This window comes from Monodon monoceros, unplaced genomic scaffold (genome assembly GCF_005190385.1).
Source record: "Monodon monoceros isolate NGI ecotype Baffin Bay Population unplaced genomic scaffold, NGI_Narwhal_1 Super_Scaffold_12, whole genome shotgun sequence".
In the NCBI taxonomy this organism is placed as follows: domain Eukaryota; kingdom Metazoa; phylum Chordata; class Mammalia; order Artiodactyla; family Monodontidae; genus Monodon; species Monodon monoceros.
The window spans coordinates 100,724,877-100,796,965 of NW_021703768.1; the positions used below are offsets into that span (position 1 = coordinate 100,724,877).

The window sequence follows — 72,089 nt, forward strand, 5'->3', positions numbered from 1 at the left end:
GTTACTAATAATAGCTCAAGTACTAAAGATTGTAAATGACATGCTGAAAAAAATGACAGGTTTGCCAATAATAATTTCTCTTTACCACTTATTCAAGTAAGAGAAAGGTGTAACGTTTGTTTTTTTAAACCCCATAGCTTTTTTAAAAAAAAAAACATTTTATTGTGGTATAATTGACATACAAAAAGCTGTAAATAATTAATATTTTCAACTTGATGACTTTGGAGATAAGCATACACCGTGAAACCATCACCACAATCTGTGCCATTAGCATATCCATCACCTCCAAAAGTTTCTTCCTGCCCCCTCTATCATTATTTGTGTGATGATAAAAACACTTAAATGCTTTTAAGATTTGTCCTCTCAGCAAATTTTTAAGTATACAGTAAAGTATGGTTAACTATGAGAACTATGCTGTACAGTAAATCCACAACACTTACTTATTTTGTATAACTAAAACTTTGTGCCTTTTGACTAATACTTTCCCATTTTCCCCTCCCTCGGGCCTCTGACAACCACCATTCTATTCTTTGCTTCTATGAGTTTGACAGCTTTTGGTTCCTGATATAAGTGGTATCATGTAGTATTTGTCTGTTTGTGTCTGGCTTATTTCACTTAACATAATGTCCTTCAGGTTCATTCATGTTACAAATGGCAGAATTTCCTTCTTTTTAAAAGTTGAATAACAATCTATTGTTTGTGTATAACACATTTTCTTTATCCAGTCATCCACAGATGAACATTTAGATTGCTTCCATGTCTTGGATACTGTGAATAATGCTGCAGTGGGCTCAGTTACCAGGTGATCTTACCATTCTATATTCCCACAAATGATGCTTGAGAGTTCCAGTTGTTCCACATCCTCACTAGCACTTGTTATGATCACTTTTTAACTATTCCATTAGGTGTGTAATTGTATCATATTGTGGTTTTAACTTGCTTTTCCCTGATGATGTTGAACATACTTTCATGTGCTTATTTGCTATCTTTGCTATCTACATACCTTTTTTTTTTTAATATACCATTTTAAACAATTTATTTATTTATTTATATTTGGCTGCATTGGGTCTTCATTGCTGCATGCAGGCTATCTCTAGTTGCGGTGAGCAGGGGCTACTCTTTGTTGTGGTATGTGGGCTTCTCATTGCAGTGGCTCCTCTTGTTGTGGAGCACAGGCTCTAGGCGTGTGGGCTTCAGTAGCTGTGGCATGCAGGCTCCGTAGTTGTGGCTCACAGGCTCTAGAGTGCAGGCTCAGTAGTTGTGGTGCACAGACTTAGTTGCTCCGCGGTACGTGGGATCTTCCTGGACCAGAGCTTGAACCCTTGTCCCCTGCGTTGGCAGGCAGATTCTTAACCATTGCACCACCAGGGAAGTCCCACATATCTTTTTAAGTGTATTTTCTGTCTGGATCTTTTGGCCACTTATTTTATTGGGTTCTTTTTATCCTTATTGAGTTTGGAGAGTTCTTTACATATTCTAGATAAAAGTCCTTTATAAAATATGTTAGTTGCAAAATTTTCTTCTACATGTAGAGCTTATCTTTTTACTATCTTAACAGTGCATTTTGAAGAGAAGTTTTAATGTTGATTCAGTCCAGTTTATCAGTGCATTTTTATATGGATTCTGCATTTGTTCTGATATCCAAGAAATCTTTGCCTAACCCTAGGTCACAACGTCTTTGTCCTATCTTTTATTCTATAAGTTTTACAGTTTTGTGCTTTACATTTAGGTGTATAATACATTTTAAGTTTTTTTTTTTGTATTTGGTGTGAGATGTGGATCCAAGTTAATTTTTTATATGAGTATCCAATTGTTTCAGCACAAATTTTGAAAAGGCTACCTTTCCTCCACTGAATTATCTTTACAACTTTGTTGAAAATCAGTTGTCCATATATGCATGGGTCTATTCCTCAATTCTATTCTGAATGCTAAACATCCATGAGTTTAGTTGTAATCTAGAAATGTATGATTATAATTTTTGAAAGTGCAAAATGATAGAAATGTCAGTCACCAGGCATGTTAGATAAGGAGAATATTACTTTTGAGGTAATTTCCTTTTTTCAAAGAACATGGGTGTTATAGACTGAATTGTGTCTCCATATATTGAAACTCTAATCCCCAATATAATGATGTTTGGAGATAAAGTCTTTAGGGAGTCAATTAAGGTGAAACAAGGTCATAAGGGTGAAGCCCTAATACAATAGGATTGGCATCCTTATAAGAAGAGGGAAAGACATCAGAGAAGGCTCTTCCAGCTATGCACATTGGAAAGGCCATGTGAGGACACAGCAAGAAGGCTGTTTCTGCAAGCCAGGAAGAGAACTCTCAGGAGAAACACCATGATAGCACCTTGATCTTGGACTTCTGGCCTCCAGAACTGTATGAAAATAAATTTCTGTTGTTTGAGTCACCCATTCTGTGGTACTTTGTTGTAGCCTGAGTAGACAAGTACAGTGGGATTTGAGAAAGTCTTAAGAAGTTTGAATTTGGAAAACTTGAATCCCTATTGTATATGCTTGCGAATCCTTACTTCCACTAAATGTAACACTGCAATAAAGAGGAAAAAGATCTTGTACCAGTTGCTTTTAATGATAGTAGTTTTGTTGTTTCATATCTCTGACAGCATTTAAATGATCCAGGACCAGCCCTTCAGGAATAAAAGGGGCAGGTGCTGCTTTCTAGAGAAACTTGTAGCCTGATGAACACAAATGCATTATTATTCCTAGAGGACATGTGTATAGCTTAATGAAAGCAGATTAGTTAGTAGAATCACTTCTGTAAAGAATCAAAATGATTTTTGAGGTTGTAACATCAAAAGACAGAGATGGATTGATATTTAAGTGATATATCAGGTACAATGAAAAACTACAAGTCACTTTAAAAATGAATATCTAAAGTTGCTGAGAGCTTATCATGTAAAAGAGTAGACAGTACATAAGAAATTTCAAATTAAAGTAGAATATTGTAAATAATGTAAGAATGAACTGCTGATGAGAAAAATTAACTTCTGTTGGGGGCTATGAAGACCATTGTTAAAAAAGGATGTATAGAATGTGAACCTGTCTTGAAAAGTAGCACTTGAGAAAGCCGATCTGGCAGAGGGAGCATCATAAGCAAAGGAGAGAGCTTCCGCTAAGAAAAGGTAGAAAACAAACGCTGAGCCTGAAGAGACTGTGCTGGCTAGAGAAATGAGATGTTGGAGAACAAGAGGAGTGGTCAAGAGAAAACATTACAGAGACTTTAAGAGTTATAGACAAGCTTCATATTAATACATTTTTGAAGCATTATGGAATCATACTAACACCTTTCTCCTAAATTAGAAGACACATTTTCCATAAAGCTCTACATTTATCTTTAAAACAACCTTTCCTGAGTATTTATGTATGAAGTGCCTACTAGCCACCTGGGGTGAAAAACCCCTGCACTCCAGGAGATCAGTTTTAATGAGGAGAAGTAGCTGAATAAGGAGACAATTAAAATTCAGCGTATGATTTATGAATGCAAAAACTACCTTTATGCAACGCTAGTGAAACAGGAAGTCACGCATTAATCCAATTCTGCCCAAATCACACACTGAAGAATACCAATCCAAACACAAGACTGAGTTATTGTAAATTGAGTACAGAATCAGGAGTCAAGAGCATTGGCCTTGCACAGGACTGTCTTCCTGGACAGAAGCTCAGAAGTGGGCCTGGCTTAAATTTACTTTCCACACAGTCTTGAAATACTTAATAAGTTTATCTGTGAATTTGAGTTTTGTAAGTGAAATCCAGTGGGACAATGAAACATATGTCAACGGCTTAGTCTCAGGTCAAGTGTGGTCTTACCTGCTACATACTTCCATTTGGGTTCTCTGGCTTCCTACTTCCCTGTCTCTGCCCAGCAACTACTGCCATCTTGGTCCAGTACAGGCACTCCTCCCTGAGTCCTCAAGCATGGGTCCCAGGCACCTGTGAAGATGTGCACTAGCCCCATGGCATCCCTGTGCTTGAGGGAGCATCACACTAAATACCAAATAGAAAGCACATGACAGGTCAAAAGACACCACGGAAGAAAAGAAGAAACTTTTTCCTACTTTTTGAATGGGGGGGGGTCCTGCATTTTCATTTTGCACTGGGCCCCTTAGATTATGTAACCAGCCCTGGAATCCTGTAGCAGCGGTCGGCTCCAGCTGGGCAACTCTTGACAAGACACTTGGCCCCTCGAAAGTTAGTTTCCAAACCTGTAAAATAAGAATAATATTTCCTATCTCATTGGATTTGACTATTTTGGAGATAATTCACGCAAAGTGTTTGTCCCAGCACTTGACCCATTTTAAAGCTCTATACTACCAGGTGTTAACTATTAATATGTTATTTAACTCCGACTCAGTCCCTCATGTGTCCTCTACACGCAGCCTAATACTTCAAAACAGCCAATCTCACAGGCAGCATGAAATGTGCATCCTGGTTCTGTTTTATAAGCTCATTAGACCTTCTTACAGTGTGCAGAAAAATATGTCCATGCTTGAGCTATAAAGTGAGGCTGGTAAAAAAGCTGAATCTAACAGATGTGTTTGTTAGAAGCGCAAAAATCTTCACAAACGCTAGATAAAAATTCGGAGCAAAATTGGTCGCTCAAGTGATCATTTCATAAAGGCTTTCACTCCCATTGAGACACGAAAAACAAGGTCCTTACACAGCTGGACCCACTCTGCGAACGAATATAAGAAAATTAGCAACTTGAAAAACTTCTAAACAAGGCAACGGCTTCTGGAGCGCCCTCTTTGCCACCGGCCCCTACCTAGTTTCCATAGGAACGCGCAAATCAGACGGGGTGCACTCCACGCAGGAAGTTGTTATTCGTCACTTCCGTCCTTCACCTCAGAGTCAGTATACCTTTTACTCGCACTTCGGCTGAAGCAGTCGGCGGATGAATTTTGGGCCAACGAGGCCGCCGTTGGAGGGGCGTGGCAACGCACCCGCGTTCCGGCTAATGCAGTTCACGTGCGGGCAGCCGGGCAACTTATTAGAGCTACCATGGACCAGCCGGGGACTTTGAACCTCAATAACGAGGTGAGCACCGAGGTCTAGAAACCTGTGGGACTGATCTTTAGGGTCCTCAGGACAGCTTTGCTGCGTCATTTTGAGGGGCTTGGGCGAGGCGGGAGTCAGGCGAGTTTTCTGGAGCTCAGAGACTGACAACCGTAACTCCCCACCCCCACCCTCCTACCCCCTGGTTTCTAGGTGAAGTGTCTCTGGCCCTCAGTCCTCGTGAGTTTTTATTTGTGGTACTTTGGGAAGAATATTTAATCTCTTTATTCAGTGTCTGTCTGTAAAACGAAGCTCATGATAGTACCTTCCCCAACAAGGCTGGAGTGAGAAATTAACTGGAGTATGTAGTGTTTGCACAGTGCCTGACAGTAAACTCTCAGTATATATTTCCTGCCTTTTGTTGACTGCAGAAAATGAAGGAGAGATTGAGAGCTGTAGCTTTTCCTAAGAAATTGTTCATCTTGAATGAGACCGTATCATTTATAAGGATGTACGCTCGCTCAGTACCTCATTTCTTCTTTCCGCTACTGTCCTATTTCTGTGCTTCCATTTACAGCAGAACTTTAATACTTGCTGTCCACAAGTTTTCATCTCTCCTTTTCTCTTAAATCCAGTCTCATCAGACGTTTGCCCTCATCACCTCCACCATTACATGTCACCAGGTTACCATTTCTGTCATTTTCCCCTTTCTAGTTTCTGCTTCTATTCAAGGAAGTCATAGTCATCAAAGACTTAAAGTAAGCTGGAAAAGCAGGAATCAAATGAGGACCTCACAACTACAGCAAAGGAAATTATTCGCCGTTTTTGTTCAGTGGATATATGAGTCTGCTGTGAGCAAGCCACTGTTCATATTACACAGTTCTGTAAGCAACCTGTTCTGAGGTAGGAAAGGTTAAGCACCATTCATCAATGATACAGGACAATGCTCACAGAAAAAAGTTACGTAGTGCAGAAAAGTTTCCAAAGAGGGCAAGATGAAATGAGTGATAACTTGTTCTTGGTCTTTAAGGGTCCTACACAGGATTGCATTCAGGAATTCAATGATGGAGAAAGAAGGTGTTCTAACCAGAGGAACCAGTATAAGCGAGGAAAGAATGGGAGTGGGAATCTCCTTGGATTGTATAGTAGTAGATAACTCTCTACTGATGAGAACTTGTGGGATAAAGTAGGAAATAAAGCTGAAATGTATTATTGCCTTACTACCAGGTTAGTAAGTCTGGGTTTTGCTTGACAGTGGAGAACAGGGTATACCGAAGAGGAGAACTCTTGAAGGTGTTTATATTGATAAACATATGTTAAGTTTGTGCTAGTTACAGAAAGCATTTGGTGGTCTATTTTTCCGTTAGATTCCCTAGGAGGTATAAAAGATCTTAATCAGAGTGATGTCCTTGGAAATTCACTGGAAATACTAGTGAACTTCCTGTTCAATTTCAAAATTACTGTGAAAGGAGTGGGGACAGTCATTTACCCCACTCTTCACTTAAGGCTCTTTCTTTTTCCACTTAGTTTCCAGGCCTCTTCAAAACAGTTAAAATTTGGCCTTTAGGAAGTCTTCACTAATTCACCGCAGTCTGGGCTAGGTGTCTATTCTTTATGCAACCAGGATGCTTTCTACTCTGAAAACACTTGTTTACCTGTTTCTCTCTTTTGGTGTATATGTCTGTCACCTGCAACATATGTGGTCTGTAACTGTTTGCTGGATGATTGAATGAACTTATCCAATTAGGAAGTTTGTACATCCCACACTGAAGTAAACCTTACATGTTCTAATATGAAGGTAGGAAAAAAAAGGATAGAAGAAAGTGGAGATGGTGGAAGAAAAGTGTTATAATTTAAAATTAACGGGAGAAACACTACTAAGGGAAAAACAGTTGTTTACATAAAAATTGAAAAACAAAGGGGGAAAAATGGGACAACCAATTAGAAAAAAATACAGCAAATATGACAGAGAAATGGCTAATGTATTACTATAAAATAGCTCATGGAACTTAAGAAAAGTCATCTCATAGAAAATTGGTAAAAAAATGAATTAAAACTTCTTCATGGAAGAAATATATATGAAAAAGAGTTTAAATTCACTGTTATCTTTCTATCTTCCCATTACTTTTCCATCATCACCCCTATCTTAGTCCAAGTTATATCTCCCAGCAGAACTACTATCCTAGCCTCCCAGCTACTTTGACTTGTTTTCTCATCTCATCTCTCTAGTATAGCTGGAGTGCTCTCTTCAAAACAAATCTAATCATGTGTTTCCTTGCTTAGAACTGATTTGGTGGCTTCCTGTTGCTTTTGGTCAAGACAAATCTACACAAAGCCAGTCTCCACTGTTATACCACTACCCTCACCGCCCTCAGGCTGTGTACTTCAGCCACACTGGCTTTCCTCCACTATCTAGCATAGCCTTCTCCAGATCTTTTGCACTTGCTGTTCCTTTTACCCACAGCTCCTTTTCCTCACAGTACATTTTATACTTCTACTTAGTCACTTTCTCAGGGAAATGCTTCTTGACTTTCATTTACTCCTTTTGTAAGCTTTTGTAGCACTATTTACTTCTTTTTAGCATGTGTAAGAATTGCTTAATGTGTGGGCCATGTGAATGTGAGAGAGATTTCTTATGCCCTCAACCTGACTAAATTTTCACTCACCATCATATCCTCAGTGCCTGTCTGTTAAATGAGTAACTTGAGGCATCATTTTTATGATCCTTAATGACTTAAATTAGGTCTCCTTAACTGAGATTCAGGAATGAATTTCAGGGATCGTATAACTGCCTGAAATTATGTGTAATTTGTTGTATTTAGCCTGTCTCTGGGGGAGGGCGAAATATTTCATAGGTTTTATCACATTTGCAAAAATTTGTAAATCTCTGGTATTATCTTTGGAATATTGGTACTCATATCTGTGATTAATTTGATTGGAATCCTTTTTCCATAATTTTTAATTATAGTCTTTTCTTTTAAAAAGTTATGTGGCCAGCTAATTTACAGTATCTTTAATTTCCCAAAATGTCTTTTGTGAAGATAAAATCCAGCTTGCAGACACAACTATTATATTATGCTAACTTTCAATGTCTTCAGCTCTAATTCTGTTTTTTTAAATAATTTTCCAGGGCTAAAGGCTGACATTTATAACACATTTCCTGGCTCTAGTTTCTTAAAATACATGTATTCTTCTGAAATAATGTAAAATTCTACCTTTACTTTTTTTAAAAATAAAGTATTACTTTTTACTTTATCTTATGATTATTTATTGCATATTTTATCTTCACAAGCACTCATGTGGACTTTGAAGAGAGAATATTTAATTGATTTATTATAGCAGCTTCCCTAATGTTTAACATAGTACCTTGTGTATAATAAGTACCATATACTTGCTGGGCAGGTAAAAGTATGGCTAACTCAACTTGAATCACCTAATGTTAAGATGAGGGGGAGAAATCTGCTAAATGAAGACTTTTTTCTCCCTTTCCATTAGAACCAGAGAAGGGAAGCACAATTGAAAACAACAGTAAGCATTTAATGAGTAAAGAATTTGGAAAACTAGAGCTGGGTTTCCTTCAGTCATTTGTTTCTTTAGGCAGCAGTGATATATAAAATCAGAATTAGGAGGTGAAACATTCTAATCTGGTACTCTAATTCCACAGTAGGGCCAAAGGCTTCTGTATGAAACTGACATTATTTTATTCTTGATAGCAAATTATTAAGAAGCTCATTAGAAAATGGCTTTCCATGTCCTGCAAGAAAGTAAAGGTAGAAACTAAAATGCCAGAGAACAAAATGATTTGCCTTTACTTATTTGTAAAAGATAAGAATGTCAATAATTGTATTTGTACGTGCTTCTGAAGTTGCAAATCTCCAGTTTCATAATTAAATATGTGATACTTTTTAATAATTCTTTACTGAAGTAGTAAACTAGGGTCCATCCTTCAGAAGAGAACCATTTTCTGTTTGGTTGTTAAACAATTCTGGGAAGTTTTGCTAGGTGGCAGCATATGCTCAAGTTGTAGATAATCACCAAGCACTCTAGAATTTTAAAATTGTTGCTCATCAGAAATAAAAAGTATAATTCAGTAGTAAATTATCATCCAAATGGCCAAATTAGAAGTCCTCTGTATAAACCTGTAATTAATATTGTTAACTATGAAATAGTTCAAACATATGGAAAATGATATAACAAATGTCCTTATAATGTTTTCTGTATTTAGCAAGTGTCAATATTTTGCCATATTGTAATGCTTAATTCCACCCAGCTTCTTTTCCACCTTAGAAGTATTACTCATTCAGTGTGTTTTCTCATATGTATTTTTTATAATTTTCATATTCATACCCAGTGTATAGTACTGTGTTGTATATTTTTACACTTTGCATGTGTGGTATCATACTGGATAAATGCAGTATCATATGTATAATTCAAAAAGTTATTTTTTTCACCAAACAGTGTTTTCAGTGTTTATCCATAATACATGCAGATTTTCTGCATTGATTTAAAATGGTACATTGCTTATGCTTTATTTATATGCAATATTTTATCTCTTATGCAACATTTTGTAAAAATGCTGCATTGAATAGCCTTGTGCATAGCCTTTTGCTATAGCTGGAGGTATGTCTTCTGGACAGATTTCTAGAAGTAGAATTTTTGTTAGGTGTTGCCAGAGTTTCCTCCAGAAGGAGTATACCAATTTGCATTCCTACCAGCAATGTATGAGAGTGCCTATTTCCTCACAGTCTCACAAACAGAATGTGTTGTCAAATTTTTTTGTATTTGCCAGTCTGACAGGTGGGTAATGAATAAGCAGAAGTTTTAATATATTCTAAGAAACAGAGATACACTCAGATTTTTCTTAGCACTGCAGACTTCTCTAGAGCAACTAGCTCTCAGAATAATTGTTTTCTAATAACCGTGGGTTTTTGTTATAAGTTAACTCATATGTGTAGCGAAGTTAGTACATTACCAAAAGAGGTTGGCTAATTGACTGGCTAGCAGATAGCCAACTACGACTCATTTCAAGGTAACATTTACGTTTACTTTTGTCTGTGAACCAAAGTTTGCTCTCAGCTTTGTAGATCAGAAACTTGCTATTGTTGTCACCCCAAAAGTATTCTCAAAAAAGTATTCTCTCAAAAGCAAATTCATATCAACCATAAACTTTTAAGAGACCATATACATAACAAAACTAGTTTATTGAGAAATATATTTAATGTGGATACTAATGCTCACACTGTAAGACACATTCTTTTCCTGTCTACTGATCCACATGAACTACTTGAAATACAGAGCCGCAAAAAGGGTTTCAGGTGCATGATTCAGTGTTGGGCTGTGATACATCTGTCCCCATAATTGAGTTATTCCAGTAGAAATTGGAGTTCCCAGGTCTTTGAGCTGGGGAACCTTTCTTTGGAATCTTCTTGATTCAGACAATGCCAGCTTTTGCTCTTTGTGGTTCCCTTTCCTGTGTTTTAAGTTGACTCTTGCCCATATGTTCACATGTTCTTTTTCCAGTCAGGTATATTAGCTTTTTATTTATTTATGATTGTATTTTTGTACTGTCTACCTAAGAGTTGATCCAGGTTACATTACTGTGTTCAGATTTCACCAGGTTAACTGAGGGCATCTCTATGCCTAGGTTTTAGGCGACACCTCATTTTCAGTGCATGTATTTTGTGTGGGTGTGGATGTGTGTGTCTTACCTCTTTTTCTTGTCCTCTTATAGATTATTAAATGGATTATTTTGCAGCTTGGAAGCACTCAGCTTGGGCTTATCAGTCTTGGTAATGATGACCTACAGAGTTTTGTCTTTCAATTTTTGACTTCAAACTCTTCCCTTCCACTTCTTTTTCATTTTGTCTCTTCTCTTTCAGCACATTTCATTATTCTGCCTGTTTTGTCCTTGCTTACTTTATTTCTCTTTCCTTCTTTTCCTCCTGAACAATATTATACTCTTTTCACATTTCTAACAAAGACAGTTCTATTTGCTTTTGGTTGAAGAATTCACCAAAGCATGTTGCCCTTAAGCAGTACATTGGCCTTCTGACAATACTGAGTGTTTTAGGCCTGTTTGTTGACATCTGGGTTATCTGTCAACCAGCTTCATAATTCCTGGGTAACAAATGAATTGGCAACCTTTTAAATCCTAACTAAAAGGCTACTGGTAGCTGTTTGTCAGTTTTACAAAAATAAATTTAAATGCTTGGAGAAAGCTAGGTGTTTGGGGCAGGCAGTGTGAGGAAAATAAAAGTAATAGTTTCATTTTTACATGAAGTGAATATACTTATTTTTTTAGTATATTAAACTTAACAAATACTGGAAAAGTTAATAAGCTAGAAAAGCATTTTTTGGCATTGGCGTGAAACTAAATACATGAAGCATTCCCTTTGCTTTTCAGAATTCCCTTATGCAGTAATGACAAACATAGTACTTCTTAAATTGGAATTTTAAAATTGGAGTCTAGCTTTCCCAAGATTGAAATGTGACTGAGGACCAGTTCTGCCCACTGCAATTTATTAATCAAGTTTGGTTAAGAGCAGTTAGCAAATAGTATATAATCATGTCATGCGCCTACAGGTTACAGCAGTTAGAAATATTTGTTACTACATTTTAATGCATAATTTATTACTTGCTATTTATTTTATGAATGACTTAACTTTCAAAAAATGTATCATAACCCCCTATTATGCTGCTTATGAAATGTAGCAATTCATTTTTCCACTTAAACCTTGTCTAAATGGCTTTTGTTTATGCAAGTATGATTTTTTTTCTAAGTAGATCTAACTTTGAAACAAATTTCAAAGAGGTTAACATATCTAGTGGAAATCTGATTACTCTACATTCTGTTATTATATTACTCTTTTGAAACAGTGAATGAACAAGTGAGTATTGCTCCCTTTCTGGTCATTTGCTTAACAAATATTTATTGAACACACTTATTGTATGCCATCTACTATGCTGGGTGTTAAGATGCAGTGTTGAATAAAACCAGATATTTGACCTTCGTGGAGTTTATAACCTAGTGGGAGAAAGACACATTAAGCATAATCAGATTAAAAGTAAAATATTAAACTTAAAATAAGTGTCATGATAATTCTAGAAGCACTTTTTGACCCCTGAGGGAGGCCAGGAGACACTTTATTGAGAAATGACAGTTGGGCCAAAATCAGAAAGATAAGATGTTAAGCTAACATGGAGAGAAAGCAGTCCTATCAGAGAAAACAGCAGGTGTAAAGATTTGGTGGTAGTTATAAGCATGGTGAGGATGGAGTAAAAGATGGCCCATGTGGCCATTATAAGAGCATTTGGATCTAAGTGTTAAAAAATGTATTCTGATTGAGTTGTGGGTACCTGATTGGAGAAGGGCACGAATGGATATTGAGAAAACAGTTGCCAGTAACTCAGCCAAGAGAGCCAAGAAGTCAAGATAGAAGGAAAATGGTACAATTTGAGAGGTAATTAGGAAATAAAATTATCAGGACTTGATAATAGATTCATTGTGAGGGATTTAGAAAAGAAAGCTACCTATAATGAGCCTAGGTTTATAACTGAAAGGATTGTTCTATTCCCTTAAATATGAAACACCAAAAAAGGGATCCAGTTGGGAGTGAAGAACATGGGTTCAGGTGTGAGTTGGAGGTGATTTTTTAAGCATACTTGAAATGTCACGTAGGCAGTTACACATTTAGGTCTGGAGCTAAAGTGGAGATCTCATGTGAAGGTAGGAATTTTCAAGTCATCTTTGTTTAGGTGGCAAATTAAAACTGTATACACACATAAGATCACTTAGGGCTAAAAAGTATATCTTGAAAAGAAGAGCTGGCCTAATCAGTTCAAGACTGATTAGAGGTGGATGTGCCTTCACAGAAGACCAAAGTGAAGTAGCTAGAGAGAAAGCAGGAAAACCAGGATAGTATTCTGTTACGGAAACCAAAAGGAGAGTATTTCAAGAAGGAGAAAGTGTTCAACAGTATCAAGTGCTGCTGAGACTTCAAGCAAAATGAAGTCTGAAAAATCCTTGTTGGATTCAGGGACTTGTAGACATCATTGGTGACTTCTAGAAATCATTTTGACAGCTTTTAGTAGACTGATGGGAATTTTTATGTGGCATGCAGATAAGGAGATGGTGAGTTTGAACATCTCTAAAAGCTTGACTCTGGGGCAGTTGAGAGAGGGTGCTCCTAGTGAACTTTGTACTGAGATGTTTTGTTTGTCTTTTCTTTAATGAAAATGACCCAAACATGATTAAAGATTAGTGGAAAACATCCATTTAAGAGATTGACAATGCTAGAGTAAATGGATAGTTTGTAGTAAGGGTTATAGGAAGGCAGAAGAGGATGGGATCCAAAATACAGTTAAAAGATTAGCCTCAGAAAAGTTCAGGGATATTTCTTATATTGTAACTTTATTAATAGAGGAGGATGGGTGATGCAAGTAAATTTACATTCATGGTAGTAGAAAGACGATGTTTCCCATCTGATGTTTATTTTCTCCATGAAATTGAAAAAGAGAGAAGAGAAAGGTTAGATGTTTTAGGAAAGCAGACACAGATTTAAAATAGTCATTATAAAGTGAATTGACCAAAATATATATGTATAATAGGATTGCTAGGAAGTGTAAGGACCCATTTGAGGTTAGTTATGATGAATATCTAGTAGATAGAATGCCTCAGATATTTCCTGGCTCTTGGGGTACTGTGATAAAAGAACTCAGAATGTTGTTTTTATCCAGGGTTCACTAGAGGGATTGCTAACCAGAGGGATGAGTTTAAGGTATTGGCAAGTGTTGATTATGTACTTAAACTGGATAAGAGAAGGAAAATTAAAAAGAAAAGGACTAATCATTTGAGAGAATGTATAGGGGTCAGTGAACTAGTGGTTCCAGTAAACTCGAAGACCATTATGGTGGGTGGGGTTGAACAAGCAAGCTGAAAGAAGTTGTGATCTCAGTGCAGAGTATTTGAATTGAGGGTTTTAGAAATGGAATAGTTATGAGCAATGACTAGAACTATGTGTGACCTTGGAAGTGGGTGGCTATGATAGAATAGATTAGGTCATTAGAAAGGAGGAAGTCAAGAAGTGAGGATATAATATTGGGGTGGGTTATTCAAGTAGACACCTGCATCACCCAGAATAATGGCAAAACTTAGGGTGGAGAGAAATTGTAAGTTGGTTGCCAATATTGTCAATGATAAGGGGGTGAAAGATATTAATGAAGGGTAAGAGGTAACAGCTAAATACAAGAGCCTTGTAAAAACAGAATGATGTTGATACTGTTATTTTGGCAAGAAGAATTTGAGGATTATGTGTGCTAAGCACTCTTGCCAGGCACAGAAAACATGTAAATATTGCAAGGCCCCTACCCTTCAGGAGATTTTAGACAGTAGAAAAAGACAGCCTCATGAGCAGTTAGTGACAGTACAGTGGTAGGTGCTACCTACAGGTATAGTGGGAACTCCAAGGATGGAATGGTTATCTAACTGAAGAAGTCATTGAAGGTTTCACCGGAGCAATTATCTCTGAACTGAATTTCATGTAGTTCCTGAAGTGGAGGAGGGGTGAAGGATATTACAGGAGGAATTATAAGATGTATGCCTCGTAACAATGATAGATAAAAGATAAACTCAATAGCATCCCATTGCACTAAGTACTATTATAACATGGGGTTCTTTATCATTGGAATATTTCTATCTCTTGGCCAATAATTCTGTTTTTTTGTTCTTAGACCTCAGCATTGTTCTGTAATGGGGCGATTTAAATGTGTGTGTGTGTGTGCACCTGCGTGTGTGCCCTTGTGTTTTTTGAGTTATGCTTGAAATAATTTGTTACTGAATATAAATAAAAGGGGTGTGCTAAAAACAAGTAAAATAAAGTCACTTTCATGCATTTGCTTCTGTTAATACAAATGCCCATTCAGTAAATTAAATTCCTACAATTATGGGTGAAGCTTTGTTTTAAACCACAAGGATTCAAAGATAAATGTGGTGGTCTCTGATGTCAGGGAGCTCACAATTTATTATGTTCCAAGCCCAGCAAGATATAAGTGTAATTTAAAATACTAGCCACTGGGAATGCTGTGATTTTTTTTTTTTTTAATAAGTTGTTTCTCCTAAATCCTCAGACGCATATTTAGAATGTTGATTTCTTATTCCTTCACTGTTTATGGAAGAAGTTTGATTTCATCAAACTATGAATATAGTTAAATAAAGCTTTGATTAAAGTGGTAGACTTATTCTATAATATTAATACTCAAAATAAGGTATGTTTCTTCTTGAATTAAGAATCTCTCTAATTTTGGCTTTATTCCTTGAAGGTTGTGAAGATGAGAAAAGAAGTGAAGAGAATCCGAGTTTTGGTTATCCGAAAACTTGTCAGGAGTGTTGGCAGACTGAAGTCAAAAAAGTTAGTCATTTAAAGTCATGGTCCTATGACTAATAAAATGTCAAAAGTTGTCTTTATTCAGTATTTACAAAATTTGAGGGTGGGACCTAGAGGAGTAATTAAATGTCTTACTCATACAGCACTTTGTTTTATATGTAGATAGGATCTGAGTGAGAGAAAATGTGCTCTGTCAGCATGTCCTTACATAGTTTGGACCATATTCAATTAAAATATATGATAAATTCTGTTTTCTCAAAAGTCTTCTTGTGGCTTTTTCAAAGTGAAAATCCTTCGGGGTTATTCATGTATTTTATGTTATTAGTGGTTATTTTTTTAAGATGTTGATATAGTTTAACAAATCAAGTGATACCTTTAATCAGTTATAAAGATTTCATATCACCTTATTCCTTGAATTGGTAATTAATTTGAAATCTTTAGGGCCTTTTGGAAGTGTTTATCAAAACATTGTGTTCCATTTAATTTTTTTGAAAAAATAATGTTTTGTATTTTTGGTATCACTAGTATTAGAGAAAAAGTATGTTATTTATAGTTCTTATGCTTTAAGCATGAGTACTTACAAAGTCTTCAAATGTGTTTTGTTTCTGATTAATTTCTTGTTTTTTTCTTTTGTAAATGTTTCATAAGATAGCCCTTCTCTCTGATATAATCGTGTATTTAACATCTTTATGTATTTATTTAATTCCAGAGAACAGTTGTCATTTAATAAAATTATATCCAACCTTGTAGCTTATGAAACTTAACTGTAGCTTATAAAACTTACATGAAATACAATGTGCTATTAATCAATTGATTAGAAAGTATTATTTGGCTTTCCCATTAAGGAATTAGAAGGCAAACTGTCTATCAGTGGTAATAGTCATTAATATAATACCTGGACAGTGCTTATTTTTGCCAAAAGCTTGGGTTTGTTGATGGAATTGGGGAGAGGGCAGTGCAGGTTAACAGAATGTTTGTTACTTAGAGAGTTATTAAGCTCTTCTAAAAGAAATGGAGAGACTTTTCATTATGATACTAGTCTAAAATAAATGGTTTTTCTGGCCACATATTATAATGTGTCTTTTGCAGGGGTACCAAAGATGCACTGTTGAAAAACCAAAGACGAGCACAACGATTGCTTGAAGAAATTCATGCCATGAAGGTAAGAAATTGTGTGGATGTGTATATATGTGTGTTTCCATGTCTCCTGTCAGCCTGCATTCTGTGTGTGTTTGGTGTTACTTATTTGAATATAATCGTGAGTTGACCAAGACTTATTTGTGTGGGTCTGTTTGGTGAAGAATGTAGCACGTTTAGAAAATTGTAATATGTTTGTTTGCATTATTCTATGTTTTTTACTGAAGTTCTTAAAGTACTAGACTAATTTGAGTCAAAACTATGCCAAACTAAACTCATCTATGTTTAATAATGCTTCATACCTAAGATTTTTATTTTTACTGTAACTTTAGGCATGAAGTCTAAGTTAAGATCAAGTCTAAGTTAAGTTCATGCTGTTTGGTAACGTGGATGGTGATATTGGTGGCTGACATCATGCTTTGCCTATTGCCAACTCAATAAATTTTTGTGTGGTGGTGTCAGCACTTTATTCAGCTCTGTAGTAACTTGAAATAAAATTAGTATTGGACCAAAATGATCCGTATTTTTGTTTTATTTCAGCCAAACTCTTCACTAGCATAATTTTTAGGTCTTCTCTCTGTTCTTACTTTGTGGAAACTTTCATTTACCAAATGACATACTATTAAATGTCTGGGAGACTGTTTTATTGCAGTGCTGAAAAACAACATTTGGTACCAGCAATTACCTTAATTGCAGGTTCATTTTGCATGTATGTTTGACTATTACATTTTGGTAGAACTTCTAAGTTTTGAGATAGATAAAAGAGCAAGTGAAATCTCTAACAATATTTTAATTGAGTTAGATTATCAAAGCTTCTCACAATTTTTTCCTTTTGAAGGATGATAAAGTGTCCTATAAGACAGAGTTATCATAGTTAATCTGAATAGAAACCGATGTAGGACATGATTCTTTGGTGTGAGGTATGGTTTTTGTGGGGGTTTTTAAAGTTTATTTTCACAGGACTGTAAAATTCATGGAATCCATTTGATATCTCATAAGTTTTAATACCCTTGTTGTCCAGTCATTCATTCAAAATACTCTGTATTTGACTCTTAATTATTATTTGTATCACTTTGTATTACACATCATTTAGACTTTTTCTTTTTTTTCCATAAAATTCCTGTGAGAAATAAAATATTTAGAGATTTTTGTTTTTGAGGATAACACTAAGGTAGGAAGTTATGGTTATGCCGTTGTCTTTCACTTTCTCTTAACCAAGCTCCTTACTAAATTACATTCCTTACCTAAATTTTTCCCTGTAATTTCTTCTGAATAGTCATTTTTGTAGTCCTAAATTATTCAGAGGCTTTGAGCTACCATATAATTGCTGATTTTATTTTACCATGGAAAGGATGGCTTATATATAATAAGCCTATGTACAGTATATCGGGAGTTTGGGAAGAAAAGGTATTCATTAATCTTTAAAATACTTCCCTTCCATAACTCAATAATGAATTTAATTTAGTTAATTAGAAAGAAAAGTTGTCCTATTTTATCTATATATGAAACTTATTTTCTGTAATTCTTAAACCTTATCTGCAGTAGAAAATCAGACTCAGTGATAATTAAAGTTCACAGGTTTACAAGATTACTGTGTCATGATCATTGTTTTTGTTTGTTTTGTTTCTGTTTTTCCTTGTGTTTATAAAAGACCACTATGGAATTGTTGCCTCATATAAAGCTAAAATTCCTAGCCTGGTATAGTCCTTGAATTCATAAAATTAATAGTATATATATTCCTTGAGTTATTGTCAGTGGTTAGCGTGGTTTATTTAGATACTCTGCCTTCAACTCCTTTTTGTAATGGTATTTAAAAACTGGATTAAATCTAAGTATAAAAACCAGAAAAAGAGTAAGTCTATATGTTTGCTTTCCTTACATGTCAAATTTCATTCTTCATCCGTGGTTCTTTTACAAAATTGGTCTACTTTTCTAAAAGAAGCAAATACATAAAGCACTTTTTTAAATTGAAAGGTCATTTGTAATTTCTTAAGGGAGTGTTTATTGTGTACATGGGAGTATCAAAGAAATAGTCACAAAACAGAAAGCTCACAGTCTCAATTAAATTTGGAGAAAAACCTCTTCTTACTCATTTTTCCAAATGAATTTTTTCCTTGGCTTATATACCATTACATTTTTAGTCTTGTTCATGACATACTGTCCTATACTTGCTTTATATGATAATAGGGTATTTTGTTGCAAGAAGACTTCCTTAAGAAGAAAACCTGATATATTTTTAGAAATGGGAGTTTGTTTTTTCTGGCCAAGGGAAAAAAAATGGCCTGATCTTTATGATACTATAAAATGAAAGATTCCAGTTTTATAGACTGTAATGTATAAATACGAAAGAAATCTTTGCTACCTTTTCTAATAGTATTCACACTTTTAACTTTGATACTAGTATATACCCTGCCTTTTGAAACAGTTCCTTTTTCTTTGGAGATTAAAGTAGCTTATTGACTTTTACAGATCCCTAAGTTATTTAGCTAGAGAAAGAGATGGTAAAATTAAAGCATACAGTGAAATTAATCAAAATGTCCAAGAAATCTTTTTCTCAACAATAAAGGTAATATAACTAGCTTTTATTATTTACTACGTGCCAGGCACTATATTGTATGTTTTATATTCACTATCTCATGAAATAGATATTATTATCCCTATCTTACAGAATAGGAAACTGAAGCTTAGAGAAGTTCAGCAGCTTGTTCAAAGTCAAATAGTTGTTAGGTGGTGAACTAACTGTAACTAATTATAAAGCTGATACTGTTAGCTATTTCACGGTGCTGCTTCATTAAGATGAGAACTTCTGAAATATATCTAGTCTTTACTTTCTTAAAGATTGGATTAAGTAATATAATAAGCGTGAAACTTGCCCACTAGGGAAAAAAGGCCCAAAGATGTGTAACCAGTTTTCAGATTCTTTAATTCCTTACAGCTAAATATACCCAGTTACCTCTTTTTTGTTTTTTTTACTTTCTCCTCTCTGAGGCCATTAATTTTCCTTATGCTGAATATTCCTATGCAGTGATAATTTGTATATCATGTGAGATCTTGCTCTGCCTGCTACCTTTTACTTCTCTATTTTAAACCTCTTTCACCTTTTGTTGCATTTTTTTTTCTATTTTTACATCTTCTACTCTCTATTATTAAAAGCATCCTTAGAGCTTTATCAGCTGTTAGGATTGCCTTATCTCATGCTCCATCATGGCCTGTTTCTAAATGGTTGTCATTAGTGGATCACAGATAGGAAAACGGTGTAGATTATGATCTTTAGAAGCATTATATAAAATAAAGTAAAGTAATACATTATCAAAATAATATAACTACAGTTGACCCTTGAACACATGGGGTTTGGGGCTCTGACCCTCTGTACAGTTGAAAATCTGGGTAATAATTTGGGTATAAATTAGTGTGGGACCTCAGTATCTGTGGTTCTGCATCTGCAGATTCAACCAGCCCTGGATTGTGTAGTCCTATTGTATTTACTCTTGAAAAAAATCCTCGTGTATGTGGACCCATGCAGTTCAAACCCATGTTGTTCAAGGGTCGACTGTATATCATATCATTTGAACTTCACAACTCTAAAGTGGGCAAAATCTTAACTTAAAGGACATATTTAGACGTGTTCTAGACTGCACATGCCCCCTTGGTTGCATGTTTGTCATATATAGTCATATATTAATTAGAATTTTATGGTATTTCAGGTTATATATGCTTTTCAAAAATTTATTGAGATTTTTCTCTGTAATTTCACATACTATGATTTTGTTAAGTTTTTTCCATTATGAATGCTTAAAAAGAAATTTGCCATAGGGTAAAAGATGCCTTATTTGTCCTGAAAGTATACTGTGTTAATTATTTGTGTCAAATTAACATTTAATTCACTTATTCTACTAAAGTAATAGTATTAATACTATTGTTCTAAGATTGTAATTATTTTTGATAGTTTCATCTTTTATTTGTAAGCCAATCCAAAGAATCATATCATCAAATCAGACTCATATATTAGAGATCTTACCTAGAATCCAGCTTTACTAATAGTTTCAAAGATAGATGCAATCAGAAGGCATAGGTGAACATAGGAGAGATTTAGGACTCTCCATGATTCCATAGGTCCTTCCTTTCTGCATCAGACATGTACTTTCTGGCACAGAGTAGATGAGATATTTAAATGAGGAAGTTTAGGTATTACCTAATAGAAGCGAGCATTTAGATTTTGAAACTTATGCATTCTGTACCCCAAGGTTGTATAGCTTACATGATATTCTCCCATGTGCCATCCCTCATAAATTCATAGATTCGGAGTTAGTTTACTGTAAGCATCCTTAACAACAGGACATCTCACTGAGAGCATTCATTAGATAAGGACTTTCCTCCTAACAAAAATCATTAGCATAATTACCAGGAGAACCAGTTATCAGCGTATTAACAAGTAGATTAAACTCCATCACCTACTTTTCCCTCAGTTTCTTCCTGGTAAGGGATGTGCATAGATCCCAAGACAGCTGTTTTAATTCTTCCCCTCTCTGATTTATAATAGTATGCCTTTTGGCATTTTTTTCCTTTTGTTTGTATTTCCCTCTAACTTTTTGGAATATCTTTCAAACCTATAGAAAAATTGTAATGTTACAGTACAGTAATAATACATTGTATCACATACATGTTTGTCCCTTTACTGGTAATGGTGAGTTCCAGTTACTTGGTTTAGATGTTGTCTGCCAGATTCCTCCCTTTTAAAGGTACCTTTTTCTGTTTGCATTTGTTAAGTAATCTGTGAGATGATAACTTTGAGACTATGTGAATATCCTGTGGTCTTTTCACCCAGTAACTGATGTTCTTTGGCTGAATCAGTTAACAGTTTTTTATTGTTTCTCTTTCTCTGCTGGGATTTTTTATTTCTCTGATAAGATTTTAATCCATTGAGAGGAATTTTTTTTTTTTAATATCATGGAGGATAGTGATAATAGCCATTTGTGCTTGTGGAGAAGAAAAGATATTTCTTTTTGTTGGTTCTTCATCTGCTGGGTAATTTTGTTTGTTTTTTTGTTTGGGGCCATGCCACGCAGCATGCGCGATCTTAATTATTCCTCAACCAGAGATCGAACCTGTGCCCCCTGCAGTGGAAACACTGAATCCTAACCACTGGACTGCCAGGGAATTCCCATATGCTGGGTAATTTTGAATTGTGCTCTGGACATTATGAAGATTAAGCAGAGATTCTGTGTTTGGTTATTTTTCTCCAGTGAGTGGTGGCTTTATCAGTTAACTTTTGGAATAGGCTTTAATTTCAAACAGTGTTTCTTGGACACCACCTCTAGCCTCAGTTCAGATCTTTTGCCTTTTAGTGAGATGCTTTGAATCTGTTCCTTGGATGAGTTATTTAAGTTTAGGGATTCCTTGTGTGGTTCTTTCCCTTCTGGGTTTCCCCTGCTCTCTAAGTGGATAATGTACCCGGGCTTCACTGTTCCATGAACACTGTTCTTCAGCCACTGCTCCTGAACCATGCAGACTGCAGTTAGTTTTAGGTTGCACTCTGAAGCGATGATGTCTTATTTATATAGCTTCCCATCTTTACCCTAGTTTGTTTAGACTCTACATCAGAGCCTGTCTTCTTTCATTTACTCTGCTTTACCTTCAGGTAGGTTTTTTGTACTGTGTCCAGGTTTCATGTTTTGCTTTATTTTGTTTTTTGGAGGAAGGGTTAATCATATTATCTGTTAGTACCTTAGTCTGTTATACCCAGAAATGGAAGTAGCGAAAGTTAAAAGTAATTGTAAATAGCTGAAAAAGAGGACTGAGCACCCACGACACTGACACTGTAAATTTAGGTCTTAGAGAGATGGAATAAGTAAAAGAGACTGAGAAAGTGTAGGCAGACAAAGAGAACCAAGAGAGTATGGTATCTAGGAAACCAAGTGAAGAGACTATTTCAGGAGAACAGAGTGATGAACTAGGTGTTTATGTTGATATTGTTGTTCTTGTTTTCAAAATTAGCAATATTATTTTTAAAGTGTAAGCTCATTTATTAGATCCTAATTATTGATTAATTTTTCAAGTTGTTGTTCTTCTGTGGTCTAGAATACTTTGCAGAACTGTGCTGATAGAATTAGAAAGGGTTTTGTTCTTGCTCATGTGATCCTAAGCATGCCTTCTCTCCTTCTTCCCCTTCCCTGTCCTATTTCTTTCTGGTAAAGTATATTTAAATCTCAAAAGTCTGAAATTGTTTCCACATTCATATTTTCTTCCTTTCGTCTGAAACCTAAAAGCTGCAAACACTGTTCCAAGTATGGAAGAGGCATAATGTTTCTCTTTCTTGTTTGCTGTCCCATACTCATTGAGCATACCCACATTATGGTCTTTTATAGCTTCAAGATCAGCACTATATAACCTATAATTCTCTTTTATATATCTGTACTTTTAATTTAGAGTATTTTTCTCTAATGCATTATAGAAATCAAGTAATAAAGAATTTCTTTAAACCTTTAGGTAACTTTAAAGACCCTCAATAAAAATTTTCAACTTAGGGTAGTATGTTTTGTTTGTTGGTTTTAATGTTAATTATCAGAAACAGAAGAATGAATAGGCTCTCCATTTTATAGCCAGCTTAGCCGGTGCTCTAAGAGCGGTTAACTTCTAATTCAGTTTTCTTTAAGGGAGAACTTTTATTGCCTCTGAAGGCAAAGCAAGATGCCCTGATTTAATATCCTTCTGTACTCAACTTGTGACATTTGAAATGATAAACAGGAAGTCATAGTGGTGTTTTAAAAGGGCAAGGGGTCAGTATATACCGCTCTCTTCACACTCATGCAACAGTGTTTAGAAACAGATCATCACATTGGAATTCTAGTTTGCTTTCCTGGCATGTGGTTTCTGCAGCTTTAAGCCAGTATTTTGAATAGCTCATAATACTAACATCCTTAGCAGTGTTGCATTTTTAATGTGTAGGGGTCATGATTTTCATTGTAAGCTGTGTTGATATAAAGATGTTATATCAAGTCTATGGTGGCCTTAAAATATTTTTGTCTTTTAAATAAGAGCAGTGGTAGCAAATAAAAGTGGTATCCATTCTCTGCTTTTTAACCTTATTGCTTCTATTTGAAAACAAAGGAAAAGGTACAGGTCCTTGTTGGTAAAAGTGATGAAGTGCTCTTACCATTTACTGAGTCATTATATACATTTAATTTTAAAATAAAAAACTGACTTTGGAATTGTTTCAGTCCAGATAAGCCTAGTTCAAAGGCTACTGAATGTGTAAACAGGATTTAGGGGTAGGAAGGAAGGAGTATCACATGAGCCTTTTTTCCAAAATTTTTTTTTCTTATTGCTTTCTGTTTGTTTTGATTTGATTTTTTAAGTTTTGTAATTTTGGAAATTTGAACTTACAACCTTGGCAGGACATTCCTACTAACTGTGAAAGTATCCAAAGCCCTTTTCAACTTTTAATTTTAAAAAATTTGGACAACTAATACTACTATCCTAATTCCAATATGCAATAATGTGGTGATTAAGAAAAGGGGCAAATATTACAACATATTTTGTTGGAAACACACAGTGGGAGACAAAGGGCCCCAAAGAAAAGCAGCAATAAGAATAGTAAATAACTTTTTTTAAATGGGATTTTCTTTTTATTCAACTGTGATATCACCTGAATTTTGGGTTAAATGGAGATAGATTATTTTTAAACATTTACACTCCTGAATTTGAACATATGTTTTATGTTGTTAGATTTCTGTTGTAATGGAAACTCTGTATTCTTTTTTTTTTTGAAACTCTGTATTCTTTATGTTTTTTTCCCCTATATGTTAGAATAACTCATGTTAGTGTTTTGCTACTCAATTAGTATTTTGTGACGAGAAAAACTCAGTAAATGTTCTGTTTTTTTTCTTGGCTGTGAAGAATTTTATTTTTTTCTGTACCTGCCACTAAATTATATAAACTATGTAGTCTTCTAAGAAATAAAAATAATCCCAAGGGTAGTGATTGCTCCAATTAAAAGTGCTTTTTTAGCAGTTTACATTGAAAATGTGTAGTTCTTTTATTCTCCCCTTCTATAAGAACTAAACTCTTTACAAGGCATATTAATTTTATGTATGGGTGAGGTAGGGAGAGAAATTCTCACTTTTTTAATTCTTGATTTTTGTTGAAACTCAGTATATTAAAGTAGAACTTATGAGTTTTGGTGGTAGTCAATCAATAACTACAGTTACTCTTCTGTTCATCACAATCTAAGATAGCCTCCTAGTTTATTAATGATCATATATCTTCTAAGACCCATAAAATTTGCAACCAGAAATGAAAAATGTACAAATAAAAAGACGATTAAGAATTTACAGTACAGCTATTATAAATCATATCATATACTCAGGTTAGTTAAATACGTTTTAAATTAGAACCTATTATGTATGTAGATTAATAGGTTTCTGCTGTCAGGGAACATACTGTTCTGTGGGAAACAAGCATATGAGTCTCTGTATGATATATACCATACCGTGTTACAATCAAAGATTTGTAGGAACCTAGAGAAGGGATCAATTTATTTCATTACTTACAGAATTTAGGGAGGATCTTACAGAATGTGTGGCACTGAGTTGGAACTTGAAGAATAAATATGATTCTGTTTTAGAAAAGGTAGTCTAGGTAAATAGAGCACAAGAACAGAGCATATAGGTCTGCAAGTACATTGTGTGATTTGGAAGGGCTGCTTAGGACTCTTTTGCTATTATAGTATTCATTTAGCACATTGAACTGTAATTATTTCTTTATATGACTTTTTTACGGATAGAATATTTCTGTCTCCAGTGCTTAGTGCACTAATTGACATAAAACACATTCAGCAAGTATTTCATTAATGAATTAATGTTGTGGCTGGAATATAGATTGAGAGGAAGAACAAATAGCTGAAGATAGTGGCTAGATGGAAGATGTGCTTACAACTGAAAGCCTTTTGGGAAATGTGGGTAATCAAAGGTTTTTGAATAATCATATGTGTTTTCTAGAAAGAGAAATTTGGAGGAGAGTGGAAGATTGATTAAAAGGAAACAAGATGGGAGGTGAGATCCCTGGTTAGAAAGCAATTACTGGCTTAATTTTTTCATTCATTAAGGAGACATTTATCAAGGTTATCTTTATGGAAGCTAATATGCTATGTGATTCATTGATCCTGCTCTGCAAAAATCGTATACTATCAGAGAAAGGAGCTGGTATGCACAGTTTTAAAAACTGGGTAAGTTATGATAGGGTCTTTGAAAATCTTAAAAGAGCAAAAGGTTGCTTCTAGCTAGTAATTAGGGAAGGTTTCTTGGAAAAGTTTAATAAAAAATTTTAATTTTTAAATTTTAAAATTTAAATTTTACTGATTTATCAAATTGATATGATTTCCTTGATAGTATTTAATTGAATCCCAATTATATAGCAAGGATACTGTGTCATGTAACAACTTTACTTCCCAGACTTAAATATTATTTATAGCACTAGGAAGCTCAATTTCAGATATAAGAACACTGCTCATAAATAACTTAATAATAATTTTAGTTTTTATTGAGCACCTACTCTATGTCATGTTCTTTGCTACAGCCTACATATATGATCTCTAATCTTCATAGTAGCTCTTCACGGTTCCTAATTAGCCCCATTTTACTGAAGTGGAAACTGGGGATTTCAGCGTTAATTGCCTTGCTCAGAGTTACACTACTAGAGCATGGCAAAGCCAGGATTCAGTCCAAATCTATCTGAATCAATAACCCATGTTCTTAACACTCTACTAACCTAACCTCTCTTAAGAATTAAGTGCATAATTTTATCAAGAATGATTAGGTATGATCAATGTGCTTTTGCATTGTACTTTTAATGATCACTATTAATTGAAAAGTGAAAACAATAGTGAAATAATATATCATCATTGTCCCTTTTGGAAAAAAATCGGATTTATTATTAATTTGATATAATTAGAATAGTTGGGCCTCCCTAAAGATACAGAGTGTCTTGTTATCCATAAAGGATTTTGTGTGTGCATTTAACATTTAGAAATAACATCTGGAAGCTAAATACCAAAATAATCAATTCCCTTGGGACTGTGAATTGGTAACATTATATTTCAAAACATTTTTTTTCCTTACTCAGTTTGGCACTATATTTTAAAAACATTTGAATGTAACATTCTAGAATTACTTGATGCAGGTTCTTTAAATTATTAACACATAGAAATATATTTAAGAAATAAGTATGTATTTTATTATCATATATGCCCTTGAAAAAGATTACTGAAAACTTGAAGGTTCTAGAGAAAATACTTTGAAGGAATTAGAACTTATAATAACAAATAGTTTGACTTTCTTGAGACTTTGAATGATTGTTCCTTATCCTTTCAGTTAAAGACTGCTCTCTTTTAACACATACCTATACCCTTTAGAGTACCTCCCTATATCTTAGTCATAATTCTAAAATTAAAGGGAAAATCTGCCTCAGTCACCTAATACAATTTTCCTAAGGCCTTTTGATGCATTTCCTAGGTGCTACACTCTTGGGGGGAAAATGTGCTATGAGTTTATGTAATTGTTCATTAAATTTGAGATTTTGTTTCTTTTTTTTTGTTTCCTTAACTCTTTGTGGTTCGGTAAGGAAACCTAAACTTGCATGGGTATGTAGATTTAAAAAATTCAGGAGTAAAAAGGTGAATATAATATATTCATACCAAGCTGTAATTTTGTCATTTTTTTATTTGATATACTAAATAATAAAAAATAATACCTATATATATCTCACCTTTTCTAATTATTCTTATTCTTAACATTTTATTCTAAATAAAGTGGTTTTAAGTATTTTATTTACTCCTTATAAATTTGCCATGAAATAATGCCCTTTTAAACAAATGTTTGGATTCCACTTCAAAATGGTTTTTTGTCCCCAAAGCCAGCCATTTTGTTAGAAGAGAATCTCTAGAATGATGAAAGAATCTGTCCACTCTGACTTATTCCTTAGAGTGCAGAAGTGTTCTATGTAGAATCTTTGGGTTGATATAATTGCTCTGTCTCATTTTCTTTGCCTGCCTCTTTGAGCATGACAGAAGTGGGTCATTTTATGTGCCAAGAACAGTTTAGATCAGGGGAGGGGAGGATAAAAATGTTTTGTTCGGGCTTCCCTGGTGGTGCACCACAAAAAAAAAAAAAAAAAATGTTTCTGTTTTCTAAAAGGTATTTCTATTATGAGAGATAGGAGTATATCGTGACAAGGTGGTTTTGGAGCTTCATTTGACCAAATTATTTGATGACATTTATGCTTATTTAATATCTATTTTTAAGTGAAATGCAAATCTTTGGACTATTGAATTATGCAAGTTGTTTTTAGCACACTGAAATGGTAATTATTTTTGTGTCAGTAATTTTCATATCTTGATGAAAATAATTTATAGTTAAAAGATGAATTCCGTTTAGTTTTTAGAATATGAAGATTCAACTTTAAACATGAAAGTCAAGTTGGAAGTAAAATGAGACTGTATAGTAGTCCCTTGTCTGTAGGCATGCCAAGACCCTCAGTGGATGCATGAAATGGCAGATAGTACTCAATTCTATAAGTACTATGTTTTATCCTAAAAGTAAATACCTGTGATAAAGTTTAATTTATAAATTAGCCACAATAAGAGATTAATAATAAAATGGAACAATTTTAACAATATACTGTAATAAAAGTGATGTGAATGTGGTCTCTCTGTTTAATCAACCCCTTTAACTCTGCCAAAAATGTGGCAGAGGCTTCGTCATTGGCAAATGCAGCTTTTCCAGTAATTTTTATATCTTTCAGTCCAAACCTATTACTGAATCTGTGTAGTCATCCCTTACTTGCAGTAAAGCTAATGTCACTTGTTTCAGTGGATCCCTGGCTGCAGTCTTCCTATAGGCTCAGTGCTTTCTGGTGCAGCACATGGCCGTCAGTTGGAACATGTTTTGTGTTCATGTCTTCCATCCACAGATTTAATGCCTTTTTTAACTGAGCACTTATCCGTGATTTTTGCAGTTTGAGGTGCAGCAGCAAAACTAGCCTGAATTTCTTTTTCTTCTTTACCATTTCATAGATTGAAGATTTGTTCTTACTGTGAATCTTAGCACCCTCAGCTTAGGATTTTTTTCTAAGTCGAGAACTTCCACCTTTTCACTTAAAGAAAGCACTTTATTGCTTCTTTTTGGCATAATCGAATAGCCAGTGTCACTACTCTGAGGCTCTGTGATACCTCAACAGTCAATTTGGTAGGAGATGGCTTCTGAGTGACTAATGGGCAAGAAACCTGGACAAAGGGATGATTGATGTACCAGGCAGGGCAGGTCAAAATGGCACAAGATTCCATCGCACTACCCAGAATAGTGGTGCACAATTTAAAACTTATGAATTGTTTATTTCTGGAATTTTTTATTTTCGATCTGCTGTTTACCATGGGTAACTGAAACCACAGAAAGCAAAACTGCAGATAAGGGGAGACTACTGTACTATTTGTTGATATTTAGTAATTCTTTTAACTGGCTGCCAGCAAAAACCTGACACTGGTAAAATTTCCTAATAGTAAACCTACTTTGTTTTATTATATCATCCTCATAATCGGCAACCTAAGTTAGCTTTTCCTGTTGTCTACCAGACCAGTTCTGATTCCTTGTGGGTATTAAAAGCTTTTTTATCAGTTGGCCTCTCTCTTCCTGACCATTTCTGTCTACATGTTTCAATCAATATTATATCCCCTCCACATACTTTGTGCATTCCTGTTGTTAAGTTTCTGTAGCTTTATCTGATAACAAGGCAGAATTCACCGCCTCGTACATGCTCTTAACAAAACCAGAGCAAATCATTTTCACAGGCTTCACCATCCTCTGAAACAGTGATTTTGTTGGGGGAGGCAGAGGATAAATGGTTGAAGATGCATGCCTGGGGACATACATCATAATGAAAGGGATGTTTGTGCGATTTGAGAAAGGTCCCGTAGTGATTCTGGGTATCGTTTTATTTTTCCCACCATTGAGAGCGACAGCACTGAGGAGAAATTGCCTTGCTACTTCATCTTCATATGTATAGTACTTGGGTGATCAGTTTTAACAGTCTATTGCAGTGCTTGCTCCTTTGTGTTATGTCAGGTCATTTGCATGTTATTTTGAAAATTAAACTCTTTCTGGTTATTTGTATTTTTAAACAATGCCTGATATTCTGCACAATAGAAGACTCTCATAACATATTTCAAATATTAATGTGCACATCTGTTATAAATAGATATTTAAAGAGGTTATAGCAAAGTACCATTAAATTTTTCTAATCAAAATGAAGATAAATCTCTATCAAAGTTGTTTGGTAATTTTTTTGTTTCTTTTTCTTATACTCCATCTAATACTAATGCTAGAGACTTTATTATTAGTTCATTTTTAATTTCAGGTTTAAGAATTTGAGTTTCAGATAGTGAGTTTTTTGAACTAAAATCAACAGTATGTTGATAACTTTTAAGGTGAGGAAGGGTATAATTACAACAGCAAAGAAGAATAAAGCCATTTGTGTTATTTCCTGAAATTTTTGACAAGTTGGGTTGATATTGTTTTTGTACCATTAACTAATTATGTGTCGTTGAGTCTGTTTCTTCATTTTAAAACTGGAAATAATTCATGTCTGACTTCTTTGCTGTGGGGATTAAATAAAATATGCAATATCAGTGTTCCTAGTATAGTACTCTTTTAATAAACTTTTTAAGATTTTGAATCTCTGTAGTCTTTCACTCCATATAAATAGCATAGATGAAATATTATTCAAGATAGCCATTGCCTTCAATACCATTTTTTTTAAGGTAGGCCAAAACTATTCAATGACAGAGTTCTTGATCAGAGATCTTTTGGAGATGTACTATACCACGCAGTCCATCATCATTGTCCGTGTTGCATTGTGAATTTAGACCAGTGTTGAAATCATTCTTATTATTTTAGTTTGTACTGTAGGATCCAAAAAATGAAAGTTTTACCTGATATTGTTTAGTTCTGTACTTTGCCGGAAAAGTTTGCACATTTTTATAGTGTCATTTCAGAACCATCCTCACGTCCAAAGTACTTTATTTCAGCTCAACAAAAATATACTAGGTCTGTACTTCGTATGCCAAATACTGTGCTAGTTTATAGATATATAGAAATTAATATGGTGTTTGCCCTTGAGAAGCTTATAGTCTAATGAGAGACATGGACATGTAAACAGTTTCACTACAGTGTATAGAACACTGATAGATGTATTGGAGGAGCACCACTTAGTACTGCTTTGAGGGTTCAAGGAAAACTTCCTGTAGCATGAAGCTGAGTCTTGAAAAGTGACTGACTGTTACTTCACAAGGTAAGAATGGAGACTTAAATTTATATCGCTTTATCGTGTTTGTTTTGTAAAGGAAATACTTGTAGGATCAAGAGATACAAAGTTTTTAGATTATTTTACTAGTTTACCTAAATGAAGTTATGTGTTAGGTGTGATAGCAATTTAGATTCACATATCAGCCTGGTCAAATAATAAACTTGGATGAAAGACATAGTTATTAAATGTACTCTCTTGTAGTTCATTCAGCTCCTGAACAGGAGCAGTGTTTACTGGCAGGTCTGATTTATGCTATACCCAATACTGAGATAACTGAGATACTCAGTTTAACAATTTATAATGTCTAACAAGTAAAAATAACTTCAGTATCTATTCTCTTAACAAGTATTTTTGAACATTTACCAAATGACATGTTCTTTTTAGGCACTTATGATACACCTGAGGGGGTAAAAATAGAATTTCCTGGTCTTTTGTAATTTATTTTTCTGGGGGATTGGGGAAGATGACATAATAAATAAGTTACTTATGTATTATGTTAGTGGATGATATACTGTGGAAAAAATAGAGCAGGGTACGAAGGGTTAGGAGAGATGATATGAAGTAGTTTGATATGTAAGTCTGGAGTGCAGAAGAGAGGTTTCAGCTGGAAAGAGACTTCTGGGAGTTGTTGACATGTATGTGATCTTTAAAGTCATGAAACTGGATGAAATCACTAAATCTTAGATAATAGTGAAGAGAAGAATACCAAGGACAGAATCTTGGTCTACTGTTAAGGTATTTAGTTAGAGGAAGAACTAGCAAAGAAAGCTAAGAAAGAACAACCAATAGCATGGGTCCTGTAAGTCAAATAAAGAAAGTATATCAAGGAAAAAGGAGCAGTTAACTTACTGAAAGTTGGTAATAGGCCAAGGAAGGTAAGAGTCAGATGCTGTGGATTAGTCGAGTGAGAGAGCACTGAGGTCTGCTCATTAGATTTAGTAACGTGAAGATTGGTCAGTTTAACAAGAATAGCATTGGTGGGGTAAAAGCCTGCTTGAAGTGGCTTTAAGAGAAAATAAAGAGAATCTGGAGGTAGCAAGAATTGTCAAGTGTTATAATTAGGGTGACCATATGACTAGATTTCCCTGGTGTTCTGGTAATCATCACTTGTCCCAGCATTATTTTTAATAGAGCCTCATTTCACTCTCAAATGGGTCCTGGTTTGAACAACAAATGATATGGTCAGTGTGGTTATAATTTGCTGTCATTACTCTTGTTGGACACCCAAATTTGACCAGTAGTATCCTTTCTAAGCCAGCTTTTATGACTTTTTGAGAGAACTCAATTAGTTCTTCCTTTTCTGGCATAACAAAAATTTTTCAGGGATTATACTTTTTCTGCCTCAGATCCATAATCAGCCATTTCTCTAAGAAGCCTTGTTTCATTTTAGTGGCATTCAGAAACCAAGAATTGAATAGATCTTGATTGGGGAGAAAGGGAGTAAGAAAGGTAGGTGACCAGTTAGAGAAAGGCGTTTCACGATAAAAATTTTAAAAGCAGATGGCCAGCCAAAGGTACTGAGGTGGGAGAATAGGAAATTTATTCAGGGAATTCTGTGTAAAACTGAATGAATGGCATATGAGACTCCTAGAAAAAGTGTCTTATGTAATATTAGAAAGAGGCATTGAGACCAGGTAATGAAAGACCAGACTTAAGTTCTTTGGCTTCATTCTGTATTCAAGACAGTGACATAATGGGCCTTGGAGTTAACTGGTTCTGGAAGCAGGAAACCCAGTTATGCTATTATAATCCACACAATCGATAATGAAGTTCTGAGCCTGTGGGTAGGATAATGGTAATCCAAAGGAGGGAACTAAATTCAACAGACACTACAGCAGAGAAAGTGGAAAGGGGGATGGGAGCATAACAGAAGCATGACGAAGAGGCCCACAGTGTCAGATGACTCTGAGTAGCAGAGGCTGGAGATGCCATTAATTACCATAGATAACACAGGAATAGGTGAAGGAGGAAGACAAAGATATTTTATTTGGAAAAATCCCTTGGCAATATGATGACAGAGTATAACCTTATTGAAGTTACATCTGGTACTGTATTTAGGAGACAGTAGAACAATATTTAGGAAATAAGGTTTTTGTTGTCACTGAAGGGTAACCATAATGAGATTCCCATCTGCGGAAAAGCATGAATTTGGATGTCAATAGGTCTCTCACGAGTTATTTCAGTTTCTTTATTTCAGAGAAGTGTATTTCTTGCCTCATTTCCAAATAGACAAGAAAAACCTCCAAGAATCCAGACTTTTCTTGGCACCTTGTAATTCCCTGGTATTGGGATTAACCCCTCATAATCTAAATATCATGTTCCAATTTTAATCACATTTTGGAAACTACAAACATGTTTTATATTTTACTGCATTAAAAGCCCAATCTTAGAGCCAATTGGAATTAATGTCAGCTTGATTACTGCCTCCAAGTTACTTTTTGTCTTTACCCAGTGTCCCTCCCCACTGCCTGATATAGAATAGTTCGGTTGCAAACATACTTTCCCCACTCAGCCAGAGACATTACACTGGTTATATAGTTATGAGTCAGTATATTCATTTGTTCAAACGAAAGCCTCTGGAGAGAAGGAGACAGCCAAATATTCAAAATTGGGATTAACTAATTTCAATTAAATTTGCTCTTTTGAATATAAGCAAAGCAATAGCATCTGGCACAGTGTGAAATAAAGGAACTGAGATATATTCTGATGGATCTGGTTATTAGTGAATAGCTATCTTTAATGCAGGAAACTTGAGCAATGTTAGTTTAACGTGATGAAGAAGGAATTTCTACTTTATCACCACTGACAACAGGTTATGGCAAAAAGCAAACTGTAGGGATTCTAGTTTGAGCCCTATTGTAATACCTTGAATGAGTCTCTTAAACTTTATTAGGTTATCGTTTTCTCTTCTATAAAGTTGAGTGGTTGAGGGTCCCCAAGGTTAAGTGATTCACTAGAAGGATTCACAGGGCTCAAGGGAAAAAAAAATTTTATACTCAGAGCAACAGTTTATTTCTGTTCAAGGATACAGATTAAAATTGGCAAAAGGAAAAGGCACATGGGGGGAAGTCCAGGAGAAATCAAGCATAAGCTTGTAGATGCCCTCTCCCAGTATAGTCGCATGGACACACTCCTAGCAGTGATGTGTGACAACACTTGCAGAGTGTTGCCTACCAGGGAAGCTCAGTTGAGCTTTGGTGTCAGGGTTCTTTTCGGGAGCCAGTCACATAGCCATGAATCACCTGCGTGACTCACCTTAACTACTTAGACTCCAGCTCCCCAGAGTAGAGACATGATCACCATAAATCACATTGTTAGGGTAAACTGCCTCATCAAATTGGTAAGCCTGTGGCCCAAGGGCTCAGAACTTATTTCCTAGGAACTGGCCAAAGGCCAGTCCTGAAGATAGGCCTTCTCAGGACTGTGCAGAGTTTGAGCAGCCCAGGCCTGCTGAGTTAACCCTTTCCTGCACAGGTATAGAATTATGTGAGAGCTGAAGTCTCCTATAATTCTGATGTTTATGAATGGATTAGTAACTCATAGCATATATATTGTAAAGAAGTTAATGCTTTATTTCATCTTTAAGATGGATTGGATAGTTATAAATTTGAAACCTTAAATAAAAGAAACGAGTTATACTGATGCTAGAAATAAAGCTGGATTGAATGTCTAAAATAAAAGAATGTATGTCTTATGCAAGTCAACACGGAGCCCTGCTCACTGATGAATAAGCTTGCAAGTGGGAAGATGAAGATTTTCAGACTTGAGTTATTTTAAGGAAATCTAAGGGAAAAAAACTACTTAAGCTCAGTTTCAGAGCATTTGTTAGCATTAGCATTTGATTGGTGGCAAATTAGTTATTTTTAATTTCCCTTTGATGATAAATTTAAACATCTTTTTTATGAAAAAATCTTTGCAGCATTTTTGTAAAGTAGCTCAAGTTTTACTTGTCCAGTTTAATGTGTCTCTCTTACACTCATTTTAAAGTTGTTTGGTGCAGTATTCCATATTTAGCATTTGTTACATAACTCATTTATCTTCATTTTCCCATTGTTTTTTCTTGATCCTTGGTTTTCTAATTGATAATGGTTTTGTGTTTTTACTTTTGTCATTTTACTTTCTGTCAAACTTAAAAGTGTTTAAAATTTTCTTTTTTAAGTTGAAATCTAGGTAGGTATTTTTTTCCAAAGTCCATAACGTATGACTTTGGTATAAAATTTGCAAATTACCATATGGAATAATGCATCTTATTCTGCATTTGAAATTGCAGAATTATTTGAAATGGTTAAATTCAATTTAAAGTACAGAAAACTCTAAAATTTAAGAGAAATATTTTATCTGAAAAAAGGCACTGGAATTAGTTTCGTATAAAAGAAAGCCAATTGTTCCTGTCTTAGTCATTTTACTTAGAATTAACCCTATATACTAGGAATGGCATAGTGTAAAATTATCATATAAGCACTGAACTGGTGTCTTTTCTTTCACATTTTTATTGGTATTTTCTTAACCATGTTTAAGTCTACCTTTCTGCATTGAGTATGTTTAATGTCTTTGGAATAGGAACAGAGCTGCTGTGTAAAAAATGTCTTTTGCTGGGTCTAGAAATGGATCTTAATTTTCCAGTTGGTAATGAAATCTTTTCTCAGAAAGAGCAGTCTTGTCTTTTATGGCACCTGCCTGGCTTGTTAGCTAATGCAGTTTCCCAGCCATGCACAATATAATATCTACGTTTCAGTGAGTTCTTAAGTAGTATTTGGCCTTCTCCCACTATGAATAAAAATTATGGTAATGTAGAATACTTTTGAGCAGTAAGTCTTCTGGTTTGCAACACTCTAGTAGTCCTAGCTATTTTTTCTAGTATTTTATCTCTTCATCTTTGCTTTTCTAAAGAAAAAACCCACATTGGCAACTAAAAGTTCTTTGGAAATTCTGAATTTGACTTGTCTATTGGTAAGAGACTTTACTGACCTCTCACTAAGAAATAGGCATTTAAAATTTTTTCACTCTGGTCCATTTCTGTTGAACAAATGTATTGATAATCATTATACTAGGATCAAATAGTCAAAGGTGGATAAGAGACCATTCTCACCCTTGAAGAACTTACACTCTGGGCTCTTCATTCCATTTTCCCATAAAGAAAGTGAAAGATTAAGCTTAGTATAAGCATAAATTATTCTCTGACTGTTTTATGTAGTTCCTCAGACCTTTTGACCAGATGGCTTACTACCTAACCATGTTCAAGCTAGCTTAAGCAGAAGTGTTCCCAACACGCTGGTTCCAACTACTTCCTCTTCTGAGTAGTTAGCCAGAAACCTGGCATTGTTGCAACTCTTTCATGTCCAAGCCTCTAAATACCATTTGTCTTTTAGAGTTCTCTACGTTTTACCTAAATGAGGGCTTTTTGGAGTTTTATCCACAAAGCTTGCAATCTTATGTGCTTTTCAAACTCTTGTGGGAAGCCATTCATTTATAACGAAGAGAGTTGATGTATTGTCAGGTAAGGTACCGCAGCCGCAAATCCAGTAAAACATCCATCATCCAAGGCATTCTTTGAAAACTGAATTACTTCAGATCTTTAAAAAAAAAATAAATTCCCACTATCCCCTGCAGTTTATATTACTGATCTATTAGACCCTAGTGAATTTTGCTGTAGCAACCGGCTTTCATAATCAGTTTGAAGGGTAATTTATTCTTAAAATATGAGTAAATGAAATTTTGTGGCTAAATTATAACCTATCATGAGAACTACTAAGTCCAATCCAAGAATAATGAGAATAGTTGTTTAAGACTTCTTCCTTTAAACGTCTATTAGATATTCTGAGTCAGAATGTATATAAATTTAGAAATTGGAGCAATTAAGAGATGATTTGAAAGTCCTGGCAGTTTACCATGAACTTGTCAAGTAGACTGCATAGCAGACTCTTAGAAGGATTGAGAAAGGCTGTGGGTTAAATTTCGTCTTACATGCTGAAGGGAATAACATTTGAGGTGCTGTCTATCCATTTGGAATAACACATCAAAGAGTCTTATTCTGAAAGGCAGTTCCTGATCTCTTCTGAATAAAAGTGTAGGGAGGGAAGAATAACTTCATAATATATATTTTATTGCAATTTTTGCATTGTCTGATAAACTGCTTGATTTATTAAATTCCTCAGTGTCTAATTAGGATAGTTCTGAACCAAAATTCTAGTTACGGCACAGCATTCCTGTCCATACAGTTTTGTTATTTAAGCACCATTTAAAAATTTTATATGAACTATGTCATAGGAGATAGCATTCCCTTTTAATGACACATATGTTTATATTTAAAATTAAGGTAAAAATGAATTGACCCAAAATACTGAAGTATGAGTGGGGTGATAAGGAAAGTTTAAGCCATCCAAATGCATCTAGATTTTACTTTTATGGTTTTAAGGTAAGTATTTAATTCTGGGCATTATTTATGTTATATGGTGCTTGTCCAAATAATATGGTGTAATGAATTATTTCATAATATGAAGATTGGTGGGAGATAAAACGTATGTATATTAGTTTTCTAGTGCTGTTGTAACAAGTTAACACAAATTTAGAGGCTAAAAACAACACAGATTTATTATCTTACAGTTCTGGGAGTCAGAAGTTTTAAACCAAGATGTCGACAGAATTGTATCCCTTGTGGAGACTCTTTCAGGTTTTAGAGGTCACCTGTGTTCGTTGACTCATGGCCCCTACCTCCGTCTTCAAGGCCAACAGCACAGCATCTTTAGTTCTCAGTACCTCAGTATCTCTCCCTTTTTCTCCTCTTTCTCTAACTCATACCCTTCTGCTTCCCTCTTAGGAGGAGCGTTGTGGTTACGTTAGGCCCACTCTGTGTAATCCAGGATCCCCATTTTAGGATCCTTAACTTAAATACATAATAAAGTCTCTTTGGCCATGTAAGGTAACTTATTCACAGGCTCTGAGCATGAGGACAAAGTTTATGTGTTATTCTTTCTCCTGTGCCCCCACATTTCTTTTAATTCTAGCTCTGCAGATACATACTCACCATCAGTTCTTTTACCAAAATTATCTCTTGCTGGCTGAACTCCTCCTCTAGAAGATTCCTCTGGACAAACACATGTGTACTGTATTTCCTGAATTTTTGCAAGTTCAAAACTATTTTTTCTAGACCTGATTCTTTAGAGCTATTTGACTGTAAAATTCTTGGCTTACACTTGCTTATATTGAAAATGCTGCTCCATAGTTATTTTTATTTTGTTCTTGATATCTGATACCAGCTCAGTTTTTTCACCCTTATAACTAAATTGATCTTTTTGGCTACGAGCTCTGAAGATTTTTTTCCTTTGTCTTTAAAGTCTAATAGTTTTACCAGAATAGGGTTCCATTATTGATTGTTCCAGGTCTCTTTAAGCCAGGTACATAGTAAACCCTTTTGTTAAATTCTTTGGTTGTTTTTTTCCAGAAAGTTGTTTTAGAACTATAGTTTTAAGAACTGGCTTTTGTCTATTGTTTTTCTCCTTCAGAGACTCCGATTACATGTATGTGGGATCATCCTTTGCCACTTTCTTTCTGTCTCTTTTTCTTTATCTTTTTTTCATTTTCTTGTCTTTCTTCAGTGTTTTCTTGACTTTCTTCAGTGTTCCTTATTGAATTTTTCTTTAAACCTGTTCTCTCTTTTTGAGATAGGTTTTCTTTTCTTGCATTTTACTTCCTAAGCTTTATCAACTGTTGATGCACTTCTGTGTTTTACCTGTTTCTCTTCTACAGTGTTTTAATTTCTCATTTTGCAAATTTTTTTGTTATAGGCCCCAACTACTTGTTTGAGGCTCCCTAATGAAGTTTGCAGGGTTATGTTACAGTTGTCTTTTTGATGTTTAGTTTTTAGGAGAGAATCAGATAAAATGTTTTGATTTATGTTTTTTTTCTTCTTAAATTAATTTTAATTAAATTAATTAAATTAAATTAATTTTATATGAATTTGACTTTTTTTTCTTTTCTGAACTGTAGACGTTTCTTATACAGGGCCCACCTTATGTCAGTATGGCAAAGTGACATTAAATTAATTTTATATGAATTTGACTTTTTTTTCTTTTCTGAACTGTAGACGTTTCTTATACAGGGCCCACCTTATGTCAGTATGGCAAAGTGACATTTTTTTAGCGGATAATGAGAAGGAGGACTTGGTTTACATGTATTTTCTTTTGTCTCTGTAGGGTCCTTAATTTCTCTTTCTTTCCTTTACCTACACTGTTATCCCTAAAGGGAAGTGCACAACCCCTATTTATCTAATTCTCCTCAAAGCAGTGCTTCTTGAGGCTGTCGCCTTCAAAATCACTCACTTTCAAGCCCTTCCTTCTCTGTAGTGCTGTGAATTACCAAGTCTGAGACTTGTGTTCAACACTTTGACCTTTTGTAGTACTTTTTGCTTTCTTGTGGAGCTTTTTGTCTGTCATCAATGCATGTCCTTCACTCCACTATCTTCTTTTCCTCCTAGTATCTTAGTCTTTCATTCTCTGGCTCTGTAAATTCATAAGCTTATAGCAGCAGTGAGAGCTGTTGACTTTGGTGTTAGTTTCTCTGCTTATAGGTATTTATCTACTAATAATGCTGAGGGCACGGTTCATGTTTGGTTTTATTTGTACTCCTTGTTGAATTTATTGTTTTGGAGGGAATATGTGGGTGGGTTGAGATTTAGGTAGTATCATTACCATCTGCACTTACTTAAGTTCATTTTAGCAATAAAATTTAACCAGTTCACTCTTTAGGCTGATTTTTGTCTTACAGAGTAAAGAAAGGTGCTTATAGCCAGTCATTGACAAACGTGGGGCAAGTCTTAAAATCTGGATTTTTAACTATAATTTAAATAGCTTTATTAACTTGAAACTGCTTAAGGGAGGCCATCTCCTAAATTAGCTCATCAAACTTAAAGACATTTTCAACCAAAATATATCACATAATGAATTTTTTTATATATACACACATATACAATTTAAAAATGAGTCCATTATTTATGCACTTTTTATATGGATTTGTTTCACGTACACATTTTTCACATTTATATTAGTGTACACAAAATGAAATTGAGTTTTTACTCTCAGAAACAGTGCTTTCTGATCTTTTTGACATTGGATCATCATTATCAATATCTGATATTTTTTTCCCATTCTACTCTTCTTCCAAAACTCCAATATAGCTCTTTAATATAGAATCTGTGGTAATTTTTCAGAAGGAGTTACACAAACCAGTATGTACAAGGATAGTCATCACATTCTTATTTATAAAAAGATCAAAACTCAGAAAATGTATTAATGTCCAGTAATAAGAATTTGATTAAATAAATAAGAGCAAAAAAACAAAAAATAGACATTTGCCCTGTTATTAAGTAAAGCTAGTTTACAAAATACTATGGTCCTGTTTTTGTTTAAAGTATAATTTAAATATCATTTTCACTTAATGTTTGCAGTTTTGTCACATCACATATCCACCTTACTGTCACTCAGTGTTGTTTTAAAATCAACTGATTTTTCTATTTAGCTTTCTTCTAGACAATAATAAAAAAAAGTTCATTTTTTTATGCGTATTAGAATAACTTGATAACTTATTAATGTAGAAAAATTGCATTTTCATATGATCTAAAGTCATCCTTCATTCCCTTAGTGGAATGCATATCAAACTTAAATTCTTTTAAAGAAACTTGTAGAAGGGTGTATAATAAAATTATAACCATGTAAACATTACTGGTAATTTTACTTATTTTTCTTTCTGTTTTTCTGTGTTTTTTAATTTTCTAAAATGTGGATTAATTCCTTCCATAATAGAAAAGTGTTTTGTGGGTTAGATTTTTTGTTTTTTTTCTGGTACGTGGGCCTCTCAGCCTTGTGGCCTCTCCTGGTGCGGAGCAGAGGCTCCGGACGCGCAGGCTCAGCGGCCATGGCTCACGGGCCCAGCCGCTCCACGGCATGTGGGATCTTCCCGGACCGGGGCACGAACCCGTGTCCTCTGCATCGGCAGGCAGACTCTCAACCACCGCGCCACCAGGGAAGCCCAGATTTGCCGTGGAGAAGCTGGGCCCGTGAGCCATGGCCGCTGAGCCTGCGCGTCCGAAGCCTCTGCTCCGCACCGGGAGAGGCCACAATGCTGAGAGGCCCGCGTACCGAAAAAAATAAAAATAAAAAAATAAGTGTTTCTCTGTAAATCTCTGCATTTCTTTATAAATTGATAGAATTGCCAATGTCCTGAAATGTCATTAAAATAAGTAGTAGTTTCTTTAAATAATGGATTTCTTAAAAGCACAACATGGGAAGGAATTTCTCATATAATAATGACAGTTTAAAATAAGGCTCATAACTAAAATTAGTTTGTTTTATTCTTTTACAGGAGTTGAAACCTGATATAGTAACTAAATCTGCTCTTGGTGATGATATCAACTTTGAAAAAACCTGCAAAAAGGTACTTCTGCCAGGGGTTGTATTTCTTTTAGGAAAAGTTCCTTATTTGTATTGTTGACCTACTTTTTTCCTTTCACTTTTTTCCTTGAAGAGAAAACTTAGCAAAAGCCAGTTACTAAAAAATCAGTCAGTCAGTCAGTCACCTGGTGTGATTATTTTTTTAAAAAGCCAGGTACTATTAGTGTACAATGATTTTTCCCCATTTGAGCTCTACTACTGCCACCAAAAATAATTTTTATGGTAATTTATGAATTTTGCTTTGCTGTGATACCACACCCTCAAGGACCTTAAAGGTATGTTGAAGTTAATGTGGCATTTGTGTGTTAGATAGCAGTTAGTCTGTTAATCTTACAAATTAGAATAAAGACTCTTTATTTTCTTTCTAAATAGTTTTTATGAATATTTTATTTAATCCCTGCATTTACCCTATGAAAATTATTTTTACCCCCTTTTTGTAAGTAAGGAAACTGAAGCTCAGAAAGAATAAAGTGAGCTAATTAAGGGTATGCCACTCTTAGGTGCACAGTTAGGACTTTTACCCAGATCTTCTGCTCCTTGCATTTGCGTCACTTGCTTCATCCTTAGTATTTCCTCTTTTTTATTTCTACCCACTTTGCTAAAGGCTATGTGACAGTTCCACCAGAGAACAGATTTTTGGATTAATTAATTTTTATAACTCTATTACATTTCTTTTTTCACTTTTATTCACATTTGCTCTAATCTGTATTTCTTCCTCTTGAATTTGTGCTTACTTTGCTCTTTCTCTAGTTTAACGTGGAAGCTTAAATTACTGATTTAGACCTTTCTTTTTTCCTAATATAAGCATTTAATGCTATAAATACCCCTCTAAGCACTGCTTTAGCTACATCTTATAAATATGATATGTTATATTTTATTTTCTTTGAGTTTAAAATGTTTTAAATTTCCCTTGAAATTTCACCTTTAACCTATGGTTTAAATTAGAAGTACGTTATTTAATTTCTGAACAATTGGGTGTTTCCAAGTATCTTTTCATTAGTTTTCTTTATGATCCATATGCATACTCTTTATGATTTTTATTCTTTTAACTTTATTATTTGTGTTATTTGTCTAGAGTATGGCTTATCTTGGTGAATATTTCATGTGCACCTGAAAACAATATTATTATTTTGGGATCAGTGTCCTATAAATGTTATTTAGGTCCAACTGATTGATGGTGTTGTTCAGGTGATTTACATCTTTACTGACTTTTTACTTACTTGTTTTATTGTTGACTAAGAGACGTGTGTTGGAATCTCCAACTGTGTCAATTTTCCTATTCCAGCCTTAAGGAAAAAAATACTCTGATTCTACATTTATGTACACTAGCACTCACCTCTCTGCAATTCACCGATTTTAGCCATGTTAAATTTTAAAGCATTTTATTGTAAGAAGGCCAGAACATGAAAGTTTTTGTATGTTTGAGGGGAGGGAAGATTTGTTGTCACAGTCCTTGTCAGGAAGGCAACACCAAAGTCGTGAGCATAATTTTACAAACAGCTTCCTTATTTTATACTAACATGATTTTACAGTAAATATTCTTATTTTATAGCATTCATTCATAGAGAGGAAAAAATTTTAGTTCTGTTATAGTTTTTAACTTGTGTCTTGGTCTATATATATTTCTGACAAAATAATGATGTTAAATAGAATAGTGGTAGTTGTATAAAAATATGGTAGAACATATTTGTTTTCTCTTGAGAATTTAAAAAAATAATAATTTAAGGCTTTTACCAGAAAAAATTTTTTGAATTTTCTGGTTGCTGCATTCTAAAAGTATTTCAATAATATTTAATTTGTGATGAGAATAAAAAGCAATTTATTTTTAGTTGGCTAATACTATGTTTCCATTTAAATTTCAACACTAAAACTTGACAATATTATTTAATTTTAACTTGAAATATCCAAAATAAAATATCCTTTGTCTTTTTTTTTTTTTAACTTTTCAGTCAGATTTTTTTCACTTTGGAAGGTTACTATTAGTTGATGTATGTGTAATATTTGTAGCATCAGGTTTTTTTAGGGTATCTTCTTTCATTTACAACCCTTTGTTAAACCTTCCATTGTGTAAAATGTCATCCTAAAAATGGGGAAATGTGTCTATAATCGCTTATCCATTTTTATTTTGTAATAGTAAATTCATTTGCATATTACTATATTTGTAGTCATGAGATTTATAATATTCACATAGAAAGTTTAGGATCTAACTGAAATATTGTCAAGCAAAACCTGATTGCATTTCTGCCCTTTTGGTATCTTCCTCCAAACAGAAGGAAGGAAAGGGAGGTGGAGAAGGAGAAAAGGAAAACAGTTCTGTTTCAAGTTCTCGATGGAACCCTTGAGGATTTAGAGCCAAGGGAAATTGCCTTGCTTAAAATGATTTCAGATTCCTCCCAAGCTATTTGATTTCAACTATTTTGCTACTGTTTTATGTCATTTGTGGTATTCTTTGATTGGATTCATGTTCTGTATCAAAATATGTTAATAAATTAAACCTCTGGAATGAAAATGAGGCAAGTAGCAGTGTCATGGAGAGAAGACTGATTAGTTTGCCATAGGAAGGGTGGTTAGTGAAAGATGACCAAAGAGGAAATGAGGCTATTATATAGAGCTCTGTACATTTGAAGCTGTCTGACCATCAGAATAGAGCAGAACAAACTAATTTGTGTAACTTCTTAGAGCTTGCACAGTTCTTCCATATACATTATTACCTCAATTGATCTTACAACAATGATCTCCTATGGAAAACATTCATGTGTGCACATGCATGTGTGTACGTGTGTGTAGTAATACTAGTAGTGTCTTCATTTTCCAAATTTAGAAAGGAGTTAGAAAGATTAAGTAGCCAGTTAATATTTGTACGAGAGTTTTAAAGCTAGAGAGTTTGGGGACTAGGACTGTGACATTTCCAGACAATTATTGCCAGAATTTCAAGGGCTTCTCAATTCAAAACATCTGTTATATGCAGAGCAATCAGCTAAGCACTATGGAAAAAAGGAAGGAAATAGAACACAGTTATATTAAACAGCTACAGGATGAGAGGAAGCAAATTAATATTTGTTAACATCTACCAGTTGCCTGACTTGTTAGATGCTTTATACACGTTAGCTTTCTCAGGGAAGATGATGATAATCTCATTTAACAGATGAGACAACGGGCCCAGAAAGATAAAATATACCGATGGTCATAGGTAGTCAGTAGGAAATGTCAGATCCAAGTTCTAAACCCAGGTCTCTGCCTACAAAATGAAAGTTTAGGACAAAAGGATGGAATAAGTCCCATATGTGTAAGACTGCATTTTGGAAATCATGGTGTTGTAGGGATTTTAAGAGTTCATTGAATACAGAAAAGTCTCCCATTCTCTTATAAATGTGGACTCTAAGCCATATTTTGCTTTGTTTGCCACAGTTCTTCTGATCCAGCTGAATAGACTGTTTCTTATTATATCTCTAAATGTTTTTAATAAATACAAATATGAATGTGTTGGTTTATATCATTAGATAAAACCTGGAATTGAATTTAAGTCCAGTTAATGATAAAAGTATTCTACTAGCATTCTACCTGTACTAGTTCATTTAGCGTCAGTTTGTTTTAAGGCAACATTTCAAAAGAATGAACATGGTGTGTAAGAGAGCTTTTTCATTTTTAGACTCTTGTTTATATTTACATGTACATTCTCAAAATTCTTTTCAAAATTGAACACCAAATGCTTTGTGTTCACAGTAAATACCCATATGCCAAAATAAAATGTGTCCATTAAAAAGTGAGGTGTTTTCCTTTTTTAATTTAATTTATTTGAAATGGAAGAAACTGGAGGTGTATGAAAACCACAGTTTCCTGAGAATTTTCCAAGGCAAACACTGTGTCAACTTCAAGTAATGAAAGCTGTGGTTTCCTTCATATCCCCCAATGTTGTGAAGATTGTTTCATGCATGTGTAAAAACTATTTGTTAATAGCGATTACTTATCCTTTTAAGCTTCAAAATAATTTTACTTAAATTTAAGAAGTATGGCTGTATTTGAATTCTTTTATAAACCTCCACATTTTCAGTCTCTCCTATGAAGTTTATGACATTCTACCTTGGGTTAGTTATTTGTGCATTTGTTGTAACCTTTTAAATTAGTGCAAGATCATGAACCTCAAAAGATGGTGTTTGTGTCCTTATGTGTAAGACTGTGCCTTCACATAATGCATATTTATGTAAATATAAATATCTGTAAATATAAAGAGGGAGAAACTAAGTGAGGAAGGAAGATGGACAGGAAAGAAGTAAGGAAGGATAAAGAATTTTTTTTACGTGGGCCTCTCACTGCTGTGGCCTCTCCCGTTGCGGAGCACAGGCTCCGGACGCGCAGGCTTAGTGGCCATGGCTCACGGGGCCCAGCCGCTCCGTGGCATGTGGGAATCTTCCTGGACCGGGGCACGAACCCGTGTCCCCTGCATCAGCAGGCGGACTCTCAACCACTGCACCACCAGGGAAGCCCAAGGATAAAGAATTTGAAGTCCCTCATGATAGGGACTGTTGTACTGACTCTTGTGAGTTCCTACACTTAAGTTCAGTGGCTTAAGCAAAATGTAGACATCTCGCATTGCAGCAGAGACCCAAAACACTGCCAAAGGTAAAAACCTGAGCCCTCTTGATTAACAAGCCTCTTTTCTTATGTTTATATTTAATTTCTTTACAAAAAGATTTGAGGGAGGCTTGGAGTTGGGTCACAAAATGAGGGAAAGTTATCTTGAATAGTTTAGAAGAAAACTTGTTGAGAATACTAGACTGAATTCAGAAACCTGACTTTGAATTCTAGCTTGTTCCTAACTGGCTAAGTGGTCTTGAAATCAAGTCATTACTGTTAGTCTAATTGTTAGATAAAATCTTTGGTCTATATTCCCTTTACCTCTAACCTCTTGTTAAAATTTGAACTTAAAAAATTAAATGAATGATTTCTAATTGCTTTCTTAAGAATAAAATTAAAGAAAGGTTTAAAGTGTTAAATTTGACAAATTTTTATTAGAGAAATTTAAACATTTATTTAAATGATTGCTGTAATTTATAAAATTTGGTATTTTTAACTAAGACTTTTTCCAAATCAAACATTTTAAGAACTACAGGCATAGCTCAGAGATAACGGGGGCTCAATTTCAGACCACCTCAGTAAATCAAATAACTGCAATAAAGCAAGTGACAAATTTTTGGTTTCTCAGTGCATATAAAAGTTATGTTTACACTGTACTGTAGACTATTAAGTGTGCAATAGCATTATGTATAAAAAAATATATGTACCTTAATTTAAAAATACTTCATTGCCAAAAGGTGCTAACCATCATGAGTCTTCAGCAAGTTGTATTCTTTTTGCTGGTGGAGGGTTTTGCCTTGAAGTTGATGGCTGCTGACTGATCAGGATGGTGGTTGCTGAAGTTTGGGTGGCTGTGGTGATTTCTTAAAATAAGACAACAGTGAAGTGTGCTGCATTGATTGCCTCTTCCTTTCAGAAACAATTTCTCTGTAGCAGGCAGTGCTGTTTGATAGCATTTTACCCACAATAGAACTTCTTTCAAAATTGGTGTCAGTCCTCTCAAACACTGCTGCTGTTTTATCAACTAAGTTTATATAATATTCTAAGTCCTTTGTGGTCATTTCAGCAGTCTTCACAGCATCTGCACCAGGAGTAGATTCCATCTCGGGAACCACTTTCTTTGCCCATCCATAAGAAGCAATCCCCATATATTCAACTTTTATCATGAGATTGCAACAATTCAGTCACATCTTCACTTCCAATTCTAGTTCTCTTGCTGGTTTCACCACATCTGCAGTTACTTCCTTCACTGAAGTCTTGAACCTCTCAAAGTCATTCATGAGGGTTAGAATCAACTTCTTCCAAACTCCTGTTACTGCTGCTATTTTGACCTTTTCCCATGAATCATGAATGTTTTTAATGGCATGTAGAATGGTGAATCCTTTCCAGAAGGTTTTCAACTTACTTTGCCTAGTTCCATAGGAGGAATCGCTAGCTATGGCAGCTATAGCCTTATGAAGTGTATTTCTTAAAGAAGACTTGAAAGTTGAAACGACTCTTCGATCCATGGGGCTGCAGAATGTGTGTTGTGTTAGGAGGCATGAGAACAACATGAATCTCGTCGTACCCCTCCATCAGAGCCCTGATGACCAGGTGCATTGTCAATGAGCAGTAATATTTTGAAAGGAATCTTTTTCTCTGAGCAGTAAGTCTCAACAATGAGCTTAAAATATTCAATTCATTAAGCCCTGTAATAAACAGATGGGCTGTCTCCAGACTTTACTGTTCCATTTAGAGAGCCTGGGCAGAGTAGATTTAGCATAATTCTCAAGGGCCCTAGGATTTTCGGAGTGGTAAATGAACACTGGTTTTAGCTTCAGTCACCAGCTGCGTTGGCTTCTAACAAGAGTTGTCAGCCTGTCCTTTGAAGCCAGGCATTAACTTCTCCTTTCTAGCTATAAAAGGCATCTTCTTCCCAAAAAGGCTGTTTCTACGTTGAAAATCTGTTGTTTAGTGTAGCCACCTGCATTGTTTATCTTAGCCAGATCTTCTGGATAATATGCTACAGCTTCTACGTCAGCACTTGCTTCTTTACGTTGCACTTTGATGTTGTGGAGACAGCGTCTGTCCTTAAACCTCATGAACCAAACTCTGCTAGCTTTCCTTCTGCAGCTTCCTCACCTCTCTCAGCCTTCAAAGAGCTGAAGAGAGTTAGGGTCTTGCTCTGGATTAGGTTTTGGTTTAAGGAAATGTTGTGGCTTGGTTTACTCTTCTATCTAGACCACTAAAGCTTTCTGTGTTATCAGCAGTGAGGCTGTTTTGCTTTCTAATCATTTGTGTGTTCACTGGAGTAGCCCTTTTAGTTTCCTTCAAGAACTTTTCCTTTGCATTTACATCTTGGCTAACTGTCTGGGGCAAAAGGCCTAGCATTCAGCCTGTCTTGGCTTTCAGCATACCTTCCCCACTAAGCTTAGTCCTTTCTAGCTTTTGATTTAAAGTTAGAGACATGTGACTCTTCCATTCACTTGAATACTTACAGGCCATTGTAGGGTTATTAATTGGCCTAATTGCAATATTGTTTCGTCTCAGGGAATAGGGAGGCCCAAAGAGAGAGAGAGACAGGGGAACATCTCAGTGTTCAGTGGAGCAGTCAGAACATCAGTTGTTTGTTTTCTTATATGAGCGTGGTTTTTGGCATCCCAAACAATTACAGTAGTAACATCAAAGATCAGTGGTCACAGATTGCCATAACAAATATAATAATAATGAAAAAGTTGAAATATTGCAGGAATTACCAAAATGTGATACAGAGACACAAAGTGAGCAAATGCTGTTGGAAGAATGGTGCCAACAGACTTGATAGACACAGGGTTGCTACAAACGTTCATTTTGTAAAAAAAACATAATATCTGTGAAGTGCAATAAAACAAAGCACAATAAAACAAGGTATGCATGTACATGTATAACATCTTTTATTCGTCTTAAAGAATGAAAATTTAAACCCTGAGTATTTATAAAGCATATTACTAATGCGTATGTCATTAACAGTTTTTCCATTTGCGCTGTTTTTTCCCCATTAGAATATTTTTTCTACTCCCCAAATCATGAGCTACTCAGATTTGCAAATCAGTAACAGACTATCAAGAACAGATATGAATTAAATACAGCTAGCAAATAAATAATTAATTAATTATATCTGCAGTGACCTTGTTTCCAAGTATGATCACATTCTCAGTTTCTAGTTGGATATAAAATTCGGGGAGGATACCATGTGACCCAGGACAGAAGGTAATTTAGGCAGCAAGTCATCCTGGCACAGGATTTGCACCAGGTCTAATTTAAAGGAGTTGTTCTCTGAGGGACTCTACCTAGATAAGTTCTCCAAACAATAGATTTCAAACTGTTATCATCTTGCTTTTACTTAGGTACTCATAAGTGTTTATTACTGGGAAGGAAAAGGCCTTATTGGGCTGTTAACAATGAAGGGTAAATTTAAAGTAAAGATGTTTAAAGCTGATAGCTCTACTTTCACACACTAGTGAAATTTTTACTTGCTTCATGGAATATTTATTGAATGCCAACTATTATCAGTTATTGTCCTAGGCACTAGGTCTACAGGAATGTGGAAGACATAAGTCCCTGCCTCACAGATACGAAAATATCTGCACTGGCGTGCTTTGTTGAGTGATGTGAAGTAAATAGTGATAGAAAGTGTTTTAGTTCAGATAGCATTTGAGCAGAGACCTGAATACAATGAGATGATCAGCCCGTGTGTATTTGGGAGTAGAGTATGCCAAGTAGAGAAGAGCTTGCAAAGGAAGAGCCTAAGCATCAGAAGGCAGTAAAGCTTTAAAAAGAACAGATAGGGAAATAGCATGATCTGGTTTTGTTTAAAAGCTTGCTGTGACTGCTATATGGAAATTGACTGTGAGAGAACAGGAGGCAATGGAGAATGACCAGGTGTGAGCTTATTACATTGGTCCAGGTGAGAGGTATTGGTGATTTGGTCAAAGGTAGTAAGTAGAAATGGTGTAAGTGACTGGTTCTGGATAGATTTTGCAGATGAAACCACAGGATTTGCTGAAGGATTTATTGTGAGCTGTGAAGAAAGGAGAAATGTAATGGAAGAATCATTTGAGTTCTAGGCCTGAGCAACCAGAAAAATTAAAATTCCCTACAATAAGATGGGAAAGACTATAGCAGAAGTAGGTTTAAGAAGAAAGTCACAGCATTCTCTTTTAACATGTCAAGTAGGTGGTTGGATATGTGAGTCTGGAACTCAAGTTAGAGCTTGAGGTAGAAATTTGGAAGTTTTCAGCCTACAGGTGATAGTTAAAGCAGTTAGTCTGAATTATGAATTTTCTAAATGTATAAATACTAATGTATGTATGTGTATATATATATGTATATAGTCCCATTCAGTCATCATCAAACATCTATAAAGTGTTGGCTATAAGCCAGGCACTGGTGGAAGGTTGTGAGAATACAGTAATGTACTAGTCATTCAAAATAAAAATATATAGCATTTGATAATTTTTTGGTCTCTAGTAAATGGAACTTCAAGCATTATAGTATTCATGGATTATATCACCCAGCTTAGTACTAATATGTTACTTGATTCTTTCATATTATTTTAGTCTTCTTAACTAGATCTTTTAAACTCTTTGAATACAGGAGCTATATTACTTTTTTTTTTTAATATCACACACGATGCCTACCACAATTCTGGGAAGATATTAAGTACCCAAAGAATATTTATTCATTGATTACATGATCATCTTAACTGTTAAGAACAGTAGTATTTTTGTCACTGTGTTATCTTTAGCATGGATTACAGGTGAGTTGTCTAATTAGAATATTAACAGATTCCTGTTCCCTAACTCTTAACTTTTAAAAATTACAATGGATTGCATTTTATTCACTTCTTAGTAGTGTTACATAGTTTTTATTCGCATGTGCTTGTTACTTCAATTTGCAGCCTGATTCTACTGCAACTGAAAGAGCAGTTGCCAGACTAGCAGTGCACCCTCTTCTGAAGAAAAAAATAGATGTGTTAAAAGGTATGAATTAAATGACTTTTAAGCCGTTTATGGTACATGATTTGAATAAACAGCCATTCATTTATTTACTTTTAGGGTGCTTTTCTCCTTTTGAGGATCTTTTATATTATAAATGTCTCTTTCAAATATTTCCAAATGTGGGAAGCTACCTGAAAATATGGAAGTTACCTGATGTCTGAAAAAATTTTGTATTTTTTCTAAATTCCTATTTCCTAAATTTCTAAAATATATATTCATGATAATATTGAATACAATTGATTTTCTAAATATTGGTATAATTCATATTATTACTTATGACGTTGCCACTTAGTCACATAATTTCTATTTATGTATGTACATTTTAAAATGTATTGAAAGGGGCTTCCCTGGTGGCGCAGTGGTTGAGAGTCCGCCTGCCGATGCAGGGGACACAGGTTCGTGCCCCGGTCCGGGAGGATCCCACATGCCGCGGAGAGGCCGGGCCCGTGGGCCATGGCCGTTGAACCTGCGTGTCTGGAGCCTGTGCTCCGCAACAGGAGAGGCCACAACAGTGAGAGGCCCGCGTACCACAAAAAAAATGTATTAAAAGAATTAAATGTTTCTGTCACAGATTAGAAGATACTTATTTTTAATGTCTGAAAGCACAATTTACGGTATTTACAATTGTATTAATACATTATTATTACAGAAATTAAAGTTGTCATTTTAGTCTGTTTATTTGTATTTAGTGAAGTTTTTACTGTTCTTCTTAACATCCATACATGAAGGAATAAATTTTCTTTTAATTTTAGAGATTTAAAATGGATACCTCTGAGCATTTTGTATATGTTTGGTTTTGTAAAAGTTAATAGATTTCTTTGTAAATTCATACCCATTATATATATGTAATGTAAATTCCAATCATTCTCTTAAGTATTTCCAAATAATTTAAGAAATACTGTACTAAAACAGTAATGTTTTGTATTATTTGTTTCAATGCTGAAACAAGTCATATCCTGTTTCTCTTGCAGCTGCTGTCAAAGCCTTTAAAGATGCAAGACAAAATGTTGTTGAAGTTAAGTCATCAAAGAATGCTTCAGAAGAAAATCATTCCAAGGACACTTTGTGTTCAAATGACGATGCCAGTAAGTTACAGCATGAAGGAACTATTATCAGTGAGCAAGAGGAGAAAGAAGCCAAAATATTGGCAAAGAAACCAATAAATAATTCAAAAGAAAAAATAGCCAAGATGGAGCATGGACCCAAAACAATGGACATTCCAAATTCTCTATCAAAGCCTTCTGAAAAAGATTCTGCAGTACCCTCTGAACCCCAGAAAACACCTACTGACCCCAAAATGAAAACATTTAGTCAAACCAAAAAAGAGAAAGAGTCCAGTAGCTCCCTTGGTGTTAACAGTGATGGAGAAGAATTACATGAAGAAGAGAAGGAATATTTTGATGATAGCACAGAAGAAAGGTTTTACAAACAGTCTTCCATGTCTGAGGATAGTGATAGTGGTGATGACTTCTTCATTGGGAAAGTCAAACGGACACGGAAGAAGGAAAGTAGTTGTCATTTTTCAGTTAAGGAACAAAACCCCCCCAAAAAATTGTTGCCTGAAGAAGATATACTTGAAACCCATCAGGATATGAGAAGTGATAAAAACAAGCCACGTACAGAAGCAAGGAAGTTTGAATCAGTGTTTTTCCATTCTTTATCTGGATCTAAAAGCTCTGGAAGGTAAGGGTATTTTTTTATCCTGAAAGAATTATTAGTTCTTAATTTTTCGAAAGATGAAATAACCACACATCCTAACATTGAGATACTATCTCTCATACATAATTCTAGTTTGTACAATACATCCTGTGTTTAGACTTGGCCCTCTCCAACTTTGTATTGGATAATATATACAAATACACGTATGATAATGCTACATTTTTCCAACCTCATCAGAAAATGAGACAATATAGATAAATTTGTCTAATTTAATTGTCTAGCTAATTTAAGTTTATTCCTTTGATTATCAAAGTTTTGAAACTTTGAGTTAGCTTTTGGTGAAAACTTTCGAAAATTTCTCACATATCTCACTTTTTAAACAGAACTTTCTGAAAAGAATGTGTTTTTTTTTGTTGTTGTTGTTGTTTTTTTTCTCTTGTTGACCCAGGGCATTATTGTAAAACTCAATTGTTTTATGTTTTTCTGTTTCAGTAGATAAGGCTGCTTGCCCTAACACTGAGTTTCTCCAGACTGCTTTATATTTGGTGATGCTGTCATCCTTATCCCTTCTGTTAATCACTACTTTTCACAGCTGTTTTGTTATAAATCAATAAGTTTAATTTCATTTGTAATTCTAATCTGATAGGAGATATCTTCACATTATAGAATAAAAATCATGATTAGCTATTTTCTTCAGTAAACTTTTTCTATAATATATAGGTCAGGCATAATTTTTAGTAGAATAGAAAAATGTGATGTTGAAATTTTCCAAAAAAGTCAGAGTATGGAAAAGACACACAAACCATCTTTGGAGTCTTGATAATTATTACATTATTTCATATATCTCCCAACTGTACCTAAAAAAGCTACAGTTTTTCCCTCACTTGAAAATTAAGCACCACTATCCCTTCCCTCTCCCAAAAAAATGTTAATCTTAGTTATATGTGATTGTTATATGTGACTCATTCCCCCTGTAAGATTTTTGAAATTCTTTGTCTAGATAGTTCTCAAAGGTACAAGGTAACCAAGACAGGATATTTTATGGCCAGAAATCCCTATACAGGTGGTGAGAGGAAAATTCCTACATTTTTCTATAGTAATATTGGGGTCTAACAAACCTTTGATGTAGCTAAAACGTGGGGTTTTCATAATTTTTTAATTCATTTCTGGGGGGGTAAAGGAGTATGATAGTTTTTTTTAATGAGTTTTATCAACATTTTTATTATGTTATCTTCTTAAAGTCAGAGGATTTATCTTTTAAATGTCCTAATGGTGTTTTTCTTCTTTTAGAAATTACAGAGAACAGGCTCCAAGAAGCAAAATCCCAGGTATGTATTATGACTGCCTGACTTCCATATGCAGTTGAGCAATGCTTTGCCAAAGAGGAAAGATGAAAAATTCTCGTTGCTTAGTAGCCTGAATCAGTTATGTACCCACAGAAATGGAAATAGAGCATCTTATAATTATCAGAATAATTTTTAAATTTTAATTATTTTTTTTTACCCTCTATGTCCTGCCAATAGGAAATATGTTAGATAAAAGTTATCAGGAAATATTGGGTCTATTTAGTTTATCTTGAACTAATCAACATATTCTTTAAGTAAATTGCTATGTAAGTTCCATCTTAGTCAACACCATGCCATTAAACATTCAGTAATAAGTATGTTACTTCCAGGGTTAAGAGTGAAACCAGATTTTCAGATGAATTTGTAACAAATCAAGTTTAATATACTTGGGTGGTCTGACTTCTCTACATAATCCCAAACTCTCACTGATTTAAAATAATAAAAATTTATTTCTCACATTACAGTCTACTATGAATCAGCACAGGGGCTGTGTTTCACATAGTCATTCAAGGATCAGGATCCTTCCATCTTTTGCCTCCTTTCTACTCCTGTTCCCAGGTATTCTCCGTTTGACCAACAAAAGGGGATAGAGTACATGGAGAATTTTGTAAGATGTTTTCATGGGCCAGGCCTGAAAGTGTTAAGGATCAGTTCTGCTCACATTTCATTAGCCAGAATTTAGTTACATGACCCCATCCTAGCCAAAAGGGAGCTAAGAAATGCAGTCTAACTATGCGGCTAGGTGGAAAAAGAAAGTGGAATTTCTTGAACACATAACTGTCTGCTGCTGACCATCCTTTTGATCATCAGATGGTAATTTCACTGGTAATTTTCTCTGGTAATTTCTCAACACACAGAGCACACTATGTGCTTCCTTCCTGAGAAAGCCAACCCAAAGTCCCATCCAGTCATTGTATCCAATTGAAAGCCTAGAATCCCTGAGTAATGATGCAGTGCTTTCCATCAGATCTCATGATGTGACTGCTCAAAATTTGGTGACCTGTACACTAAAAAGACAGACTGCCTGCCCACAACTCAGACCAGATGTTTAGTGGCAGAGCAGGAACAAGGTAACCACAATAAAAACTCTCAATCAGTTAAGGGAAACATGGGAGGTGTGCAACATGTCTACTACCTGAGCAAAGATTGTGAAGAATCTATGAGGAATTTTCTTATCCACTGTTCTCCGTGGTCTCTGACTGTGTTCTTGGGAGGGTCTTTGTTCCGTGGCCACAGCTGAAGTAGACAGTATGATCTTCTTGGGAGTTGCCCCAAGTGATTAGTAAAAATATATGATCGTGAAGATGGTTTAAAGTCTTAACAGTCAGGTTTTTTCCAGCCTAGGTTTGTGATTTCTTTCACAATAAAAATTCCCTCCAAAACTTAACTGGATTTCTGACCTCTTTATTTCCAGTCAGTCCATCAATGAGCTAGTCACCACACCAAAAATTCTTTCCTAGAGCTATTTTTCAAACTTGCCTTATTTATGTTAGTGGGTCGTTCCCCACCCCCGCCCTCTGCCACTGTCTCAATCATTCAGTGTCTGTTGCATTCAGATTCTCAGGTTTGGTTGAGACGGCCATACCTTTACCCTTATCTCTGCTCCAGAGCTAAATCTCTTTGGACCTTTACTGCTTAAAATCTTTCTCAGTCTTATCTCTTACTGTTAGGAGTCCAAAGGCTTTTCTAAACCTTAAGGTCCCAAATATCTGAACCCTCTCTTCCCTTTTGATTCTGCTTGTGAGCTGGCCGGTTCTTTCCTGAACTTTTCTCTTTTTTTTTTGTAATACTTTGCCAAAGAGCCATCAGTACACTAATCTTTTTATTCTTTGCAGCCACTTACCCTTGTGCTGCAATTCCATAGGCATGTAGCCTACTTCCCAAGTTTTCGCTGGCAACAGTTTTATCTTTTCCTTAACATATACATAGGATGCTCACTTTTCAGCCTCAGGTATCCATTTCCTTACTACCCTCCACTGAACTGCAAAGCCCGTGCCAAATTTTTATGTTATTTTAATGGCTGTATTAAAATACTAGGTTTGGCAAATACATGGCCTTATATTCACAAATACAGAATAACTAGAAATTTAAGACACTCCCACATTTTCCCGATGAGGAAACCCAAGTAAAACATGTTTTTGTTTTTAGTTTATAAATTTATAATACTTAATTTATCCATTTTGCTCATGCAAATATGCTTTACATAATTATGTAAAATATATATCAGTTTATAAATATTGCCTTATTCAAATTTCAGTTTACATGAAACAGTTTCATTTAACATTTAAATTCATCACTCTTTATCACTAGAGGCATTCTTTATTATAGATTTCTAGAACACATGTGATTTGTACAAGATATGGGACGTTTTGAATCTGTGTGCAGTGATGTTTTGGAAATGTTATCCCAACTGTACACTTGCTTGTATAACATTATGACATTTGCTTTTTTAAGATCTTTAAAAGGCTTCTGACAATGATGGCTAACTTGCAGTGGAGAAATTATACACCCCTAGGACTGATTAATAAATCTGTATTAAATTTTTTGCCTCTCTTTTTCTTTCTGATTCTATAAATATGCATTGATTCAGTCTTTTCAGGCTAGCAAGTCTCCCAGTACTTTGTTCAAAATAATATAATTGAAGTTTCTCATAATAAAAGAGGTTGTAAGGACTAGAATACAAGTTGCCACCCTCATATCTGGTGGATAACTTTATGGTTAAAAAAGAACTTAGTCTTAAATTTAAGCAGATACGGCAGTTTACCTTGCAGTCACAACTTTTTGTTCAATAACAAGGGAGTGGAATCAGTTAACAGCCCTTTAAAAAGCTCACCCATCAACACTGTTGGATTCAATATTTTAGTTAAAACATGTGAATTTTCTGGCTACATTGCTCCACACACAGATGTCATATGATAATGAATCATATTCCTTTAAAAATACAAAATGTCCTTCCTTTTTAAATTTTTTTGCCTTATATGTTGTCTGGACTGTGTTTCTTAATGTCAGTGTAAATAAGACAGCACAGCATATACTAGGAGGCATGCAACAGACATCTATTTACAACAATTAGAAAGCATGTGTCCCAAAACTGACTGCTCATATGTGTATTTCAACTTCAAACTTCCCTGTAGGACTTAGATTTTACACTGTGAGGTATTCCATTTAAGTAAAACTAAATTTCTTCCTTAAACACTGATTTGAGAAGATAAAATGTATTTGTTTTGTATGCTATTTATGTATAGACTTAGTTTTCATTAATTTTGCTTTCTCCTCCAGATTTTCAGCAAATTGAACCTCAGATCAATAATCAGTTTAATAAGAGTGCACGAAGAGGACCTGAAAATACAAAACAGAAATCACAGCTGCCTCTTCATCCTTCATGGGAAGCAAGCCGGAGGCGAAAAGAAGAGCAATCCAAAATTGCTGTGTTTCAGGGGAAAAAAATTACCTTTGAGGATTGATTAGTACTGTTTTTTTGTGAACTTCTCTATCGAAAATTTGTTTTTCTTTTTTTAACCTTTTTTTTTTTAACCAGCCCATTATTTAAATATGTATTTGAATAAGTCTCTTTGAATGGGTTATAGAAATGAGTTTGGTTTCGTCTTTTTTTTTTTTAAGTGTGTTCAAGTTATGTTTAAGCTTCCACAAATAAAGTGCATACTTAAATTAATTTTAAATATGTCAAGACTGTTCCCTCTATAAAAGAATATTGAGATATTGGCTGTCCCAGATTTTCTCATTTGTGCTAATCATGAAGTATATTTCACTAGTTTAGCTCTGTTTCTTTACTTTTAAAATAATAATGGAAAAATATGAGGAAATTGTAGCTATCTAAAATAGATCATTTTTGCTGAAAATTGCTCTTAGCAAAACTAAGATGGTAACTTCTATTATGGGTATACAGATAATAAGTTATATAAGTAAATATTAACTTTTGTTATAGTTTTAATTATTTGTAATTTTTTAGTTTTTAACTGTTTTAAAACAGGTTCCCAGGAAAATTTTGGATTTCTGAATTATGCTTCACTTAGTTGGACATTCATGTTTAAATGTAGCAACACAACCAAAAATGCATTTTGTATTTTACTGCATATAAAATTTCTGTCAAATCAAGAATGTGTAATATCTTGACCATGTGTTCTTATTTTTTTTTCAGGCAGGGCTTTATTGGGGTCCCTGCAGCAGCAGGGGGCAGTGAGAACCAACAACAGGTTCCCTTGCTTGCTCTCTCCCATGTGTTCTTATAGAAACAGTTTTTGAGGAATCATAGATTGGAATTTGTAAGAACAAATTCTGAAGGAGATGTGATTGAAGGAGCATTTGTACTGATAGCTGAGCAGAGGTTATGAGATAACTCACTGAAGAAGGGACTGTTTTATACTTCATAGTACTGTTATTTAAAAGGAAAACAGGATGTTAAAAATCCCTTCAGATGTTTCACTTTTTGCTGCTCTGAGAAATTAAGGTTCTTGGTTAACTAAGTAACACTAACTAAATTCTGTTTTCTATGCATTGGTGCTGTTAATGACAGAAAAAACCCTTCTGGTTAACAGGAATTCAGAAGCTCTGGAAAGTCATTTTTATCTTTTTCAAGAGCTTAAGAATTTAGATAACTAGAGCAATAGAATTCAAGAGATCATAGAGAAAGAAAATTATTTTTGCTGTATTAAATGCAAAATTTGTTTTTTTCTCCTTTTTTAAATTTTTATTTTTATATAATTCCAATTATATCAAATTGAAATTAATTTCAATTGAAATTTTAATTATGAAGAATTACTACAGGAAAAGTTAAAAAATAATGTCTCTATCCCTACCCAGATTTAGCCAAACTGTGAGGTTGAGAGCACTGTCTGTCGGCCCAAGACATCTAACCTCAACTTCAAGGAATTACGGTTTGCCTACAAAGTTAGAAGAAAGAGCCCATACAAGACCACTCTCACTTCTGACACCAGCTGCAGGTTCGGAGATTGCAGGGGAGGGTTCGCCAAATACACTCAGTTTCAAAACTTTGCTTGCAGAACTCACTGAAACCTATTATATTCCCAGTTATAGTTTATTACAGGGAAAGGGTACAGATTATAACCAGCCAAAGGAAGGGGATGCTTAGGGCAAAGTCTATGAGGGTTCTAAAAGCAGAGTTTCTGTTGTCCTCAGGTTGCATTACCATCGTGGCATCAATATGCACAGAGTATTGGCAATCAGAGAAACTCACTTGAGCTTTAGTGTCCTGAATTTTTATTGTGGCTTCGATATGAAGACGTGATCAGTTGATTGCCAGCGTGATTGTTGCAGATGGATTAAGAATACCGAAGTCCCCATCCTAAATTACATGGTAGGTCTTTTTTAGTGCAGCCAGCTCCTGCCCTAAACAAAGACACTCCTATCAGGTATGACGTAGAGTGCATCCACGAAGCTGAAGCCAAAGGCACTTTCTCCCTTTGGGCAAGGCCAGGTCCTTCACTACACAATATCCTTCACCCAAATTTCCCAAATATTAACATTTTCCTGTATTTACTTTATCCTTGCCTGTCATCCTCCCTTCTCTCCTCTCCTTTTTTCCTTCCTTTTCCCCTTTCTCTTCTTCCTTTTTTTATCTTTCTCCCTTTCTCTCTTGTCTCTTTTCTTCACTTCATCCCTCTCTACCTACTCTCTACCTTTCACCCTTTTATCATTTCCATCTTTGTTCTCTCTCCCCTTTATATTCTCTCTTTAAAAACAAAGTCATTCTCTATTCTTTTGTATTACCACACTCCAATTATCAAATATTCAGATTTTGCCAATTTCCCAGGGTCTTTTTACAGCAACAGAAAGTGCAGCATCATGCCTTACATACAGTTGTCACATTACATTCACTTGTCATCTCTCTTTGGTTGAGAACAGTACCTCAGTCAGAGGATTTCATGACATTGGCATTTTTCAGAAGTACAGATCTATTTTGCAGTGTCCCTTTATTTGGGTTTGTCTAATATTCCCATTATCAAATTCAAGCTCTGCACTTTTGGCAGGAGTGTTAGAGAAGGAATGTTGTATTTGTCCTAGTGCATCATATCTGGAGTTAGGTGACGACGTTGATATGGCTGGCCCACTACTGGTAGTATTAACTTTGCTTACTTGTTTCAAGTGGTATCTATAAGGTCTCTCCACTGCGAAGTTACTGTTTTTCTGTTTATAATTAATAATTATCTTGTGAGGAGATACTTTGAGACTATGTTTAATTCTGTCCTGAAACTTTCATGCACTAGTTTTAACATTCATTCATAATTCTTACCTGAAACAACTATTGCTATAGTAACTGTAAATGATGATTTTTTTTTATTTCATCTTTTTTCTACACTTTTTAGATGGCTTTTTAGAATAAGGAAGAGTCTTCCATTTTCTCCTGTTTGTTGAGTTTTTAAATGTATTTCAGTATTATCTCATGGGGACCTCTTTTTTCTACTTTTCTATTTATTTTTTATTAATAAGGTATTTTTTATTACTTCATTTTATCTATTATTGGCTTATGAGGTTTACTGTAGTATATACATCTTTAATTTATCACAGTGTAACCTCAGGTAGTATTTATACCACTTTACATATGGTCCAAGTACCTTACTACAGTACACTTCAGTTTTTCCCCCCAGCTTTTGTACTATTGTTTATATACTTTTTGCTTCTACATTTAACCGTATAGTACATTGTTTTATTGATTTTGCTGTAATATTCCACTTGTCTTTGTATCATGTCCATGTTTTTCTCTGCTTCCTGGAACATAAACATTCATAGCTGTTTTAATGATCTTGTCTGGAGCAATTCCCAACTTGGGACAGTTTTTACCCACAAGGTATATTTGGCAATGTCTAGAGATATTTTCAGTGTCACAGCTGGGGAGAAGGATGTTGCATCTAGTGGATATAGGCCAGAGATGCTGCTCAATATTCTACAATATATACAACAAAGAATTATCGTGCCCAGAATTTCAGTAGTACTAAGGTTGTGAAATCTTGGTCTAGGACTCATTTGGCGCCACTACTGAGGCATTACAATTCTAAGAACTCTGCCTAATTCTTTGTTAGGAAATTTTTCTATTGTGTCTGGTGAGAACACAAACTGTACCTGGACCTGTGTTAGCTCCTAGGATGTTTCCACTAACTCTTTTCTAGTGACTTTTTCCCCCTGGCCTTGTTAGATTCTTTATATACATTGCACAGATCAGTATAATACAGTTGACTTGAGGGGACCATTGTACAGAGCACTTTTACCTCTTCTGTGCATCTCCTTCTCTATTTTTTTTTTTTTGGTGGTACGTGGGCCTCTCACTGCCGTGGCCTCTCCCGTTGCAGAACACAGGCTCCAGACGCGCAGGCTCAGCGGCCATGGCTCACGGGCCCAGCCGCTCTGCGGCATGTGGGATCTTCCCGGACCAGGGCACGAACCCGCGTCCCCTGCATTGGCAGGCGTACTCTCAACCACTGCGCCACCATGGAAGCCCTCCCCTCTATTGTTTTACCTCACAAATTCTAGTCACATTAACCTATCTGAACTGTCTCTTCAGAAAGGCCATTGGGCTATTTTGGATTTCCTTCCCCCTGCACTGTAATTTGGAAACTCCTCAAACAGTGAACTGGTGTACTTACAGCACTCAACTCATTTGAGTTCTTTCTCTCAGGTATTAATATCCTGTACTGCTTTTTGTCCATTGTCTGAAACCTTTGTTTCATCCACTTTGTCCAGTTTTCTAGTTGTTTAATATAGAAGAACAAATCTAATCCCTATTATCTTATAGTGGTGGGAAATACAAGTTCTTTATTTTCATGCTCAAATTATCCTTAATTTGGTTAGTGGAACCCCCCTCAAGCTGTCTCCTCTGTCCTTTTGGCATGTAAATCCTTTCTATAATAGTGAGGAAGGTGGTTTCTTACTTTCCACAATATATTTACTTATTTTCTCAACCCCAGAGTAGGCAGAAGTTAACTTCAGAGTTGCTGACTGATGCCTTTGCAAACTACAAGCCTACTAACCAAACTTTAATTTATGTTTAGAGTTCTTTTTTCTTTAGCCTGAGGGCATATGGTCTCAAAACTAAGTTTGCAAGTTACCTGGGATAATGTCAGCAAAAATGGCTGAGTAAGAACATCCAGAAATTCTTTTTCTCCATTAAAAACAATGAGAAAACTGTCCATATTGTCAGAATCAGTGTTTTCAGAACTGTGGAATTAACCAAAAGTTTACAGCAATCCAGGGAATGTTATTTATTAAAAATGGCTGACTCTTGGTAAGAACAGTATCTCTGTGACATGCTAACTTGTCCTATTTTCATCCCCCACTCCCCAAATCCATGGTGTCTTGAAAATCAACAACCCACAGTAATGATGAAAACCTGCAGCCTGGCAGACACTGGAGGGGCCAGAACAGGGTTGGAGCTTATTCAAAGACACATTCCCCGAGAATTATCACTATTTGGCCAGTATGGTAGTTCACTGGAAGACCCCATGGCAATTCTGTCTTTATCTAACTTGACTAAGAGCTTTCCCAGTGTGAAAAGCGTTTTTCCTCAGATCACTTTTTGAAATCAATTAGAGGCAATTGTTAACATCACAGCTGCCTGAGGCAGTGAATAACAGTTGGAGAAAACAAGAAGTTAATCAAATTAAAATGAAATCTGGAAAATTCAGTATCTTTAGGGAATTTGATAAGTTTTGACAAGTTTCCTGGAATTAAGGAAAAGTCACATGAATGACAGGGCTATGTGCATGTTCAGGAAAGTGCCGAGAAGGCCCTAAACTCTCACTTCTGGTTGACTTTGGGGGCTCTGCATAAGCAGGAAGTGAAGGCTGATGTGGAATTGTCAACTGCCTGGCCAAGTGTTGAAGCTGTACCCCAACACACATACAGACTCTCAGCAAAATGAGAGAAATATCAATTGCAAGCATTAAGGAAATCTTTGTCCGGTTATTAGTGTACCACTAAGCTAATGAAGCAGAGACTTTAGTAGCCATATACAACAAAGAATACAGACTTCACAAAAATAGTTCAAAAAAGTCACCAGACAGCAACAAAAAATAGCAACAACAACAAGCCCTGAGGAGAAGAGAATAACTGATTTTGGAGTTGCAACATTATATTATTTAAAATGTCTAGTTTTCAACAGAATGTTGTAAGACATACACAGAAATAAATTGTGGCTCATATACAGGGTGGGGAAGCAATCAATAGAAACTGTCCCAAGCAGGTCCAAAGTTTGGATATATTTGACAAAAACTTTAAATAAGCTATTTTAAATGTGTTCAAAGAACAAAAGGAAGCCATATCTAAAAAACTAAGAGAAAGTTTGAGAACAATGTCTCATCAAATAGAGAATATCAGTAATGAGATAAAAATTATAAAGAAGAAAGAAAAAGAAGTTTAGGAGTTGAAAAGTACATTACTGTGAAACAAAACTTTCAACAGATGGGTTCAACAGTACATTTGAGCAGACAGAAGAAAGATTGGGTAAACCTAACAATTGATCGATTGAGATTATCCAGTTAGAGGGAAAAAAAATAACAAAAATTTCAAAGACTTGTGGGGATACCATCAAATGTACCAACATAGGCATAATGGGAGTCTCATATGACCCCATATTTCCAATCATAGCTGTATACCTGCAAGAGAATTGAAAACTTGTTAAAAAAAAAAAACCTGAATATGAATTTCATAGGAGCATTATTCATAATAGGTAAAAAGAAGAAAGAACCCAAATATCCATCAACTGATGACTAGATAAATAAAACTGGTATGTACATGCAATGGAATATTATTCATCCATAAAAAGGAATGAAGTATTGATACATATTGTGATATGGATGAACTTTGAAAACATCATGCTAAGAAAGAAGCCAAACACAAAACAGGGTTCCATTTATATGAAATGCCTAGAATATGTAAATCCATTGAGATCAAAAGTAGGTTAGTGATTGCTGAGGGCTGGGGAAGGAAGAATAGTGAATGACTGCTAATGGCTGTGGCATTTCTTTTAGGATTGAATGTGTTCTGGAATTGGATTGTAGTTTGGTTGCACAACTTTGTGAATACAAAAATCCACTGAATTGTGCACTTTATAAGGATGCACATTATTGTATGTGAATTGTATCTCAGTTTTTTAAATAATAATAATAAAAAGTTACCTGGGTTAGTGTTTCTTTTTTTTTCCCCTCCTTCCATATAGTACTTCATTTGAAATGCATTTTAATTCATATATTTATGATGATATTTAATTTGAAGCATTTTTTTTCTCCAACCTTGGTAATTTTATTTATTTTTTCTTTATGTATGTGAAACGTTAACATTGTTCCATATGTTAGAGCAGCACAAAACAGTATACTCAGAGAAGTGGCAACTCTGCCCTTCCAATTGTTTCTTTCCTTTCCACCCCAATCCCACCCACCCCATGTAGATAGTCAGTCTCATTTGTTCTTGGTGTATTCTTCCTGTGTTGCTATTCGCACAGATTAACAAACATGTATATATTCTTATTTCTCCTTCTTTCTTACATAAAAATTGACATTTCCTAGATACTTTTGTGATCTTTGCTTTCTTCATTTAAAAATGTATTCTGGAAATCACTACAAATCTGTCAATAGAGATCTTTCTTGTTTAAAATAAAACGAATGAATATAACAAAACAGAAATAGACACAGATAAAGAGAACAAACTAGTATTTACCAGAAGGGAGAGAGGCTTGAGGGGAGGGAATTAAGAGGTACAAACTACTAGGTATAAAAAAGTTATAGGATGTAATATACAGCACAAGGAATATAGCCAATTTTATAACTTTATATGGAGTATAATCTATAAAAATATCAATTCACTATGTTGTACACCTGAAACTAATGTTGTAAGTCAACTGTGCTTCAATTAAAAAAAAAAACAAATGTGTGTGAGAGGGACTGCACCCGCTATTGCTGCCTTCGAAGATAGAGAAAAAGGATCACAAGCAAAGGAATGCGGGTGGCCTCTAGAAGCCTTCAGTTTACATCCAGTAAGAAAATAGGTATCTCAGCCCTACCCCTTCAAGAAACTGAATTCTGCCAACAACCTGAACAACCCACAAAAAGGATCCTCCCAGAGAGCCTCTAGAGAGGAGCACAGCCCTGCTGACACCCCGATTTTAGCCCAGTGAGACCCATGTCAGAACTACATGGTCTAAACTACAGAACTATTAGATAATAAATTTTTGTTGTTTAAGCCATTACAGAATATAAATAAATAAAAAATGACATTGTACCTCATTGCGTAGGTCTATCAATTTATTCAACCACTCATCTATGTAGGAGCCTATAGATTATTTTTCATATTTTACAGCTACAAACAGTGTTTCAAACATAATATGAACCAGTGGTATGTATTTTCATATTGTTGGAGGTATGCCTTTGGGGTAAGTTCCTAGAGGTAACACTGTTATGTCAGAAGGTAAATATATGTAGTTAAAAATTGCCAGATTTTTTTTCCATCTGCATTCCCTTCCAATTTTTAATTGCATTAATTTAACTTCATTGGAACGTACAACATGTAACATTGAACATTATTATATAACATTATTCTACCCTTATCCCCACCTTAGTTTTAGCCTTAGATTTGCAGTTAAGTATATTAAAGCTAAATTGCTGAAGTTTTCTCAGTTATGTTTTGTTTGGATGAAGTTCATTTTCTAGTACATTCCTCAAAAAAAGACTCATGGAAGGAATTATTTGAGCTCTTGATATTTAAATATTTTTTCTGTAGTTTTCATACTTTAAATTTTTTCTGTGGTTTTCATACTTAAACATTATGACTGGATCTTGGTATTGTGGCTTTCTGATCAGAGATCCTGCCACTCTTCCTTGTGGCAACTAAACTTTCATTGCATCCGTGGTGAATCTTGTTTGAGAGAGTTTCTTGCTCCTTCCCAAGTTAGGAGATCTAGGTGAAGGATAGCTTCTTGACCTTTCCCAGGGATACAGAGTTGTTTTTGTTTTTTGTTTTCCCTTTTACACTTCCAAGCCACAGTGAGTCTTTATACCTGTGTCCTGGCTAATTGTTTGATGACCTTACCCTGGCTTAAGGCTTTTTTCTTAGTAGGGAAGAAGGATCCCAGTGGGTATTTGTGTCCTTCCTGTAACAGTAACCTCCTCTTTCAGGCCTGCACCACCATCAAGGAAAGTTTTCTCTTATCTTTGTTCTGTCCCCCATCTTTCTCCTGAGTGCCCATTGTAGGCCCATGGAACTCCCATACCCTTTTGAGTACTTGACATCCCTAAATAATTCTACTATATTTTCCTCTAGTACTTGTATAGGTTTCTGTTTACCTTTAGGCCTTAATCTTTCTGGAATTTACCCCAGTTGGCAAACTGCTTAATCAAACCAGTTAGTTACAATGAATCTGCATTTCTCAGCCTCTCCAGAAGTTAGGTCGGGATCATGTGACAAGAATTACTTATTGGAATATGGGTGAAAATTATGTAAACCACTTCCAGGTCTGGCCCATGAAATCCTCTTCTCTCCTCCACCATTCTTTTGTCCCTCAGCTGGGTGTCAATTCCCAGGGAGACAGTAGAGGACCCCATTTTCAAGATGAAGAAAGAACCATCAATGTGGGAACGTCAATAATTGTGAAAACCATAGTTATCCACCTTTTCCTCCACTTAAGCCAACTGGACTTAAGTTATCATCAAACAAGCATCTATTGTGTAAAACCACTGAGAATTTGGGCTTTTTGTTTGTTTGTTTGTTGATAGTACAAGGTATTACTCTGATGCAGAAATTGTTGCTAGAAGAAGGATGCTACTGTAACAAAAATCCAAAATTCTTGGCATTGGTCCACCATACAGTCAAGATGGAAACTAATATCCAGGGCTATAAAACTGGAGATTTCTGCATGCAGTAACAAAACAATTTTTTAAATGGTGATTTACAATTACTTTGAAGGTGGACCACATGCTTACTGACATAGTACGGAGAGAGGCTGAAGAATGTTGGTAGTGAATGTTGATTGTTACTATCTGCATTTATCAAGGTGATACAAAAAACAAGAAATGGGATGTAGCAAAAACTTGTTAGTTTGAAAGCAGGAAAAAAAAAAGTAAAAGGATGGAAAAGCCATGGCTTCTTGCCCCAAATAATAAGAGATTATGGACAAATGCCCACTAAGACTTTTGGCTCCACACAGTTCTAAGTAAGGATGTGGCATTTCCTCCTAAACATGATGACTTTAAGCTATGTTGGCAAGTGAGGGAAAAAATAAGGCAGGCGTGAGAATTATATTTAGGAAAGAACTTTGGGGGTGCTGTCAGCATATGTGACTGAATAGATACCTTTCCCTCAAAAACAGTAGTCTGCTTTTTTGTAATGCGGAAGAAATTGCAAGACTGGATTTCAGTAGCCTTCAAATGTTCTATTACTAGTATTTTAGGGCTCCCAAACTTGCTCAGGAAAGAGATGGGTTGCAAAACCTGTGAAGGCCCCCAGTGAGGGCAAGATCCCCATCATTTGTATCAAATGCAATAATGGACCAAAAAACCTCCAAAAAGGTAGATCCAGAGCTTTTAAGAACATTGAATAAGTAGTTCCTTCCAGATAGAAAAACTGAAATCAGGAAAATGTCCCACTGCCAGATAAGAGGGACCTCAAAACACCTGCCAGAAGGATGTCATAACTGCTGTAGACCATCACCTTCTGTGTGTCTCCCATGTTCCCTTTACCAGATGGCAGTTTTTATTACAAATGTCCTGTCCATGCTTCACCACGATAAGTTGGGCCTGCTGGCAGTAGAGAGATTTCTATAACATCTGTTGCTGGTGCAAGTGTCACTGGAACCTCAAGTGTCCATATCCAGAACTGGTGGAAAGAACCGTGCATTATTCAGAGATCCTGGACATTGAGCTGTTTGTAATAACTGGATGGAATTTTGGCTTGTCTCACTTAGGGAAGGAGGGAATGTGCTCTATGTGATAGGGCACCTGGTAACCAGAAGGACATACTATGTTAGAAATTGGCTAAAAAGTGTTCGCTTAATCTATTTCTTCTTTTACTTTGGTAACCGAATATGGGTAAAAGTGATTACATGATTTTCACATGCCCCACAGAACTTTCCAGGCAATTTCCACATTTCTTTTCTTTGTTTTCCAGCTAGATGTTAACATCTTGGGGCAACCTTGCAAGATAGATTTTGAAGATGGTGAAATTTCTGTCAGCCAGGGTTCCTGCGTGGTGGCATGGAACAGATCCCCACAACCCTACCAAGCCACCTGTTGAACTTCACATGAGTAAGAAATAAGTATTTGGTTATGTCACTGAGATTTAGGGTGTTATCTGTTACTGCAGCTAAGAATTATTCTAATAAGTGTATGATATGTTGTTGGGATCTAACTCTTCTAATTTTTCTGAAATGAATATGGTTTTAATGCTATTTTTGAGTAGTTGGGTCATCCCTTCTCTACTGATTTGAAATGTCACCATATAAGCACAGCATTGTTCCTAGGCTCTCTCTCTTTTCTGCTTATCTGTTTCTCTGATCAGATATTACATTTTAAATTATTATAGCTTTGTATTTTCCTTAGATACCCAGTAGCCCTGTTTACTCATAATTGTTCTTCTCAGAATTTTCTTGGCAAGTCTTTTGCCTTTTCTTTAGAAACAAATTTTAAAATCAGCGTCTAAGTTTTATTTTAAAAAATTGTCTTGGGATATTAATTTTGATTACTCTTAGAATATTTTTGTAACCTGGGAGGTATTTGTGTTTCACACATGTTCTTATTGTTGTTCTCTAGTTGTATAAAATGATGTGTCTGCTTCCATGGGTGGGCCTAAAATATAGAACTGTAGAAGAAATGATATGAACAGGAGCAAGTTCAGTAGTCTAAGTATGACATCATCGTGCAGAAATTAAGTAGCCTTAAGTTGAATACTGGAATGTTGTTTGTACTTTGAACATGTGTTTCTCCTCAAGGGGAAACTTGTTTTGAAAGAAAGTCATTCTCCATGCTGTTTTCAGGGTATAATTGAAAGGATGTTTTTCAGTAAAGACAGCCAAAACTTAGAGGGTCAATGAATGGAGGAGGATTATTTGTGTTTATTTTTAAACTAAACATGGTATGAATATTCAGTGTTTAGCTTAGCTCTCTCTATTATGGACGGAAGTTCATAGTCTTCACATATACCAACAACAACCAATTTAACTCAGGTCTAAAATAGGTGTGAACTAGTTCTGATTTTGTTTTTGTTTTTTTTTAAATCATAGGTACCACCTGTGATAAAGGAGAGGTTTGCAAGCCCTATCAAATTTTTAAGGCCTGTAATGCTATAATTGCCTTATCAATGCTTAGAATTTTCTTACTTTAGTGAGTTCTATAATTGCATTACTAATGCTTAGAATTTTCTTACTTTAGTGCTTGAATTTATAATCTCCGCTTTGATATCTGCAAGTCTCCCTCCCTCAGTTTTGCAGGTCTCTGTTCAAATGTCAGCTTATTAGGGAGAGCTGCTCTGATTTCCCTTAGAAACCTACTGATTATTCCTTCCTCTTTGCTTGGTTTTTCTTCTCTGACATTCATAGAAGTGCATGGTAGTGCTCAGTTAAATATTTGCTTTTAAAATACATATTCTATAAATACTTGAATAAATATTATTATTGAATAACTAATCATGGATATATACAAGTTTTTTCAGCATACCAGTGACTCATATAGTTGAATACCTGAAGCTGCCAGTTAGGAGGCTATTAGAATAATCCAGGTAAGAGATAGAATGGCTTGGACTTGGATGGTAGCAGTGGACAATGAGAATGGGAGAGAAGGCAATGTTTGATTATAGAGGAGAAAGTAGGAATTAATGCTGGAGAAAAAGTATGAGAATAATTGAAGTAAGAAACAGTATGATTACTAGGCAGCATTAGAAGCTCATTTGAAGTTTACTGTAATTAATTTAAAATGAGAACAGTTAACACAGCCATTTGTATTTTCATTTTCTATGACCTATTTTTTGACCATATTTATTTGGGGTTCTTAGTCTTTTTGCTACTGGTTTGTAGGAGTTCTTCATATTTTAGTGAAGTAAGCCCTGTGCCTACCATGATTTGCAAAGAATTTCCATTTTGTCATTTGTCTTTTGACCTTGATTTTTTTTCCAAATAAGGTATTTGATTTTGTTCATGTTATAAATGATATCTAATTTTTAACCTCCTGACTGGTTATTGTTGGTATATATGAAGGCTAAAACTTTCTCAGCTACCTTACAAAACTCTCACTGTTTTTTTAATAGTTACTCCACTGTTTTTCCTCCATCTTCCCAGGTTCAGAATTATACCTTCTTCAGATAATGATCATTTTACTTGCTCCTAATTTTTGTAACTCTATTTCTCTTACCTAAGTAGAATGGCTAGTACCTCCAATACAACATAAAATAATAACACTGAAAGTGGACCTCTTTGTCTATTCCTGACATTAATGGAAATGCTTTTAGTGCTTTCACTTAAGCATGAAGTTGACTTTTAGATTTAGAAAGATATGTTTTATGAAGTTATGATCTTTTCCTCTTATTAAAACATACTTTTTTAAAATCAAGAATGGATATTGAGTTTTAACACATACCTTTTAAGCATTTTTGAAAATTGCTATGTGATTTTTCTCTTTTGTTCTTTAAAGATTTAGTGGAATAATTCTAAAAACAAATTTCTGCCTAGTGTATTTCTCTATTTTTTCTATATTAATTTATCTATTTAGATTTTCACCTGAACTCAATTTTGTATTTTTCTTAAAAAGTAACTTTTTCAGGAATTACCTGGCGGTCCAGTGGTTAGGACTCGATGCTGTCACTGCAGGGCCCTGGCTTTGATCTCTGGCTGGGGAACTAAGATCTGCAAACCACACAGTGTGGCCCAAACAAAAAAAAAAGTAACCATTTCATCCATGATATATATTTTATTTGCAGAGCTAAACAGTGTAATCTCTTGATTTTAAAAATTACCTCTACAAATTTGGGCGAGTTCAGTCTTTTGTTTTATTTTGTGTATTTATGTTTTATACATTTTTTCTAGATTACTTAGTTAATGGTTTACCTAAGTAAGGTATTCAGTTTTTTCTTTGTGTGGTCTTTTAGCCGTATACCAAAGATTCTGATACATTGTGATTTCTAAGCTACTGGTTTTCTCTTTTCCTACCTTTTTCCAATTGCATTTCAGATGTTTTTCCTATTTTCCTTCTCTGCTATTTTGGAATTTCTTTTGGTAATTACCCTTTAAAATTTAAAGTGAATATTTTTAAAAATTAAAATTAACCTCAGTAACTCTACCAGCCTACTAAACAATACATAAGCTTCCTAACTCTTTGATCACTTTTTTATATTGCATGCATTTGTGTCAAAAATTTCAGTTCTGCCTTTTAACTTTATCTCCAAATTAGACATTATCATTATTGCTTTATACAGTTAACGTTTATATAGATTTACTCACATGTCTACCAGTTTCTTTGTTGACCAATTTTTTTTTTTTTTTTGTCTTTGACCTTCTTTCTGGTATCATTTTCCTGCTTTCCTAGGTACACATTTTTCAACATTGTATAGTGAAGATCGGTTAGTGGTAAGCCCTCTTAGTTTTTGTCTATTAGAATAATGTCTTTATTTCAGTCTCATTCTCAACTGACATTTAGTAGGGTAACTAATCTTGGTTAATAATTATTTTCTTCATTAGTATGAAAATATCTCACTGTTTTCTGACTTTGTTTCTGTTGAGAAGTCAGCTGTCAGTTACATTGTCATTCTTTCTAGGCAACTTTTGTGTGTGTCAATGATTCTTTTATAATATGAAATATTTGAATTTTTTTAATAGAGGCTATCTTTATCATTGTAATCGGATATATACACAGACATACTTAATACTCTATTGCTTTAGAACATGGGTCATCAAACACTTTCTGTAACAAGTGAGAGAGTAAATATTCTAGGCCTTGCAGCCCATACGGTCTCTGGTGGCCACTTGACTCTGGTGTTGTAGCACAAAAGCAGCCATAGATAATATGTGAACAAATAGATGTGGCTGTATTTCACTAAACTGTATCTACAAAAACAGGTGGTGTATTTGATTTAGCCAATTGTCCATATTTGTTGACTTGCTTTAGACAGTATATTCTGAACAACGATTAAATTAAATTGTTCTTCTTCCTTTCAGCAT

General features: G+C 35.0%; 1 protein-coding gene across 1 annotated transcript; it reads left to right on the forward strand.

Moving 5' to 3' along the window:
* Positions 1-4,983: 4,983 nt before the first annotated feature.
* On the forward strand, positions 4,984-57,495 carry SRFBP1 (serum response factor binding protein 1). Its single transcript, XM_029215571.1, has 8 exons — positions 4,984-5,054; positions 15,330-15,418; positions 16,484-16,556; positions 41,240-41,311; positions 50,822-50,903; positions 51,893-52,604; positions 53,871-53,908; positions 57,206-57,495. Exons 1-8 carry the CDS (start codon positions 5,019-5,021, stop codon positions 57,388-57,390), a joined length of 1,287 nt encoding a protein of 428 aa, XP_029071404.1. The 5' UTR covers positions 4,984-5,018; the 3' UTR covers positions 57,391-57,495.
* Positions 57,496-72,089: the final 14,594 nt, after the last annotated feature.

Bases quoted from the DNA above. Each gene is read 5' to 3' on its own strand.
- SRFBP1 (XM_029215571.1), top strand. From the start codon at position 5,019: ATGGACCAGCCGGGGACTTTGAACCTCAATAACGAG. The intron at 5,055-15,329 runs GTGAGCACCGAG...TATTCCTTGAAG, and splicing joins CTTTGAACCTCAATAACGAG to GTTGTGAAGATGAGAAAAGA. The intron at 15,419-16,483 runs GTTAGTCATTTA...TGTCTTTTGCAG, and splicing joins GGCAGACTGAAGTCAAAAAA to GGGTACCAAAGATGCACTGT.